The following is a 68,887-nucleotide window of genomic DNA, read 5'->3' on the forward strand; positions in this document are numbered from 1 at the left end:
GTCTGGTGTGTGGTCTGGCAGGGACCCTGGAGATGCGCAGATTGTATTCCCAGTCCAGCTGCATCATGCAGTGAACACGTCACATCACTCAAGCCACGGAGCTCTTGGGGGTTCTGTTTCCTCACCTGCAAAATGGGGACTAGTCTGTCCTCATAAGGTGGCTGTCATAGGATCTAAACGGGTTAACAGTCCCCTGGAACATAGGAAGCGCTCTACGTGTTTGTGAAACAAAACCGAGCTCACAGTTAGTCAGGAGAACCACAGCAGATTAATTCCTGGCAAAATTGTATAAAGAAAATAGGAAGAAAAAGAAGGAAATAGGAAGGCTTCTCTGAGGTAGTGACATTGGAGTTGAGATCGTATAACAGAAAGGAATGTTCTGGGGAAAGGGAACTGCTTGAGTGGGTGCAGGAGTCCGTGTACTGAGAAAGCCACGGACCAGAGGGGCAGAGGTGGAGACTGGAGCGAGATGGCGTCAGAGTGGCCAGGCTGGGCCATATGGAGCTTGCCACAGGCTGGGAGTATACTCTTAGGGCCGGGGCAGCCCACGGTGGTTGTGGACGCAAGGAGATGACAAGGTCAAGTTTATGTTTCAGAAAGAACTCTCATGCAAAAGCAGAGTGCTGGAGAGAAAATTCAGGTGTTCCGTGGATCGCTTTGAGAGAACTGGAGGGCATGGCCTCAGCAGTAGGTCTGGTATGGAGAGGCGAGAGGGGAGGTCGAGGACAACCTCCACAGGGTCTGGTCACACACGGGACTGTGTGGGAAGTGAGACAGAGGGAGGGGCCGCCGACCCCCTCCCCAAGGAGGGAATCCAGGAGAAGCAGGGGCGGGGCCAAGAGGATGGGATGAGACTGGGGCTCCGCTGGGGGGCTGGAATGGAGAAGGGTCTGCACCCAGACCCTGGGAGGCACGAGACAGCCCGCCAAAAGTGCAGGAGACCAGAACTGCAAACGGCACCCAGCCCTTTGAAGATGCTCGGTTACTGCTTCCAGAGTGAATCAATGTAGGAAGTGGCAAGCAACGGAAGAGGAGCCCTTGAAAACAGCGGAGAAGGAAAGACCAGAGAGGTAGGACCCAAAGAAGGAAAGCAGCATGGGGAGGGGGCAAGTGGGGGGGGGGCTCCTACGCAGCTGGAAGCCCACCCCAGGGTGGGGAACCCTTATGACATCACCTTTGACACCAGTGTCAGCGCAGATGGGGGTGGGAGGGGTGGGGTGAGAACCCGACAAGCCGAGATCGAATGGGAAGAAAAGATGTCAAGTGTCTCTCCTTCCCTCATAGAACTCTGCTCTGGAGACAAGAGCAGAGGGAAGACAGGATGGGGAGTGGGGGTTGGGATGGGAAGGAAACGAGCTTGTTTGGGGGATGGAGAAGACAGGGCGCTAGATTTTGGAGCTCCAGTCCCTTTCTGACAGAAGCCAAGTCTTACTGCTCTGAACTTCCTGGGAGGGAGAACGGGGTGGATTTGGGAAAGCAAGGGGTGCTTGCGGGCGCCCTGCCTCCTGTGACCACTGGTCATGCCAGAGGTCAGTGAGGAAGGAGAGCTTGGAAGAGTCCAAAGCAGGCCACGATGGCTCCAGCAGACCAATAAACGAGTGTTTCTGCCTCCCTCCTCCTTCTCTCCCACCATTGCCCCCCGGACGTTCTGCAAGGCCTGACCTTCAGCTTTCAGCTCGTCCTTCTCTCCAAGTTCTCATTTATTCTCCTAACATTGAATATCATCTCAGTGGGGGCGACTCCCGCTGCTACTGCAGCCCTGACCTTCCCACACCATCTGGCCAGCAACCTCGCCGTTGGAGTTTCCCTGGACTCCCCTGTGAGGAACGAGGTCTCCTCATGCTCCTTCCCTCCAGACCGGCTCAGGCTATGCTCCCTCCTCCAGGGCCCCCCTCCAGGGTCCTCAGTCACGTGCCCCAGGCCTTCCCGGCTGTCCCATGTAGATTCCGACAGCGCTGGAAACCACCCACCCAGTTTGGCATTGACTGCATGATCTTTTGGATTTTGAAAATCTCCAGGGAGGGGGCCTCATTGGCTCAGTGGGTTAAGCCCCAGCTTTCGGCTCAGGTCATGGTCTCAGGGTCCTGGGATCGAGCCCCGCACCCAGCCCCCTGCTCAGCAGGGAGCCTGCTTCCCCCTCTCTCTCCACCTGCCTCTCTGCCTACCTTTGATCCCTCTCTGCCAAATAAATAAGTAAATAAAATCTTTTAAAAAAGAAAAAGAAAATCTCCAATGAGTGTGTCCCGTTTTCCCTCCTGGATAAGCCCCCTAAAGACTGGGGCTGTGTCCTGGTCTCCTCCAGTGCGTCTGGAATCAGCCCTCGAAAACAGCCGTTTCCTCACTAATGCTCGTGGAGGTAATGAACGTGACAGGAGGCCCCTGGGTAGGGGCCAAAGGCACAGGAACTAGCTAGAGGGCCTGTGAGGAAAGTTGTGGAACTTGTGAAGTAACTCTCAGAAGACGACATCACAGGCACCAGGTATTGGCATCAGAGTGACAACGCAGATAGGACGAAGCGATGGAAGAGGACATTGAGTGACGTCGAAGGCGCAGCCAGCGGTGGAGGCGATGAGAGCGGAGGCCGCGCAAGGGGCCTGAGGAGAAGAGCGGCTGGTGAGTTAGCCTGGGAACAGGCTGGTTGCCGGCAGCTGTGCAAGGCTCTAGGAAGGGCTGTAGCCTATACTCAAGGCAAGAGATAGGGCACTTGTGGCCACCAGCTGGGCGCCATGTCAGCAGTTGCTAGAAGCCGGGAATGGGGAGGGTTGATGGCCGCAGACTAGACTGAGGTGGTGACGGAGGAATGGGAAGCGCGGAGAGCGGGCGAGAAAGACCAGTGTCTGGCAGAGGGCATGGAATGAGGAGGGTGGCGGTGACTCACAGGCTGAGCTTCGCCCTGTGCGTGGGAGGAAAGCCTGAGGAGAGGCTGGTGAACGCTGCGTTTCTTGGGGGTCCTTACCCAACTCCATTCAAAAGGGTTGGAGAGGCCTCTCGGGTAGTCTTAAGGGAGAGGAGTGGCGTCTCCCTTCTATGGAAGCTGAAGGCGCCGGCCCTGCTCACCTCCTCTTGGGGGTGGGGGGCTTGTGACTTAGGTGTGACCCGGCAGACCCTCTCTTTCAGGATGTCAATCCTGAACCAGGTGAAGCTCCCTGGCTTCCCACCAACCCAAATGTCGTCTTTCAGCCCCCAGTCAGTTCTGGGGCCAGCTCCCCCCGCCCCCCGCAGACATGCACACTTAGGTCAAATTCCTGGTCCGCTTTGGTTAGCCAGAGTCCCTTTCTGTTGCTTGGGCCACTAAGAACTCTGACTCAATCTGAGAGCTCAATCTCTGCCGACTAAAGGTTAAGGATGCTGCTGGATTCCGACGCAGATGTGGAGTCCAAGGAGGAATTCAGAAGAACCGCAGGTTGGTTCATGATTTTCGTTTCCTACGTGTCAGGTACTGTGTACCAGGGACGGGGGCGGGGGTGGGGGTGGAGGAAAGAGAAACGTGACAGGCTCTGGTCTTCACGTAAGCCGGTGCGTGTGTCTTCGCTTGAGTTTACCCAGCAGCGAAACTCAGAACAAGGGTTCAAGTGCAAGTAGTTGATGAGGGAAGGGGTCCTAGGGAGCACTGATGGGGAGGTGGGGGAGTTAGACAAGGAAGAGAAGAAGGCCCACAGAAGGTGTGTCATCAAACAGCTACCCCAGTGAGCCACGGGAGCTCAGCCTGGCTGGGGCCTCTGGGAGATGGTGCAGAAGAGGCCTCACCGTTTCATTTAGCCACCAACTGCCATCTGTCATTGGTGGACAGTGGCCTCCAGAGGCCACGAGCTCCCCAGCCCTTTCACCGAGTTAGCAGCTGAAGCAGCCCTCGGGCAGAGACATAGAATGGGGCTCCTGGGAAGCCATGGGCGGGCCAGGCCACCCCTTCCAGGGCTGTGCAATGCAGTGCGGGGAGGGCTCTCTGGGTTCTCTGAGAGAGCTGGGACACAGAGGTATGGTGGGCATTAGAGGAGAGCCGTCGGTTCCAGAGAGAAAACGTCCTTGGACCCAAGTGATTTCTTCACTGAGGCTCTCTAGGCCTGATGGGTTCTGAACATGAACCTGCCAATGTGGTAAAGGAAGGCCAGCTGGAAAGAGAACCTGCCGTGCCGAAGTCCCACCCCAGGAGGAGGCATCCTGATCAGCGGTAGCCTGCTTGGCTTAGAGGTGGGGGGAAGGAGGCCGGAGAGCGGAGGACCACCCCCCAATCCTCCTCGCCAGGCAGCAGCATCTCACCTGCCTCCCTGGCCTTCATTGGTGGCCAGAGGTGCCCTTTAAACTTTTATTGGGGTGCCTGGCTGGTTCTGCCGGTAGAGCATACGACTTTTGATCTCGGGGTCGTGAGTTCAAGCCCCACATTGAGTGTAGAGATTACTTAAATAAATACACTGAACAAAAAAATACAGGTGAGGTTGTGTTCCTGCTCTACAAACACCCAGAAGGCTGCGTGTGTTCCGTGGCAAGTGTGAATGAGACTCTCGGAGGGCTGCAGGGGACTCTCCCAGCAAAGTGAACTGGACGGGCAGGCCTGGGTGAAGGGCAGGAACAGGACGACAAAGAACTTTCCCTGGGCGTCACTAGCTGGGGGCATGGCAAGTAGGGAGAGGGGCAGGCGCTGTGGCAGGCCAGGCGATGAGACAGGTGCACCTGCCAAGCAGAGGGGCCCAAGATGGGAGCCACTGTGTCAGGTGTGGGGGAGCACTAGGTTTGCAAAGGGTGAGGAAGACATGGCCCTTTCTCTGGAGCAGAAGTGCAGGCCAGGGGAGGAGATGAGAAAGGCCACAATAAATGATGGAGGGAGGTGACCGCTGCTGGGGCAGGGCGTGGCAGCAGCCTGGGAGTGGAGGCGGATGCGGGAAGCAGAGTCCTATGGTCTGATCCTGCCATGGGAAGGCAAGCCCTGCTCCCACACCCGCACTCCCACACACTCCTGCCTCCCGCCAGCCCTCCGATCCGCCCCACGCCCAAGCCCCAGGGCACCTGCCTCCCCCATGCCCATGCCGGCAGTCCTGCCTGCCCACCACTCCTACCCCTTCCTCTCTCCTTGAAGGGTTCAGCAGCTTCTAGTTGTGCTGTGCTACAGCACTAGAATTATCAGCCAGAAAGTAACTCATGTCCATTGTCCTCTTTGACCTATGTTTGTGTCAGGATCCTGATTCTCAGGCAGCAGCGGCCTCCATGTAGTCTCAGGGCCCAGACGGGGCTCGTAGTCCTGGGACAGACTGCGATCCTCTTGGACAAAGCCCTGAGCTGTCACAGCGTGGCTGTGCCGGGGGTTGACGCCGTGGCTCTTGGGGTCCTGAGTGATGTTCTAGATAAAGAGCTGCTCCTTACAGGGGCCCTTCTGGAGAGACTTCGGAGCACACAACTCATGCTTTATTTTGTCTCAAGAGTCCCCAAGGTGTGCGACAAGCGTGTTAAACTGAAGCTCTGCTCACTTCTGAGAGTCCCAGCCAGAAGCTCAAGTGTTTTCCCTTCCCTTCCTCTTCCTTCCTTCTTTCATTTCTTCTTTTTAAAGATTTTATCTTTAACAGTCTCTTTTTTAAAAAGATTTTATTTATTTATTTGACAGATAGAGAGATCACAAGCAGGCAGAGCAGCAGGCAGAGGGAGAGGGAGAAGCAGGCTCTCCCCTGTGTAGGGAGCCTGATGCGGGGCTCGATCCCAGGTCCCTGGGATTATGACCGGAGCCAAAAGCAGCCGCTTAACCGACTGAGCCACTCAGGCACCCCTTTAAAGATTTTGTTTTCAAACAATCTCTACACCCAGTGTGGGGCTCGAACTCAGGACCCTGAGATCAAGAGTCGAGGCTCCACCAACTGAGCCAGGAGGCACCCCTAAGGTGCCTTTTCTGTAGCCCCCTCAGCGGCTGTGCCCAGTGGGCCAGGGGCTGGCAGGGGCTGCTGTCGAGCGCAGACAGCAGAGCGCGGCCCCAGCACGGGAAGGCCACTCCGTGTTCACAGGTGCAGTGACCCCCAGTCTCCCTTGGCTGCCAGCAGGCTCCCCCTGGAGCTCCGACGACAGGGGCGGACGCGGCTCTCTCCAGGCTGGGCGAGGAGGGAGCGCAGCAGGCAAGGCGGGTTAGCCCGCAGGAGTCCGGGCAGCTTTGTGGGACTGGGGCAGAGCGTCCTCTAGAGAGTGGATACATGGCTGTGGGACCTGGGCCCCTTCCCAAAGGGAGATTTGTCCCGAGTCCTGCCCACAGCTCGGAGTGACGGTGATGTTCTAGGTGTCCAGCGGGTACTTGATGGGAGCTGACGGAGCAGCGTCAGGGGAAGGGGGCCAGGGTGACCTCCGAGCTGGAGGTGGGTCTTTGCTCCTTAGGGGAAGGTCTCAGTCCCGGCCCTGACTAGTTTTCAGCCCGGACATGCACCGCGGCATTCTCCAGCCCGCCTGTGATTCTCTGCCTGCTCTACCCTCAGCCCAGAGGCAAAAATTCTCCAGGGTCCCCCTGCCTGGTTTAGCTCCAGATTCTTCCCCTACCTCCACCACGACCCTCTATTCCGGGGCCCCGCCCCACACGCTGGTGACCACAGACCACCACCCTGTGAGGCTGGGCCGGGTAGAACTTGGGCCAGAGGCTTCGAGAGGCTCGGGCCGGGTGAGTGAGGGGTTTAGGGGTCCCCCGCTGACCGTGCACAGCTATGCCTTGTGCCCCAGCCGCCTTGGCCTCGGGACACAGGCCTTGTAATCTCCGCCTGCCCCGCAGGTTTTAATCCCTGCCATAATCCCTTCTGCTCACGGCGGAGCAGAGGGGCGGGAAGCTGGGCGGGTGAGCTTGGAGAGGGCTGGGTGGCTGTTCTGCCCAAAGACCTCAGGAGGCCCGTCTTGGACCATCCCAACCCGGGGTCCCTAGGGCAGGCGGTCAGCCCAGGGGCAAGGTCATACTCGGGGGCTCTGAACTGAGTTCGTCTGGGCCAGAGTACTTAGCTCTGGTTTGAAACATGATAACTGACTGCTGTGTCCTGGCTTCCCGGGACTCCGAGGGTCAGTGAATTTGGGCTTGGGCAGACGTGTCCCCAAGAGCAACAACGTGTGAGCGAGCCCATCAGGGGCTGTTTACACTTCTATTGTCAGAGGCTGGCGTCTGTTTGTTTAAACCCCAGGAGGTCTTCCCTGGCTCTTTTGGGTCTCGGCTTCGGCTCAGAACTCGAATTTCACAAGTCTGCACAAATCGCACTCAGTTATCCGTCTTGCCCAGAGGTGGGGCCTTCAGGCTTTGAGAGCCCACGTGCATTTAATGAACATTAAAGGCCTCCAAGGGAGGCCCCGGGGCACTTCGCTAAACCCAGGGGACCTGCCCTCAGCCCTTTTGCCATCCAGACACGGGTGGAGGTACACGGTTTCAGCTTTGACAGTTGTCCTTAGAGGTTCTCAGCTGAAGGATCATGGGGTCCTTCCCCAGCATAGACAATAGGGTGTCCGATCAATACAAGATTTCTCCTCGAAAATCTAAGAAACTGTCACAGCCAGAGGAGTCTCAGGAGACGTGACCATCAAATGTAGTATCTCGTGTCCTGGAAGGGATTCCGGGACCAAAAAACATTAGGAAGAAAGTAAGGAACTCTATAGAACACCCCTAGTAATAGGCCAATACTGATACATTATTAACTAAAGTTTATGCCTTCTATAGAGTTCCTTACTTTCTTCGAGTGTTTTTATTTTTCCCTTCGAGTGTTTTTGATGACCTTCACAGTTTTTTTTTTTTTTTAAAGATTTTATTTATTTATTTGACAGACAGAGATCACAAGCAGGCAGAGAGGCAGGCAGAGAGAGAGAGAGAGAAAGAGGGAAGCAGGCTTCCTGCGGAGCAGAGAGCCCGATGCGGGGCTCTATCCCAGGACCCTGAGATCATGACCCAAGCCGAAGGCAGCAGCCCAAACCACTGAGCCACCCAGGCGCCCCGACCTTCACAGTTTTGTTTTTTTTTTTAAAGATTTTATTTATTTATTTGTCAGAGAGAGAGAGAGAGAGTGAGAGCGAGCACAGGCAGACAGAGTGGAAGGCAGAGGCAGAGGGAGAAGCAGGCTCCCTGCAGAGCAAGGAGCCCGATGTGGGACTCGATCCCAGGACGCTGGGATCATGACCTGAGCCGAAGGCAGCTGCTTAACCAACTGAGCCACCCAGGCGTCCCACCTTCACAGTTTTGAGGAGGACCTGCCGGGTAGTTTGTAGAATGTCCCTCAGCAGCGGTTTGTCTGCAGTTTTTCTCCTAATTAAATAGGGGCTCAGTCGGTGGAGCGGGTGACTCTTAATCTCAGGGTGGTGGGTTTGAGTCCCACATTGGGCATAGAGATTATTTAAAATTAAGATATTTAAAAATAAATAAAATAAAAGGGGCACCTGGGTGGCTCATTTGATCTGCCCTCTGCTCAGGTCATGATCCTGAGGTCTTGGGATCAAGCCCTACTTCAGGCTCCCTGCTCAGTGGGGAGCCTGCTCCCCTCTGCTCGTGCTCTCTTACTCTCTATCAAATGAATAAAATCTTTAGGGGCACCTGGGTGGCTCAGTCAGTTAAGCACCTGCCTTCCGCTCAGGTCATGATCCCAGGGTCAGACAGATGCCATACTGGCACTTAGATAGAGTTTCCTGTAGACAACAGAGTAGGGTTTAGGGGCAAGAAGACCTTGAACCCTGTCCTTCCCGGCCAGCCCTGTGTGATCTTGGGTGGGTCCCCTAACCTTTCTCCTTACCTGAGCATGGGGGTGTGGGGTGCATGGAGGAGGCGGGGGGCCACTGAGTAGTTGCACTACTGATAGCAGGGCTCCTACTTAAATAGAACATGTTTTTTGTTTTGTTTCATTTGGTGCCCAACCCCCAGGTGTGAACCAGCACTTGTTTTTAAGTAAGTGTTCTTATTTTCATTTCTTATGAAATAAGTTTTCCAAAGTAAAACTAGGAACAATGCAAAAAAAATGTGCAGCAGCAGTTAGGCTTTTAAAAACTTACTAGAGGGGCACCTGGGTGGTTCAGTGGGTTAAAGCCTCTGCCTTTGGCTCAGGTCATAATCTCAGGGTCCTGGGATCGAGCCCCACCCACATCAGGCTCTCTGCTCAACAGGGAGCCTGCTTCCTCCTCTCTCTCTGCCTGCCTCTCTGCCTACTTGTGATCTCTGTCTGTCAAATAAATAAAATCTTTAAAAAAAAATTATTAGAATATTCACTAGAGGAAATAACATGCAGCCACTAAAAATTATATTTACCTAAACGCATCATGATACACTGGATTGGATCTTGGAACAGAGAAGAGACGTTTGTGAAAAAGCGAGTGAGACCCGAGTAAGGTCCAGAGTGAACTGTGTTAATGTTAATTTCTTAGTTTTGATAAATGAGCGTTAACATTAGGGGAAGCCAGGTGAAGAGTTTATGGGGAATTGATATACTATTTTTGTAATTCCTGTTTAAATCTGAGATTATTCCAAAAATAATTTTTAATGATATTCACAAGCGGTTTGGAATATAAGAATGCTTAGACTAAAAATTGGGTTTTGTTTTTGTTTTAGGCTAAAATTTTGAAAAAAAAAAAAGCAGAATTCAAAATTGGTCAACGGTGTGATTACAACTATGCAAAAGCATTTTCATAGAAAAAAAGAGGAAAAGAAGCTATGCAAATTATCAACAGCTGTTTTTGGTTGATCATGATACAGAGTAATTTGAATCCTGTTTTCCAATTTTCCCTTGATACACGATCTCAACCACTCAGAGCTCTTCAGAGGCTTTGGACCTTGGAAGGGGCTGGTTAATTTCTGCAGAAAAGGCCTAAGGAAAGGCTGTCTGATCACTCTCGATCAGTGTGAAAGCAGGGGAACAGCTCCCCATGGGCCAGGTGACAGCCACTGAGCACTTTTCCTGGGCAGGCCACCCCACCCAGTGCCTGGACCATGCACAGATACAGCCCTAGTTCAAACCCTAGACCTGTCACTCGTTGGCTTGTACAAGTTGGATAAGTTTCCTAAGCTCTCTGCGCCTCAGTTTTCCCATCTGTAAGATGGAGCTGCTGACAACTGGACCTACCTTGTATGGTGGTTATGAAGACTGAATGAGTCTGGAAGGTAGAAAAAAAAATATATTGCCCATGTCACAAAGATGAATTTAAACGTTCCTCTTTGTCTCCTCGTCCAGATTAAAAGTCTTAAGTGTGCGGGCGCCTGGGTGGCTCAGTGGGTTGGGCCGCTGCCTTCGGCTAGGGTCATGATCTCAGGGTCCTGGGATAGAGTCCCACATCGGGCTCTCTGCTCAGCAGGGAGTCTGCTTCCCTCTCTCTGCCTGCCTCTCCGTCTACTTGTGATTTCTCTCTGTCAAATAAATAAATAAAATCTTAAAAAAAAAAAAAAAGTCTTAAGTGTGGGAGAGACAGCAAGAGGAATCGATATTGGTGATGTCCTAGCGGCACATTAAGGACAGAGTGAGGGTCCAGTGGGTGGCCCAGCTTCCACAGAGGAAGGCGTGCTGCCTCCCAGTAAGGCTGCACAGAGAATCAAGAAGCCAGTGGTCCAGGGTCTGGTCTGGGAGGTACATGACCCAAAGAAGGGTCCAGTGCATGATTGAATAGACAAGCAAAATAAATGAAACAACTAGAAGGAACAGAAAAGCTAGTTAGGAGAGACCAGGAGGCAGGAGGAGGGAGTGGGGGCAGTGAGACCAGAAAAAGAAGCTCTTCATGCCCTGTCCCGCAGGTCACAGGTCGCCACTGGGACCATGAGGCATTTGGATCTGCCCCTCCACCCTGTGGTCAGGGGGGTCCCCGGCCTGGGGTAGGGGAAGGGGGAAGGGATAAAGGTGGAGTGAGTGGGAAGTCGCACGCCATGAATCTAGGCACCCAACCAGCGACAACAGCGTAAAGCACTCTTTTTCATTTCGGGGGAAGTGAAAAGAGTTGGAGAGCCCGAGGTGTCTGAAACTGGAGGGAATGGGCAGTGGGGAGCCCTGTGGGATGTCTCCCCTACTGTGGAGGCAGCCCTTGGTCACACGATTAAGCCTTCAGCTGGAGATGCTCATCTTTCTCTGCACCCTCCTGCCCCCATCACAGAGTCTGGGTCTCCGTATGGCCTAGTTCTCCAGCAGGAAGGACCCCAAGGTCCTCCAGATGCTCCCAGTCTTCTCTTCCCTCCTCCCGCCAGCCCCTTAGAATAGTTCTGGCCATGTGGGGGCATGCTCCAGGTGCCTGCCCACAGTGTCTTACTTTCCGGGTGTGCTCCCTTGGGGTTTCCCTGATGTCCTAAAGTATTTGGGTAATCTACAACCATGTTCTGAATTCGGGGGTGGAGTCAAGGGAGAGGAAGTCAGGGGCTGAGACACTGTCTGCCTCCCCAGGTGTCGCCCAAGGACATGAAGCGAGTCTGGGTCCCGTGGCCCCGTGAAGAGTGCTTGCAGCCAGCCGCCTCCTTTGATCTCGGTCCAGCCCCCACACTTCCCTGTGATCCTGCCAGGCGTACACGCTGCGCTGGGATTCTAGTCCCAGAGTCTGACGATACAACCCCAGCACAACCTTCATTCTAAGTCGGCCCAGACTCGCCGAATGGTCAAGTCCTTGGCCACTCTGAGCCTGCTTTTTCTTCAATAAAATCTTGGGATGGGCACGGCTGGTGGGTGGCGGCTCGTGGGCATGGTGTGGTGGCCCACAGTGCCCCAGGTGGGGGCGATGGGACAGGTGTCCTCTCCTGGCCTGCCCGCCGGCCTCCCCTGGGGAGTTTCCTCTCCTTGGACCCTGCTGCCCTCTGCTGGTGGAGGTCCAGCCACCTGGCTGTGCCCAGGGGATGTCAGGAGCCTGGGCTGGGAGTCCCACCTTGCTTGCAAGACTCCAGGTTTGGTCCCACTCTTTAGCTTTCTGAAGCGCTTTCCTCATCTCTGAAGTGAGGATATTACGAGGACTGAATGAGGGACGGTGTGCAGAATGTCACCTACGGCGTCTGGCTAGACGATTCTAGTAATGCTCTTCCGGAGGGCAGACGGGAGCACAGATCCCGGAACAACCCTGTTTCGGATTTGTGGCTGTGAGGGGGGAACTCCCCCGTCTCCCCGCGTGTTCATCTCAAGGGTAGAAGCAGCCTCCAGATGACACGTTGGACGCTCCCTCCCCCACGGGTTGTGTCCACAATGGGACTCCCACGGAGGGTGGAGGATGGAGGCTTAGAAGGCAGGAGCCACATCCTGCTCCCTTCCACACCTCCCAGACACCCCAGTGTCTGGAACAGGGACCGCACATGGAAGGCAACCAAGACGTCTTTCCTAAACAAACACTTGGAGTGTCTGCCCTGAGATGAGTCGTGGACCAGGCTTGGTGTCTCTGCAGACGTGAGCCCCGCAGGCAATGTCAGCCCATCCTCCTGCCTCCGCTCCGAGGGTTGGGCCAAATCTGACCTGTTAAACGGAAGCATTTAGCTGGAGATCAAGCCCTAGAACGCAGGGTGGCCCGTCAGCTATCCCGCTCTCTCCTGGATCGCGGCTCGCAGATCTCTCTGCCCCTTACCCAGCTCTCAGGCTTTGTTGGTTCCCTCGCCAGTGGCTTCGGGATGACTTCCTGGGAGCCTGTGAATTCTCATCCTCCAAAAGGAGGCCAGAGAAAACAAAGAGAGTGGCCCAAAGTGGGGTGATCTGGCAGCCACCCTCCCCTCCCTGCTCCCAGATGTGGGGCTCCGCACGCATACAGGCAGAGTTACAGGGAAGCTTCGTGACTCACGGAGTGTGCCCCACCCTCCTACCCAAGGATGCCAGGGAGTGGCCTGTTTGGGAGGAGGTGACTTGGGGTCCCCACCCCCACCTCTTGCCTTCCCGGCAGACAACCCCAAGGCTGGCGGAGGCGGTGTGGAGAACTGAAGACACTGCGGTCTGTGGCTCCTGGCCCCAGCTGGCCTCTGGGCTGTGCCTTCCCCTGGCTCCCACTCGTCTGGCCGCCGCCCTGCCAGACAGGGTTGTAAGGGATTGGAAGGGGGGCTTGGCGGGTGAGGAGGAGAACAACAGCCCATAATAACAACCCTGGCTCCTCGGCCAGGCGGCTCCGAGGGCTGCCACTCACTGTGCCCTCCCGGGACACCTGGGGTGGCTGTTGGGGGACCACCTGGATAGATCCGCCTCTCCCGGTGCGGCCCGCGGGGAAGGGGCTCACCTTCTCCAAGTTTCTCAGGCAGGGGAGAGGCCAGCATTCTTCCCTCATTCTCAGCGTCCCCACCCTTCCCGCAGTCCACCCAGGGCCACCACCTCGGCTTCCAAGCCTAGAAGTCACCCGGCCTTGACCTGTGCAGGCTTGTTTCTCTGGTCGAGTCTGGACGTCTGCGGCTGCCCAACCCGCCTCCTGCCCCACCCTCCCAGCCGTCCTGCCCGGTCGGCCACCAGACTGTCATCTTAAGGAGCCCAGTCTGGCCGTTCCCACTGCCGGAAAGCAAAGCCCAGTTCCCAAGGGGCCCGTGCAAAGACGAGGGACCCTGGGGGCTGCATGCCATTAGGGGGAGTGAATAGGTTGACAGGTCAACGGATTTCCTGGGCAAGGTGGTGTCTGATCTGCCTCTGGAGGATTTGGGGATGGGCAGGCGACTTGAGCAGGCAGTGGTCAGCAGGTGGGCCAAGAGTCTGAGCAGACTTGGAAGCTAGGACAGGTCCGTGGTGCTCCCCGGTGTGGCTGGAGTGTCAGGTGTCCCGGCACGAGGTAGGGAAGGCTGGCGGAAGCCAGGCAGCTACGGGAGAGTTCAAGTCCCCGGCTACCCCAGCCGGATGACCTTCTTGCCGGGCAGAGGTTTGCGTAAGGATCAAGCTGACGTGACTGGATCCCTGCTGGGGGGAGCGGCCGTGCTGGCAGGCGGCAGGGGGGAGGGGAGGAGGGGCGGAGTCTGGGGAGGAGGAGGAGGAGGAAGGCGGGGAGATCTACGTGATAACTGAGGCAGGACCGCATGTGAGCCTCCATCCATCCCGGGGGTATTTCTTTAGAGCTTCCTGTATGCTGGGCACTGTTGGAGGCACAGGGGAATCCGACAAACCCAGTCCGTTCTCTTGAGGAGCTGGTAATCCGCGGGGAGCCCCACAAGACCGTCCCACACGGTGATGAGCTCTGGAGGAAAGTAGAGTTTCCAAGGGCGGGGCGAGGCGGAGAGTAAGTGGATGGGTCTGACTCAGCAGCTCCCCTGCGGGGACCCCATGAGACTGAGCTCCGGCCCACGTCCCTCTCCGTGTGTGCAGCGGCCCCAGAAGCCCCTTCCTTGCATACCACTGTATCCTCTTGTCTCCCTGACCCCATCTGACTTCACCTCTGCCCAGAGCAGTTCTTCTCTGACCTTGACCTCCCAGCGTGTGTCCCGGGGTGAAAAGCGGTGAGGGTTGAGCTAAACGTCAGGCCTGCCTCTGGTCACATGACCCTCTTCCTCAGGAAACCTGTCCTTCAAGGCCGTCCACTGATTGGACAAGGCCCACCCACATGATGCAAGATCCACCGCTTTACTCCAAGCCTACGGATGCAAACGCTCCTGACCTCTAAAAAATCCCTTTAGGGGCAGCATCTAGGCTGGTGTTTGACCAAATAACTGGGCACTGTCACCTAATCAAGTTGACACATAAATTTAACCGTCAAAGCTGCTTATTTATCTAATCATCTCATTCCAGATAGGACACTGCCAAGAGACAAGAAGCGAGGAAGCGGAACTTACTCCTCCCATGGTCTGGTGAGAAGGTGAGAAGACGGAGACCCTCCTGGGACCTCGCGCATCACTCCTCCTACCTTCTTGTTAATCCTATGGCCCCCCTGGCCCACATCCTTTTGTCCCACCTGGCTTGCAAGACTTGACACACACACACACACTCAGGCTCTTGGGTCATCACGATGGGACACGTCATACCCCATACTTACCTGTGGTCATATTCCTAGCCCTTATCCTAGTGTGGGGCACACCAGAGAGCTCCTGAGACACCAGGTTGTTGAAGGGACAGATGACGGAGTCCCTGGTTATCTTAGGGAAGGAGCCCATGTCAGCACCTGTGTCTCTTGTTCAGCACCTTGCCCTCGAGTATAGGGCATCCCATCCAGACCAGTTACTTCTTGCAACGTGTTCTCTGATTCCTGCTTCTTCCTTTGTGGCCAGCATTGTGCTAAGCACCTGGCAAGCATTTTGTCGCTTCCTTCCCATAACCACCCTGAAGATGGATACGATCATTCCCCTTTGCCAGATGGGACATTGAGGCTCAAAGAGTGTAACTTTCATAAAACCACATAGCTAAGGAAAATGGCAGCACTGACACTCGAACCCGGATCTGCTACTGCCTCCAGAGATGGGACACTCATCAGTGCCAACAGGCCAAGCCACATCCTCAGCTAGGGGCTGGGGACAAAGAAACAAAGCAAATAAAGGTCCTGATTTCATGGAAGCTGAGATCTAGTGCAAGAAGAGAGGTGTGCAGGCTGCCTGGGTGGCTGTCATTAGGTGTCTGCCTTCGGCTCAGGTCATGATCCCAGGGTCCTGGGATCCAGCCATACATCGGACTCCCTGCTCAGTGGGAAGCCTGCTTTCCCTCTCCCACTCCCCCTGCTTGTGTTCTTGCTCTCACTGTCTCTCTGTCAAATAAATAAATAAATAACATAAAAAACAACAAACAGATGTGCAAGAAGTTAGCGTAAAAAGCTTCGTAGCAACCTATCATGGCTCCAGGAATGTATATTTGGGGAAATTAGACAAGAGGGCTGTCTGAGCTGGGCTTGGGGAGGGCAGGAAGGGGAGAAAAAGGAATATTCTGGGCATGGGGTATGCTTGGCAGGAAGGAGCAATCAGGCTAGAAATCTAGGCCAGGAAACGTTATTTCCCATTCATTCCTGGAGTGAAGCCTGGAATTCACGTGGGGTTTCTGGAGCAGGCCAATAACATCATTTCCCTGCCTCAGTTCAGCTCTGTATCCCAAGCCATGAGGCCTCCTCTTGCACAAGCAGTCCTTCCCTTGAGCTGTTTGTCATTGTTCTTTTTCTCCTTTCTTTTTTTAAAGTTTTTTTTTTCTTAAAGATTTAAGTAATCTCTATGCTCAACGTGTGGCTTGAACTCACAACCCTGAGATCAAGCGGCTGCAGCTGCCATGTGCCCATGAAGTGGTCCCTCTCTTGAGTTTCTTTTTTAAAAAGTGTGAGAGAGAGACTGGGAGCGAGTGTGGGGAGGAGCAGAGGGAGGGAGGGGGAGAGAATCTCTAGCAGACTCCACGCTGAACACGGAGCTTGGCGCTGGGTGTGATCCCATGACCCTGAGACCATGACCGGAGCCAAAACCAACATTTGGACTCCACTGAGCCACCCAAGCACCTTTTTTTTTTTTTTTTTTTTCTTAAAGATTTTAAGACACCCGGATCGCTCAGTTGGTTAAGCCTCTGCCTTTGGCTCAGGTCATGATCTCAGGGTCCTGAGATCGAGTTCCACGTTGGGCTCCTTGATCAGCGGGAAGCCTGCTTCTCCCTCTCCCCCTCCCCCTGCTTGTGTCCTCTCTCTCTCCCTCCGACAAATAAATAATAAAATCTTTAAAACTAAAGATTTCATTTATTTATTTGAGAGAGAGAGGGGGAGGGCAGAGGGAAACAGAGAAGCAGACTTCCCGCTGGGCAGGGAGCCCGATGCGGGTCTCTATCCCAGGACCCTGCCATCATGACATGAGGGGAAGGCAGCCGCTTAATGCACTGAGTCATGCAGTCGACGCCTCCCCACCCTCCTGCCCTCAAGCTGTTTCTAATGAAACCCAATTGGTGCATGTTTGTGGCTGGTTCTATGTGGGTGGGCCTCACCCAATAAGGTGAGACCTTAAGAGAAATGACAGGTTTCTTGAGGAAGGAATTCTGCAGCACAGAAAGCCTGCCTGAGCATCCAGCCGGCTGCCCTGCAGAATTCAGACTCAGGACTGCAACATCAACTTACCTGAATCTCTAGCCTGCCCTATAGCTCTCAGACTTGCCAACCCCTGTGATCCTGTGAGTCAACGCCTTACAATTCCTCTCCGTCTCTCCACACATATACACACACATTATTGGTTCTATATGGTTCTGTTTCCCTGGACAACCCCACTATAATATTGTTGAATATATTACATATATTATATCTCAGCAATATTATTTATTTATCATAAACAACAACCAAAAAACCCTCTTGTGAACCTTTTGTGAGCACTTACTGGGTGCCAGCCACCTGCCAAGCTCTTTGCGTGCGTCTCAGATGCTCTTCCTCATCTAAAGGCTCCTTGCCATCATCTGGGATCGGTCCCATTTCACTGATGGGGATACTGAGGCGCAGAGGGTTCGAGTAATTTGCCCAAGGTCCTGAAGTGATAGAGCTGGGTTTGGATGTGGCTAGTCCCACTCCAGTGCCTACGAGTGATGGGTCCTTTTCTGCTACGGAGTGTGTGTGTGTGTGTGTAAAGCAAGACACGTGACCTAGCTGGCAAGGAATGCGGTTTTAGTTGGTTTTAGTTGTTAGTTACCATCCCCGGGGCTGAGGGAGGGTGTGAGTTGTGTGGCTCAGGGTTCTGGGAGTGCCCTGTCCGAAGGGGCAGCCCTGGGGGCAGCCGTGAGGCAGTGCCAGGCTCAACAGGCTGCTTCTGGATGTGTGGTCCAGGCTGGGAGCTGGGAGACCGGCAGTCATTTCAGGGGTCTCCAGGAGTAGCCCTCCGCAGGGCAGGTGGGCTCCAGAAGCCCCTTCTTCAGGCCTCGAGGTGAGCGGGTGACGCTCTATTCCAGGGTTGGCAGCTCCAGCTCAGAGGCCTGGCCTTGGCGGGTCCAGCTGTGTGAGGTGCAGTTCGGTGATCACAGCTTGGGGACTGGGTCCAGCCCAGCCGACTGGGCAGCGCAGCGCCCAGCTCCTTCTGGTGCTGCTGGGGCCGTTGGTGGGCAGGGAGGGGCTCAAGATGTCAGGACATCACGCAACAGCTCTGGGTAACCCTCCTCCAGAAGTTGTGACCGCGGCTGCTGAGGGCCACCTCGGCTGCCTCCTGGAAGACTGCGTGGACGTTTTCTTGGAGCAGGGCTGAGCACTCCAGGTAGGCCACTGCACCCACGGACCTCGCCATCTCCTGGCCCTAACAGAGAGAGGGGAGAGGGCTGCCTTGAGGCGGAGGCCTCCGGAGGGCCTTGTGTTTGGCCTCCTCATGGCTTCACAGCGCTCTTGGCCATCCTAGGGAGACTCCAGGACAAAAGAGGAAGGTGAGTTTTTCCAGGAGCCATAGCTCCTGCCCCCTGGCTTGACCAAGCACTCTCATGGCTTCTTTGGGTTTCCTGCCTCAGTTCCAGGATGGGTATCTGCCTCTCACGGCACGAACTAACCCACTTCCTAGGTGTGTAGCAGAGAGGGGCCTGTGGCCTGAAGGGCTGGGGTTCCTCTCCAGGCCTCAGCTTCCCTATCTGTGAAGTGGGTGCGCAGGATTATCTGAATGGGCAGACCACTTGCTCCCCTTCCACAGGCAAAAGCTTCTAGAGTATTCTAGGTACCGATTCTAAGCCAAGACCATTCCAAGATGACCTCTACCTTGACCTACACCCTGTTTGTGCTGGATGCCTCATGTTGCTGAAAGCCTGGGCAGGGTCAGCATACCCAGAAGCCCGCCCCCTTCCCAGGATCCGTCCCCCCACCCTTGGGCTGGGTTTCTTACCCTGTGGTAGGTCACAGGTTCCAACCTATTTTTCCGCAGCTTCTTCACCAGCGACTTGTCCTTGCGCAGGTCAGTCTTGCAGCCCACGACAATGATGGGCACCTCCTTGCAGAAGTGGCTCACCTCTGGGTACCACTGCGGGGAGGGTGGCAGCACGGGTGCGTGTGTTAGCCATGTCCTCCAACCTCGCACTCCCCAGGTGGACCTCAGCAATGATAATCAGTGCAGCCAACGTTTAGGGAGAATTACCCTGTTCTAGGCTCTGAGACTTCACATGTGTGAACCTTTCAATCAATCCCCTAAGTCCCCGTGAAGCAAGTTCTGTCATCAATCCCATTGTACAGATGCAGTAACTGAGGCTCGGGGACACTGTGGAACGTGGCTTTGGTCACACAACTGGAAGCGGCAGGATCTGAGCCCAGGGTTGTTTCCCAGAGCCCTGCTCCTGCCTGGTCTAGAATCCTGCCGCTCTGCAAGGTAAGGGCCCCTAGGACTGCCTCCCAACTGGGTAAAATATATAAAGAAATTAGTCAGCCTTTAAAAATAAAGCAGCTCACAAAATGGTCGCAGCAGCTGTTTGCCTGCTGGAGGGAACTCTCCTATTCTGTGTCAGCTGCTCTTTGGAATGTGAGGCTTCAGGGCCTGGTTATTTCAGCCTGGACAGCTGGGGAGTCTAGAATCTGGAGGCAGGGGATTTAGAACTCCAGGAGTGCGCGCCTGCTCAGTTTGTCTGTTCAGAAAAAACTGGCATCAAACTGTCTGTCTGCTGGAGCCAGACGAGGCCCGGGGTAGGGGGCTCCCCTGGGCTGACTTCCCATACTCCAGCCCCTCCACAGACCTGTGTCTGACCGTGGTCTCCCCTGTGACTTCGCCTTGCTAAATCTAACACTGAATCCTCGGCCTTCGTCCTGCCTGAGCCCTGGCACCAGGCTGCCATTTCTCCCTCCCCCACCATTTGGTTGGCACTTCGCGCTGGGACCCTGATCTCTCACTTCCCATGTGCAAGGCTCTTCCCCACTGGTGGTGCCGAAATGGATCTGCCCAGCCCTGGGAGCTGCACTCAGACCCCATGTCTGCCTGGCCCTCCACAGCGATGTCCAACAGGCCCCGATCTCCCACCTCCCTACCCCCCACTTGCTCCTTCTCATCTCGGGAAATGGCAAGGCCGCCTTCTATTTGCTCTGGTCCAAACCTCTCTCCCACTCCCAACCTGGGGACAACACTACTGGTTCCACCAGGCTGTCAAGGGGAGATGAGTGAATGGGCAGAAGTACCCAGAACAGAGCTTGGCACAGGGTAAGTTCTCAGTAACTATTACCATCATTGTTGCAGTGTGACTCACGCGGTCACCAGCTGTGCTCTGAGGAACCCGAGAGCACGCTGTTTGCACGCCGTTCACGTGGAGGCCCTGGCAGCAGAGGGTACAAGAGCAGAACAACTCAAGGGACCACCACATCCCTGATACCTGTGGGCAGTGAGCAGCCGTGGGAAGCCCTGACGCAGCTGGGGAGCACTGTGGGAGGCCCCCCACCGCTGAAAGCCAGCGGTCACACAGGAGGGGGCCGAGAGCTGCTGAGGCTGCCGGTGCGTGCAGCCTCGGACAGGCCCAGGCTGGGGAGCTGCGGGGGCCTCTGGACCACTCAGCTTTCTCAGTCCAGACCCTGCTACCAAACCCCTATGGGACCTCTGGCAAGTCGCTGCCCCTGCTCTGGGCCTCAGTTTCCCCACGTATACACCAAAGGTGCTGGATTTGAGTGATCTGGGGCCTGCCATGCTCTGACAGGCTGTGGAGTCAAGGGTGGGGCCAGAGCAGAGTGGCCTGGCTATGGGGGGCTGTACCTCCCCAACCCCCAGTACCTACCCGGTTAAAGATGTTATCAAAGCTGTGCGGGCTGGTGACATCGAAACAGAGGAGCAGGACACTGGCGTCGGGGTAGAAGAGGGGCCGCAGGCGGTCATAGTCAACTTGTCCTGGGGAGAGTGGGGGTGAGCATTCCCTTCAGATCTCCCCCAACATCAGGGAGGTCATCCCAGCAGACAGGGGAGCCGGGATCAGGGCCTGGTTGTATGCCTCGTGGTCTGATACACATGTGGTGCCCAGCTAGCCTCAGCACGTGGACATTTCCCTCCCGGTGGTGTTGCCCCAGCTTGCCCGGGCTCTGTGTTAGCCCTGGTTAGCCCTGGTGTTAGCCCTTGCCAAGAAAGCCCTGTTCTGGAAGGAGTGGGGAACCAGCCTGCAGGGATTGGGGCCATCGGTCCAAAGTCTGCTTTGCCCTGAGCTTGGGAGGTGAGGAGTAGGAAGCAGGTAGGACCCTGGACAAAGGCCCTTTAACCCCTGCATGGCCAGGGGGCTGCTGGGATACCCTGGGGTGAGCTTTCAGCTCTGGTGTGGATTTGACTGAACCCTATGTGGGTAAGGTCAGGAAGCTGGGAGGCAGAGGTCAAGGTCAGGCAGATCTTACAGAAGCTAGAGCCAGGATGGAATGCTTAGGAGGCCAGTAATAGCTCACCCCTTGAGAAAAAAGAGCTATGAACTCCCCCTTGTCTCCGGGACATAGCTGGCAACCCTCTGTTGGGGGAGGCAGCGGACGTAGGTGCAGGAGCAAAGAAGCTTCAAGTTCCTAGGGACCCTAATCGTGGCTAACACCCTCCCTTGGAGATTGGTGAGACTGGCTGGGCTTCTCTGGTTCGGAACGAAGGGAGCAGGGCTGGGCTTCTGGGCGTGGGGGGCCCCTCCTCCCTCGTCCGTCCTGCAGCCCGCACACCCACCTGCCGTGTCCCAGATTTGGAGGTTCAGGGGTTTCCCCTTTATTTGCAGGTTAACGGTGAGCCGCTCAAACACAGTGGGGGTGTAGCTCTGAGGAAGAAGGGGGCAAGGCAGAGGCTGTGAGGACCACTTCTGTAGCAGGGTGTGCCCGGGTGCCCTGGCCAGAGCCCGGATTTGCCTGCAGCACTGCTCCCCTCTTTGGGAGGCTGACAGTCTGAGGGAGGGTCTCTGCGAGGTAGGCAGCCCAAGGGGGTAAGGCCTAGCGCTGCCGCCTCCAGGCTGGGGGCCCCAGCGAGGCACGGAACCTCCCTGGCCTTCCCACCTGTAAAGCGGGAATATGGAAAGCGCCTCCCACATGTGTTGCCCTAAGGATTCCGTGAGAGGCTAGCTCTGTGCAGAGCCTGACGCTCCGAGCAGTCCCCCACACGCCAGCTACTGTTATTTTTATCTTTGTCCCCCTGGATGGGGGACTGTCCCATTTCTGAGTCTTCCTTCGCATTGTCCCCTCCTCCTGGAATGACATTAGCCTACATTTGTTTGTTTGATTGATTGTCCATTCATTCACTCCCTCATATATACATTCAGTAAACACTGGCACCTTCTCTAGTCCCGGATGCTGGAGAGAAGTCATGAACGAGACTCACTGTCTGCTCTGGGGAGCCTGTAGCTTTCTGGGGGGGGGGGGGGGTCCCTGCTTTGCCTCTCAACCTCTCATAATCCAACCAAGCCCCCTGCCCCATGCCACCTCCCCCAGGAGGCCCTTCTGGATTGCTTCCCACATCCTGTCTGTGTCTGCCTTTCTTATTAGCCCCGTCTGGCATCAGGAGGAAGTCACTCGGGCCACAGGCCCCTCCACCCAGGCCTAGAGGCTGAGGGCACTCCCTCTCCATGGAGGCTGGATGAGTGGAAACAGGACGCGTTTGGTACACAGACAACGCACAGGAATGAGAAGGGGGAACGTGTACAGATGCGGTCTGAGCAACAGGTTAGGAGGTTTCCAAAGCGCGACAATGCATGCCCTTTGCTGGAGTGGCGTGCTGGACCAGCTAGGGTCCCCAAGGCGAGCTCACTTGCTCAGGGCTGGTGGGTGGAGCCACAGCATGGGGAGACCCTGGCCTCCTGGCCTCCGCCCTTCCTAGGCCAGACGGCCACTGCACCTGCCTCAACTCCGGCCGACTTCAAGCCTGCCCGCCTGCCCGCAGGCTCTGAGTCAGGCCCTGGGCTGCTGGGAGGGGCAGCCCCTTAGCGGTGGGTCAGTGCGGTCCTCCAGGCCACTTGGGAAGGCACCGGGGGAGGGTGAGCCAACGGAGAAGGTGAGGACGGCCCTGGGATGGGGTTTAATTTGCCCTGGACTCTAGCCACCTGTCACTCCCTCTACCAGTAGGTACAGACAAGAGCTCTACCTACCCCCCACCCCCAGCCCCTAGCACCCAGCCGGCCCAGGCTCCCTCCCCTCAGGTCCCTTGCCTGGCGGGAGACAGTGTGACATGGTGGCTAGAGCAGTGGCTGTGGTCTCAGATGTTCCTGGCTTTGGACTGGCTCTGGCCCTCACCAGCTGCATGATCTTGGGCCCGTCCCCTCACTGGTCAAAGGAGAAGAGTGTCCCTTTACAGTGGGATAGGGGAGACTGGCTGGCAGGGGAGGCCCGGCATAGACGTCCCCCGCTTAGAAAGCGGGGCGCCAGCAGCAGTGTCCATGCCAGCTGCTGTCCATCCCTCCAGGTGGTATGCCCTTCTCCAGCCTGTCACCGAGGAAGGGACTGACACCTGCTGAGCTTCCACGCACCCACTCACCTGGGGCGGGGCCCCTCCTGATCTGAGGTGGAGGGCAGCCGGCCACAAAGCCCTGGGGAGATCTGTGTCACTACTCAGGGAACACCTGTGGAGATGACACCGTCATCCACATTTTCTAGGGATCTACTGTGCATGGCCCTCCCCTGTCCTTTCTGGGACCCCCACAGCCTCGGGAAGTTAGCTCTATCCCCGTTTTCTCATAAGGACAGAGCTGGGAAGGATGGAGCCAGGTCCTTCTGGCTCAAGAGCCTGAGCCTGGCCTCTTGAGGCAGAAAGACCTGGCTCCATCCTTCCCGGCTCTGTCCCAGGCCACTGGCCTGTCCTGAGGTCACTGACTCTTGAGCCCCGGGTATCCGGAGTGGGCAGGCAAGCCCCATTCCAGGCTGCCTGGCTGGGTTGCTCCTGTGGCTTGTAACAGCACAACCCTCCCCCCAACTCTAGAGACTTTGTCTACACCTTCTGTTGTGTTCTTTGAACCACCAGGCAGGGTCACTCTGACCAGTAAATACCTAATCTTATCTATTGAGCTGTCCTTAGTCAGAAAGGGAGGGCCAGGTCTGAGCCAGACCAGGGTAGAGGTGACTCGGGCTTGGGTCTGCCCACAGACAGACAGACGGAGCATTACAGGATGGGGGAACATAGTTCAAGAAAGGAGAGTCCCCCGGTGGACGAGGAGGGACTGAGCTGGTTCTGGAAGGCAGGGCTGGTCCTCCCTCCCCGCTCCCCTTCCCATCCTTCTGTGGGACCCCTGGGCTTTGGAATGGTTGCTGATCCAAAGGTTAGCCAGGACTGGGCAGAGGCTGGTGCCTGGACTTTCCTCTACCTCAGGAGCTTTCTCTACTCTGCTCCCTTGCTCTGAACTTAAGGCTGGGCACAGCCAGACAAGGGTCCCTGAGGTTCGAATCCCAACCTATTGTCTGCCCTGTGGGGGACTCCAGGTCTTCTACCTGCTGGTTCCCTGAGTTTGGAGGCCTGCCAGGAGGAGGAGTCTCAGGGCCAGAGCAGAAGGCTGGTCTGGCAGGCAGAGCACTGGGGACTGTGGAGAGTGCCCTGGTCAGGGGCGGGGAGATCTGGGCTCCCAACGTGCACTGTCACTGCTGGACCCTGCTCCCCAAGGCAAGACTCTCTCTCTAGCTTCCGTTTTCCCACCTGTAAAACGAGGCCTTTCCAGTGCTTGCCGTTCTTTTAAAAGAAGAGCTCTTCCTTGTGCCTGGAGGTAGAGGGGTCCTCAAACAGATGAGGAGTTTAGACGAGGACAGCTCTACCTCCCTGGTGGCAAGCATGTTCTCCCTTCCCCTGGCCAGCCCCAGCATGCCCTTCAAAACACACATTCCATCACCTTCCAGAAGCCCACTTCCAAGCTGCAACCTCTCTGGAATCAGGATGAGCCTTGCCATCAGTGACGTCTCAGAGCCTAGGACACCCCTCCCAGCCAGTCTCCTGGACCCTGGCTGGCCTGGTCCCTCTCCCTGCCATGCCATAATTGTTGGGTTCCCTTGGGCAGCATCTGGGGGCCCAGAAACTTGTCCCACCCAACTTAAAAAAAGGGACTGCCCAAAGGAGGTGACGTCAGCTCCACAAACCACAAAGCAAGAGCTGGCTCGATGCTGCCGTAGTGGAAAGGAAGGTCTGACCCTGTTACCAGCCCTGGCTTCTCCTGCCTCCCCCATCAGACTCCCCAGGGCCTGCAACAGTCCAGGGGTTTGGAGGATGATGGGACAGGCAGGAGGGAGACGAGATGCTGGAAGCAAACCCACAGACTCCCAGAACTGGGCTGAGAAGTGAGTGGGCCGAGCCTCTGTCCTGGTGCCTGGGAGCCCGCCTGGACAGTCTGAGCGCGCTAGCGAAGGACCGACAGCCAAGGCGCCCAGAGCGTCCCAGACGTGCCTGGTACACACAGGCTGTCTCTCAGCCTTGCCCTAATTCCACCTCACTGGGTCTCCGGCCCTCTGAGGTTGTGTGAGGAAACGGAGGCTCAGAGAGGCTAAGCAAGGTACCGAGGGCCCTACAGTTTATTAGAGGAGAGCTGAGGTGCCAACCAAGCTATCTGACGTGAGTCTGGTGTGCTCTGACCTCCAGGACACAGCCCACCCCCGCACAAACAAGAGCTGGTGGAGAAGAGATGTTAGCCAAATCCCGTGCGTCCTTCCTGCTGCAGATTCTGAGCTGAGCCCTTGACCTGTATTAATTCACTCTTCACAGAGACCCTGGAAGGTGAGCACCAATCGTATTCCTATTGTGTGGTCAAGAAAACAGGCACAGAGAGGGTAGGGGACTTGCCCAGGGGTACACAGCTTTAAGTGGCAAAGCCATGATTCGAACCCAGCCAGGCAAGTCTGGCTCCAGTGTCCTCAGTCCTTCCTAGCCATGCTGGGTCGCCAAGTGCTCTCTTAGGATCTAGGGGGTACCCAGGTTGCCCAAGTCAGTCCCTGTGGCACCTCTCCCAGCGAAGTGCCCTTCTGGCCACTTTACAGATGATACCGCTGAGGCCCTCGCTCCCGATGGCGGAGCGAGAACTGCCTCTGAGCACACAGTCCGCCGGGAGACCCCTGGCGGGACCAGGTGGGCGCCCCGGGGAGCGCGCGCGGAACCCGACCGGGCGGCCGAGCGCGCGAGGCAGGGTCCGGGGCGCGGGGCCCGGAGGGGGCCGGGACTCACCTCGGGGAAGGCCCCCTCGGCGAAGACCATGAGCAGCGACGTCTTCCCGCAGCCGCCGTCGCCGACCAGGACCACCTTGACGGACCGCGCCCCCGGCGGCGCCTCGGCGCCCGCGGCCTGGGCCGCCCTCATCGCGAGCGGGCGAGCGGCGGCGCGGGGCGGGCGGGCAGCGGCGCGGGGCGGCCGGCGGGGCAGGAATGTGGAAGGGGCGGGGCGGCGGGAGGAAGTGCGCGCGGGGCGGCCGGGGGCGGGGGCGGGGGCGCGGGGCGGGGGCGCGGGGCCAGGTGAGAGCCCGGGGGCGTGGCGAGCGGCGGGGCCCGCCCCTGGGGAAACCCTTGGGGAGCCGCTACTGCTGGCGGGCGCGGGGTGTGGGGGTGCGGGAAAGGGTCCCGCGCTCGGCCTGCGTCCTCCGCGTCCTCTGGGTCCGATGGGGAGAAGACAAGGAGTCGGACGATGATTGTGTGTGTGGGGAGGGTGGACCGGGAAGGAGGAGGCCCCTGGCCCACTTCCTCTGGGAGGAAGGAGGCGGGGTGGGGGTGAGGGGCAGCCAGGGGAGCCTACCAGCTTTGTAGGGACAAGAACTGGGTCCCTGGTGCCCAGCGCCGGTCGGCCGCAACAAGAGCCACAAGAGCCGGTGACTTTGGGTGAATGAATGGATGCCTGAAGGGACAAATGTGCGTTTCCCCAGGGCTCTGGAATCAGCGCCTACCATGGTCCTCCCTCCGGATACGTAAGGCCAGATGGGAAGGGGATGAGCCGGGCATACCCTTATGGGTCAGTTCCCCGCACTGCTAGCCTGGCCTGCGCACTGCCCCAGCCAGCACCAGGAAGTTTCCATGCAGGTAGGTCAGCGACCATCTGCTCACCTCTGGGAGGGCATCATCTAAAGAAAGTGAGGGAACCTTCCACCAACAAAGTGATGAGAGCAGGGTCTGGTGCATGGTTGGTCCATGTGTTAGTCCATGTGTTAGTGATCCTTACTATTTAACCAATACTGATGCCTAAGGGCCTGGGAGGACCTTGAACCCTTCAAGATGAAGTCCCTATTTTGAGAAGCTCACGTCTAGAATGGGAGACAGGTAGGGCATTGGTGTGGTAGGAGCTACAACAGAAGTGGGGACAGGCAGCGGGGCAGAAGTAGGGAAGAGAGGCTGGCTCTTTACCTGGGGGGAGGGGGGCATCAGAAAACCCTTCTGAGGAGAGGGGCCAGAGTCTTGAAGAAAAAGTGAGACAGTCAAATGGGCGGGGGGTGGGTAAGGTGGTCCAAACTGAGAGAAGCCCAGGCAAAGTATGGAGGTGAGAGATGGAGTACTTTGAGGGGGCGCTGTGGTCCTTCTCTGTGATGGAAGGTGAGATCGTGTTGAGGAGCTGGTGCCAGGAGAGGCTGACGTTCCAACAGGGCTTGGATAGCGGAGCATTTTCGGTGCCGGGAATAAATACAGAACTGAAGTGAATTGAAATCTTTTGAAAATGGGCACAAGGTTCTCCCCAGGTCCTGGACTGAGTGTTTTCAGTGAAGCTCAAAGGAATAGACAGTAGAATCTTTGGGTTCCCCACACAGGTTATGACGTCATCCCATGTGGAGTTCGAAGCTGGGCAGGTGGAAAGGCACCCTCAGCCCACGTTGAACCTCACTGTGGACCAAAGAGGCAGCTGGGGCAGGGGTCGCTGTCCCCACTGCAAAGAGGCAGAGCCCAGACCCCTGACTCAAGCTCAGCCAGGGCCACAGTCCGCAGGAGGAATGGAGCCTCATCTGGATGGAGGGAGCATCTCGTGACATCCCCACCCTTCAGATGCTCTTTCCTCCCCGAAACTGCCAAAGGGCTGAGCAATGACTTGGCACTGAGCAGGGCTCCCCGCCCCAAGGAGTGGTGGGAGGGGCCCTGTCCCCCAACGATCAGCTGTCAGCTTTGTCATCCTCTATTCTCTCCACTGCTGCTGTCATCAGGCCTTGGGTGACAGGCTAGGAGGCAGGTGGGGCCAGACTGGCGGTGGAGGGAGCTGAGAATCAGGCAGAGGCGTTTGGCCTTGGTTGCTATAGGGATAATCATTATAATGACATCCTTGACGTGTGTCATGCCTTGCAGTTTCACTGAACATTTCCGAGAATAACAGCGCCCATTAATGGCTAGCTCACTGTGTGCCGGCTCTGTCCCCTAGCAGGTGGGGATTGTTAGCCCCATTTTACAGATGAGGAACCCTGGGCTGGGATGGGGGGGCAGAGAGGTTAAATTCTTGCCTAAGACCCGCAGCTAGGAAGAGGCAGAACTTGAGTTTGAACCCAGGTCTGGCCACACGGCAGGGCTCTCTCCTGACATCACACCTCGTCTATACTTCCTTCGGCCGGGAGACTCGGTTGTGAGCCCAGCAAGTGATCTGCTTCCTTCGTTCTACTGGGAGCTGAGGCTCAGGATGGTAGGTCCGATTGACCACCTGGCTGGACACAGAGGGCAAAAGAAGGGAAATGGAGCAGGGACAAGAGGAAGGAAGGTTGGTTGACTCGAAAGAATAAACAAACCGAAGAAACAAGAAAGGGATTGACCGCCCAGGTGAGATTACAGAGCGCGACCCAGTGGCAGGCTCAGCAGGCAGGGGACCGCCCTCCTGCTTCCTTCCGCTCCAAGGACCCCTGGCCTTGGCCCCTTGGCCGCCTCTTAGACCCCCTGACCCCACCCTCCCCGAGCCCAGGAGTCCCCTGCTGCCCCAGCCGGGTCTCTGCTGCCGCCGTGTGGCTGCTCTTCTCCCTGCACCATTCCCACGGTGGCTTGCCTGGTGGCTGGGAGCTCCTGGCTTGGGGTGTGGGGTGCTCACGAGTGGCTGGCAGATGGGGGAAGTGGGTGCCGGGGGTGGAGTGGAACTTCAGTGGTCCAGTCATGTCCCTTGGAGTGGCTTGGCAGGGTACACAGGCTCTTTGCTCCTCGTGCTTCCTATGTGCCCAACCCCTCCCTTTTATCTAGAACCCAGGTCCCAGGAGGTCTGTCTTTGGCCAGAACCCTTCCACCCAAAGCCCGGACCTCTTGTTTACGGAGCATCTCCTGAGTCCTGGACACTTGGCACGTATTGCTTTATTCCCTCATATTACGTATAATTCTTATCCTCTTTTGACAAGTAATGAAACTGAGGCCCAGAGAGGACAGATGATTTGCCCAAGATCCCACAGCTGGTGAGTGGGTGAGCTGGGATTCTAACCCAGGCATTTGGGGCTGCTATGCACGGAATTCCTGAAAGTCAGAGGTGCGGGGGGTGCCTTTAGAGGCCTTGCTGATCAACACATTTATTCTTCAGGCAGGGAAACTGAAGCTCACAAGAAGGGACCCGTCGCACAGCGAGAAAGCTGCAGGCCCAGTCTGCGGCAGTGGGAGCCCGGAAGAGCCTCTTCTCCCATTTCTGTCTGTCTGGGCTCCGTCAGATCCATTCCATTCCAGCCACCGTTTAACTGGATGGAGCTCAGGGCTGGGAGTGCGGGCCTCCTGTCCTCGGCTCCTCTCTCCCACCTGTCATTATGGATCCTGGTGGGTGGAGTGAGAGGGGCAGAGAGCCAGGGGGCCCTGCGGCCCAGTCTCAGGTTTATTTAGCCTTTCCGGTTGTCACTTTGGGTTGTCACTTTGGGCATCTGCAGGCATAGACTGCCGGGGCAGGAGAGAGGAAGCGGAGGTCTGAGCGGCGGTGGGTTGTGGGCGGCACAAGGACGCAGCCCCGCCCCCTGTACACGTGGGCAGGTGGACCGGCCCCCTCAACCCGTGTTGAGCCTCACTGTGGACCAAAGAGGCAGCTGGGGCACCCCCAGCTGTCACTGTCCCCACTGCAAAGAGGCGGAGCCAGTGTGGTCAGGTCAGTGACCTCCATACCTGTCCTCTTGGATACAGCACTGCCTATCCCTGAAGTCGCCCCGACAAAGGAGGTCTGGGACCCTGGAGGCCGGCCCATGGGCCTAGGGCTGGGAGGAGGAAGAGGCAGGAAGAGATGCGGGTGGTGCGGTGCGGGCTATGCCCAAGGAGGCTGACGCCTCAGGACAGCTTAGGCTGACTCTCACTGAGCAGGAGCTGTGCTGGCTCATGTCCCCTCCTCCTCACTTCCAAAGCTGTTCAGAAGGTCCCCTGTCTCCCTCCCCTGACCTGCGCCTCTGACCCAGCCCAGGACCCTCCGTGGCTCCTCACTGCCAGCCGGACCAGGACCTTTGACTTTACCCTGAAGCCATAAAACCTCCCCAGCTCCGCCTCATCTGGCCTCTCCAGCCTCAGGTGTCACAACGGACACCAAGGAGTTCCCATGCCCAGAGGCCCCTCTCCCTCCTCCATTCGCATGGTCCTCCCTACACTGCCAGGCTAGTGCTCCTGCTTCCACCTCCTCCAGGAAGCCCTTCCCTACCCTTCCACTCCTATCTCACCGGTGTCCTCTGTCTGTCCAGTGTTGGTGGGAGACGTGGGGGGAGGTGCACAGAAGCCTGCACAGTCGGGCTCTGTGGGAGGCAGGTCTCCTCAGAGCTACTGGTAATTCCCACCTAGATCATCCTTTGATCCTTGGTATGATCTTCTAGAGCAGGGGAGAGACTAGAGCAGCCTGGGAGAGTCGAGGAAGGGGGCAGTGTGGCCTGGGGGTTAAGAGCATGAACTTCGGAAGGAGACAGCCAGAGCTTGAATCCCAGCTTGGAGACTTTCTGGGGCTGTGTGATCTTGGACTAGTTACCTAACTTCTTTAAGCTTCCATTTCCGGTTCTTCAAAATGGGATGATAACTGAACGTCCCCCGGGGCCGCGAGGGTTACAGGGTGGCCCGCTGGCACCTGCATTCATTGAACGTGTGCGACCCTTCTTCCCTCTAAGCCTTTCTTTGGGCTCCCTTGTCCTCATCCTCCCCCAAATTTGCTCTAGCAAGGTTGACTAATTGGCCTCAATTTTTGCCCACTCCTGCCCCTTTGTGTCTTGTTCCCTGTTCCAGAAATGCTTTTTGGGCCTTGTCCTACCTTTTTCAACCCTACGGTTCTTCTTTCCCTGAAGACGGCTCAGTGACACCACCAGGAAGTCCTCCGTGATATTCCCTACTGCCATCCTCCCTGCCAGGCCTGGCTTAGGGCCCCTTATTAGAGCCTCCCAAGCAGTCCGATGGCATTGCTCCTTGTGCTAGTGTCCCAGCCAGACAGAGACCTCCTTCCCTTCTGGGTACTCAGCAGCAGGGCAGTCCGCTCAGAGTAACCCACACAGAGACCCAAGTCCCCATTCCTGGAGTCAAGACAAAGGTGATTTGGGGCCGAGCAAGGCTCCCCGGAAGCCCCCTCCTTCCTGCCCCAGCTTTATTTTGGTTCTGGAATCATTCCAGTCAGCAGACTCGGTCCCCACCGTGCCCGTCCCGGGTCCACAAGTCCACATTTCATGCAGTTAGAGGGAGGGAAAGAGGGGGAAGAGAAGGTGGGTGTAAAGGCTTGCCTGTGCTGCCGAGCCCCTGGGGCAGAAACGGTCTGGGTCTCCGCTGTGCCCCTGGCCTCTGTGGCGGGCCAGGCAGACCTCCCGGTGCTGGCCACAGGGCTGGGCCACAGTTCTGCCTCCAGTCCCATGACTGGGCTCTCCCAGAGGCACTGGGGGTAACAGGTTGGGCCTAGGTCTCCGTAGCTCATCAGGGCCTGTGGCAGCCCCAGAGCCCCTGCGCTGACCTGTGGGCGGCCCCGGGGAGCGGATGCTGCGGCAGGCCACCCCCCACCCCAGCTGCCTGCTTCTCACTCAAGGGGCTGCCCCAGCCCGTGACAACTGGAGAGTGTGCGCTCTCCTCCTCCAGCTGGGGTGGGTGGTAGCCCAAGCCCTGGTGGGGGGCCAAACAGTCCAGCCCCTTGTTTTCTGGTCAGGATCCTTCCAGGGGGCCAATCACACAACAGGGCTCCTCAGGCCATCAGGCTGGACACTCCGGAAGCCACGACGTGCTTGGAGTCTGCCCCTGCTCAGGGCTCTCCTCTCTCCCCTCCAGTTTTCTCCAGATGGAGGAAGGCGCCCTGCTCTCCTAACTAACCCCTTGCCTAAGAATCTCAGGGTTCGCTTCTGGAACTTGACCTAGGACCCCCAGTGCCCCCTCCTTCCCCGTCTGGCATTCAAACCCTTCCTTCTCGCCACCCCCCCAATCTGGATGCCCCTTGACTTCCCCTCCGTGCCCCTGCCCAGGCCACCCCTTTCCGGCCATCCCTGGAGTCTGTCTTCTGGCCCCACTACCCACCGGCTACCCACAGGCTGAGGCATCTCTCTTCCCAATAGGGTCTGGCCTGGAGGTATAGAGCCAATGCCTAATCCAGTGGGGACCAAATGCAGGGACCTGGCTCTGGGCCTCTTGGGACCTCTGGGCCATGCCAGGGTTATGGATGGAGGGAGCAGATTTCATGGAGCGTGATTCCGGAGTCAGCCTGGTCTCCTGGTCACTTCTCCTGCCCAGAGAAAGGTCGTTGTGTCCACTCCAGTAGGCTGAGGACAGTTAGTGACAGGGAAGTTCCTGGCCCTGCCTTGCTGGGGCTGGCTGCCTGCATGGGACACACTCTGTTCTTCTCCTGTCCCTCAGGGCATGGCTCCCATCCTGTCCTCGCAGCCCCCAGAGCTCTGCCACGGTGGCATTCAGCACCGAGCAGATCCCCAGGACTGGGGAGTCTTGTCTTCCGGACATCCTAAGGACCGAATCCTCTTCATGTCATGTCTGTTGGTGTCTAGCACGGCATCTGGCCCCCGAGACTCACGCGTTTCCCCGTACAGGACCCCGCTTAGCACTGGTCTCCCAGCAGGGTGGGATGTGGAGAGCCCTGAGAGGCCAAGCCGCAACGCCCCAGGCCGAGGGACAGGCTGGATGGGGATCTCAAAGTGGAAGCAGGATGAGCCAGTGCCAGGCTGCCTTCCGTGGGTCGTGGCCCAGCCCCAGCAGGCCCTCTGTGGGAGAAAAACCTGGGTCCCTAGACACCTGGCCAGGCCCGCTTCTCCACTGCAGTCTGGACAGAAGGACCAAGATGGCTCATGGGAGCTCCGGCAGGGGACCCCAACATCCATGGCTCCTGCTGGACTAGGGAGGGGCATCAGAGCTGAGCATGGGCCAGGCTCGGTGCCCACCCCGGCCCGTCGTGCCAGCTGCTAGTTTCGCCGAACGGGGTGCCACATGGACACGGGCCTGCGCAGAGTGGCCAGCATCTGGTTCCAGTGCGTGGTGCCCATGCCGCTGGCGGACGGCCCGATGATGACATGGCCCACGTTGTCCCCTCGGCCGTCGCTGCTGCTCTCAGCCACTGTCACACGGAGAGACAGGTCCTGGGGAGGAAGTGACATGGGGCTGGGGACAGGGTGCCAGGCCCCAGCAGGGGGTCAGGTGTGGCTCCCTGAATCCTTAGCCCCGATCTGCGTAGCCCCCAGGCTTCTGTTGCTGTCTCCCTACATGGCGGCAGTGCTGGACTACCACGTTCAAATGCTGGCCTCCCCACGCGCCTTGCTTTGTGACCTTGGGCGGTGACGTGGGCTCTTCCTACCTTAGTTCCCCATCTGTGAAATGGTAATCCTATTAGTTCCTACCTGAAAAAAGGTTAAAATGTGTCAAGTGCTTAGAACAGCCTGCACACGGAGCATTTTAGATGTCTCATTATTCTTAATATAATCACATGTTGGACTCAGAGCTGAGGAAGGAAAAGAATGTGCTTGAGATCAAAGTGGTTGAGCTTGAAACTAACACCCAGCCTGACCTCCTTCCTCCTCCTCCTCCTCGCGCTCCCCTCTCCCACCTTCCCTCCTGGTCCCGAGAGGTCTCCCCCACCCCGTGGAGGCTGTGGAATAGGGACACTGCGGCCACCGGGGGTGGGGGAAGGGGGGGGCAGGTGGACAGCCTGTCCTATGAGGGTGGCAGGAAGGCAACACCAGCGTCAACCAGCGATGCTGGGATGTTTGCCTGCCTTGGGGACTCTGGGAGTGAGGCCGATTTCTGGGCTTTCAGATTCCGGGGGGCTGTCAGAGTAGGCGGCTTCCCACAGCCCCATGGATAAGGGGCAGGTTTTGGCTCAAGGCACAAAAGGCCATTCTCACTGTCAGGGATGCCTAGGGACAGAAGGACATAGTGAGGGGAGGTGGTAAGCTCCCCATCCTCTGCCAGCAGGGCCACTGGTGAGGCACAGGCCATATCCTCTGTAGCCCCCAGGTTTGGTCTGTGGTATCTGTAGGGGGGGCGTGGTCTCCCTGGATCACATGACCTTCTGAATGCCACCGAAGTGTGGGCGGGGCTGCGCAGGGCCTCTGGGGGTAGCCTCCAGAGAGTTAGGGCCAGCACTGTGGGCCCTTGGCTTAGCCCTGGCTCATCTCCAAGGCCTTTGTTGCTCCTACTGGAAACTGTCTTAATTTAGCTCCCCCCTCCTGCAAAAGCCTCCCCTGACCACCGAAGTCTGGCATGCTCTTGGTGGATTAAGACTGTCTGGGGACTTTCTGCCTGTCCCTTGTGAGCACCAAGGAAGCAGCGCCTGTGTCCCCAGCACACACCATAGGGCCGGTAGCCGGCGGGTGCTCCATAAATGCCTCGCCACTAGAAAGGTGAGGGCTTGAGGCAAACCACTGGCATCTGCAGGAGCCCTGAGATGCAAGGTTGGTGTGGCCGGAATGGCCCCAGAGTCCCGGGGTGACCAGGCCTGGGCTCCCACGCCCAAGCCGGTCCCCGCCTCACCTGGAGCACGATGGCTGGCACTGAGAAGATCATGGCTTCGTTGAACACCGGATTGGGGTCATCCCTCTTCACAGCCGTCTTCTTTTTGCTCATCTTCCTCCCATCCTGAAGCAGGTACACCTTGACAAAGGGGTCTGTGGGCGAGCGAGAGGCGGGAGTCGGGGCCACACTCCCTTGGCATAGGCCTGCCAGGCCTGCCCAGTCCTAGGGGCCCACTGGCTCCACACAGCCAAACCTTCACAGCTGCAACCATCCCCTGCCATTCCTGCCATTGGGCCTTTAGTTCTTTCCCATTTTACAGATGAGAAAACTGAGGCTCGTGCATGAATCAGGAGAAGAGCCGGGCTTGGGGCTCAGGTGGCCTGCCTCCGGGCCCCCGCACACGCTCCCCGCCCATGGCGCTCGGCACACTCTGCAGACCCACCACTTCTCATTCTATAATGAGCACAGACGTCAGCCCTGAGTCACCCTGCACCCGTTCTGTGGAGCCTGACTTTGAAATAACAAGTCACTCACTGCTTGTCACCCTCCACCCACTGGGTGTCCTTGCTGTACCCGCCTGGACCCTGGATTCCCCCTCCCCGCCAGCTCCCAGCAGGTCGTGCTCCGGAGCCCCGGCCCTCTGTTTCCAGTTCTGTTCCTGCAGACGGTGGGGGGCAGCAGGTCCTGCCCGGCACCCAAACCATCCTGGGGGCCCTGGGTCCTGTCTGGGATCTGGGACACAGCCCAGCTCCTCATGAAGTCTAGTTCTGGAAAGCAGGCATCCACCTTGGTTTCTTCCCCCTGCCCCAGCCTCCTGCTCAGACTCCCGTCTGCCCCTCATGGGGGTTCCCAGCCACCCTCGCTGCGCTCAGCCTTCCGCAGTCAGACTGCTTTCCCCGCTGTGCACGGCTCCTGAGCTCAGCCAACACCAGGGGGTGGAGGGGCCAGGCGCTGTACCCCCACACCTGCTGATGCTCCCGGGGGCCCCCTGCTTAGCAGCTGGGCCACCGCTCCCACCAGCCCACACGAAGGAGCCGGGCCGCTGGCCAGGCCTTACCTGCTGTGGTCTTGTCATTGGTCCAGATGAGATTTTTGGCTTTCACCACCACGACCGTGAGGCGCTCAGCTGTTGGGAGGTAGCTCAGGGACAGCAAGATCTCACCCACAGCGTCAGCAGCCTGGAGGACACGTGAGTGACTTGAGGGGCCCAGGGCAAGGCAGAAGCTTCCTTCTCCATTGAGAACTTGCTGCTCCTGCCCTTCCACCAGGCACTGGGCCAGTGGGATTGAGAAAGGGACCCCAGTCCCCCGTCCCATGAAGGGTGCACGATCCCCCCTCCTACAGGGGGTGGGCCCTTCCTTGGAAGGAGGGCCAGAGGGCACCTGTCAAATGTGGCCACCCAACGCAGGCAGGGTCCCTCCTTCCAGCCCATGGAAAACATTCTGTGGAGTAGCACACAGAGGTCCCAGCGGACCAGGACGGGTAGACCATTTGCTTGAGTAGCAGTGATGGTCCCCGAGCCGTCCTACGCTTATAAAGGTAAACCAGCAGCTCGGCCTCTGTCTGCAATGACCCCCTTTAGTGCCGGAGCACCTCCCCAGCAGAAACCCTCTAGGAGGAGAGCGTCTGAAGGTTTGGTGGTTGGCGCAGGGAACAGCGGTGCGAGCATCTTCATTTCATGCAGTAAACAGAGTTTTCCCGAATGCGGCACGGGCCTCTTTTTCTCATCCCCTAAAGAACGGCGGGGTGGGGGCTGTTGTGGACGGCGGGGTCTCCCCGCGGCAAGAGGCATGTGTGACCCTCTCTCCACGGGCGGACTGACCTTGTTCTGGTCCTGGAGGTAGAGCCAGCCGCTGAAGGGCTGCAGGGGGAGGTCGAGCACCGAGAGCTTCAGCTCGACCACGCCCGTGCTGACCTTCCGCTCGTCCTCATCGATGCCAAACACAGAAAACCGCAGGCTCTTCTCCTCCAGGGCGGCAGGGTCCAGGGGAATGGAGAACTTCTCATCAAAGAAGATGGAATAGGCATTCCTCTGGATCTGCAGAGAGAAAGGGACACGGAGGGAGCTCTGACTCTGGGGAAGGGGTGGCAGTCAGGGGCCTGTGAAGCCATGGTGGGGAGAGAGCACCGGACAGAGAGTCCAGAAGCCTGGGCAAGCGCCCTGGCTCTGCTGCGCACCACCCCCCTGCCCGGCCTCAATGCCAATTCTTCCTTTGGGGGTTTAGCCCTGAGGACTTTTTTTTAAGGTGGGCTCCATGCCCACCGTGGGGCTTGAACTCATGACCCTGAGATTAAGAGTTGTGTGCTCTACCAACTGAGCTAGTCAGGCACCCCAGCCTTGGGGATTTATTTATTTATTTATTTTTAAAAAGATTTTGTTTATTTATTTATTTGACAGACAGAGATCACAAGTAGGCAGAGAGGCAGGCAGAGAGAGAGGAGGAAGCAGGCTCTCTGCCGAGCAGAGAGCCCGATGTGGGGCTCGATCCCAGGACTCCGGGATCGTGACCTGAGCCGAAGGCAGAGGCTTTAACCCACTGAGCCACCCAGGTGCCCCAGCCTTGGGGATTTAAAGGCCCCCATCTTCCTCTCTCTGGTGGCCAATCTGGTAGCCTGGCATTCGAAGCTTCCATAATCGGACACACTCAGTGCCCGTGGCTCCATAAAACCCTTGTGATATTTGCTGAAATGGTCTCCTCTTTCTTATACCAGTTCAGGTCCGGCTCTGGGCTGGGGTGTGCAGTAAGTACAGAACATCGTGGAGCCTAGAACCACTGATGTCCCAGCCCTTCAGAGCCTGGCCCCGGATGGCCTGAACGTTGTGGGATGGGTGGATGGATAGAGTGACGAGGCGAGGCTGGGCAGACTCTGCTTCCAAGACCAGTCCTGCCTGGTGGGTGACTTTGGCTTCCTCCCAGGAAGCTGTGGGCAGGCCCCCTGGGAAGGTGCCCTAGCGGGCACAGCTCTCCTGTCCTCTGGGGGCTGCCTTAGTCACTGCCTGGCAATATTCAGGGAGGAGCTCTCATCCCTGGAAACTTGCCTGAAGCTGGGGGGTTGCCCAGCCTGGGGGCAGCCACCTACTTGCTGGGACTGGCTGGGCTGCAATGCTGAGAAGCCTGCCTTCTCGGGAATAAATCCGCCAACAGCTCCAGGTGCACTGAAGCATACTCTTTGGTCCCTGCCTGGGTTGTGGGAAGGTTCCTCTGCCACTGCTCCCTGGGAGCCACCTTCCCCAGCCAGTTCCCTGCTTGAGGATCTTCACGGACTCCTTCCCCTGTGGGATAAAGTCCACCCCCTGATCTTGACCTTGGCCTCCAGGCTCTTCATGATCTCCCTCCTCCTGCCAAATGAGCCACTCTGCTGTCCCCTGCCTGCAGGGGCTCAGGTTCCCTGACCAATGTGCATTCTCTGTGTGTTGTGCTTTATGAACACATGCGGGGAAGAAAATGGGAACTCCAGGGCCAAGTCCTGGATCTCCGGCTCACTTGCTGGCATTGGGCAAAGCACTCTCTTGAACCTCTTCATCTGTAAGATGCCCTCGGTCCATCCCACTGGGGCTAATGAGAGAGTCACAGATGTAGGGACTTGGTGAACCAGATTCTCAGCACACACCAGGCTGTGGTGGTTCCCGTCCACCAATGTCCCCCCTCAAGGAAAGTGTCCGGAACCACCCAGGATCTTCTAGGCTGTCCAGGCCATCGGCAGCCTGAATCCAGGCTCAGCAGGGATACTCCATGGTCCTGAGATACAATCTATTGTATCCCCTCCTCAAGGATTACGGTCCCCATTTGAGAGATGGGGAAACCGTGTCACAGAGAGCTTACGTGACTTATCCAAGGTCATGCTGCTAGGAAGTGGAAAACTGCTATTGGAACCAGACACCACCCTCTGGACGGCCTCTCTTGGGTCCCACACGTACGGGCTGTGGTCAGGGCCCAGGAGTTGGGGGGGGGGGCGGCGTGTGGATGGGAACGGGATGACAGTGTCCACCACAGAGGGACAGTCAACTTCAGCGTGGTAAGAGTGACTGGACACGGGCCTTGGTCCTGCAGGCCCGCAGGTTCCTCCTACTCCAGTTAGAGGCCACGGAGCGTCTACCTTGACCACCTCAGAGGACTCCCAGCCATGGTGTCTGGAGCCCTTTTACCCCTAATCCAGCCTGGGAGTGTGTCTCATGAAGGCTTTACTCCCTCCTGGCAAAACAGAGGGACCCTTGAAAGGTAGCCTGGTGTGGGAGGGTGCTGAGTGTCTCCCCCAACTCTCCCCACCCTGTTCTTGACCTCCATGGGCTGATCGACAGGCTCCCTTAGCCTCTGGCTCCTGGTGGAGTCAGACAGGGGAGTCACTCAAGGGAAATCAGAGGTCAGAGGTGGGGTGCTTATTCCCTAGGTCCTTCTCTGCAGTACTGCTGTGGTCTGACCACGTGTGTCCCTTGACCAAAGGCCACAGAACCTATCAATGTGGCCCCCTCCACATGCCTTTCTTCCTTTGGGGCCAGTAGCCTCCCCTTCCCCTTATCCCTTCAGAAAAGGGAGCCACTCCATCTTTGAGGTCGCCCTATACCCCACCCACACCATTGTTTTGTGTGTGTGTGTTTAAGATTTATTTATTTATTTTAGGGAACAGGAGCAGAGAGGAACACAGAGGAGCAGAGGAAGAGAGAGAGACAGAATCCTAAGCAGACTCCCCGCTGAGCATGGAGCCTGACACGGGGCTCGATTCCACGACCCTGAGATCATGACCTGAGCCTAAATCAAAAGTCGGAAGCTCAACCGACTCAGCCACCCAGGCGCCCCTCCCCCACATGATCGTTAACAGTCCTATTATTGAGCTCCCTGCAAATAAGCCAACTTGAACATGTCATCCCTCTTCTGCCAGGACCCTAAGCTGACCCAGGGGACAGGAGCGGAAACGGACAATTACCACACACTGGGCTGCTGGGGTAGGACTGCCGAGAACCGCGCCTGGTCCTCAGGTCCTTCAGCTCTGGGATTAGCATGTAAAGCTGCCCTGTGGCACCCTCCTCACATCCAGCCTGGCCCTGCAGACCCGCCTGCATGGGGAGGACCCCCGAGAGCCCAGAGCGCACCCCACTTACCCGGGAGATGCCCACGATCTGCTCGTCGGGCAGCAGGCTGACACGCATAAAGCAGGACTCGAAGCCGGCTTCTTCCCGCTCCAGGAGGTCCTTGCCCTGCAGCACGGCCACGTGGAGGGTGTGCGAGGCCGCATCGTAGTCCATCCTCACCTCCACCTGGCCCAGCGTGAAGTCCTGCCCGAAGGTGTTGCTCACGGAGGAGATGGAGTTCAGCGAGTCAGCCGACTGCGACTTGTGGAGGGTCCCATAGGGGGCCAGGTCCAGCTCCCGGCCCATCAGCTCCAGAGGTCCCAGCTCGCTGATGGTCTCAAAGGTGTCCTCAATGCTGAGGCTGCCTTTGCGGCTGGGCGATCCCCGCATGCTGGCCCGTGGGGCATTCCACGCAGGCACTCTCTGGGGGTGAGAAAAAGGGACACGGGAGCCTCACGAATGCAAAGGCATGGTCTGTGAGCCTGGTCTATTCGAGGCACCTCTAGTTCCCCTTTTGCAGGAACGATGCATGCCTTAGTCAGGTGTTTTTAAAGATTTACTTACTTCTTTGAGGGTGAAGAGAAAGAGAGAGAGAGAAGAGCACAAGCAGGGGGAGGAGCAGAGGGAGAGAACATCCACGCAGACCCCCACTGAACATGGGGCCTCGTGCGGGGCTCGATCTCACAACCCATGCGATCAGGACCTGGACCGAAACCAAGAGTCCGACCCGCAACCAACGGAGCCCCCCAGGCGCCCAAGGAAGGTCCTCGCTTAATGCTCTTTTGTGTCACTCCGTTTTCTTTCCCTAACCACGAGGAAGAAAGGTTTTTCTCAAAATTTTTAATGATGCAGACTGAGTTCTGTACATAAAGATGTTCACTGCAGTAATGTTTATGAAAAACGAAAGTAGTTCGCAATCTAAGTTTCCAGCGCAAGGGCAAGGGGTAAGAATACTAGGGCAGAGCCGTTCAACAGATGATCGAGCAGCCTCAAAGGACGTTTACCAAAATGTCTACAAAAGGGGAAGTCTTCCAAGTTGGGTAACGTTCGCCCTAATATTCAAAATTTTCTTTTCTCTAAACTGACCTTGGGATTTGAGAACACAAAAGCCTTTGTGCCATCAGCATCTCCCAAGCGGCTGCACAGTCTTCATTACCATAATTTTTAAAGGGCCCGCAACCTGTCATTGAGTGGAGAGCTGTGATTTACTTTACTGTCCCCCACTGTGGACATTTACATTGTTGCTTATTTTTCACGAAGAGAGAGAATGCAGCATCAAACAGCTTTCTTAAAATCCTAGCTCAGAGGACACGGTCCTTTTGCAAGCGGTTGACCTATGTTGCCAAAATGCTTTTTGGAAAAGTTATGCCAAGGTACAGTCCCCCCCAGCAGAATGGGAGATAGTCCCCTCACACCCCAAATGAATGAGTGTGTGGGGCCCCTATCCAGTAACAGATTCTGGCTGTGTTCACTGGAACTTGACATGATGTTAGAAAAATTCTCTGCCAAGTGTCTAATGATGAAACATTCAGCAATATACACTGAGAGCCCTAAAAAATGTTTGTGCTCCCTGACACAGAAATTCCACATCAGGGCATCCACTCAAAGTACATAATCCCAATGAAGACAAAGTTTTATATATACAATATTCACTGTATTATTTATAATGGCACTTAGGAAATCATGGCACATACATAAAAAGGAACCTGAACTGGCCATTAAAAGGATGTTTACGGGGCCTCTGGGTGGCTTAGTTGGTTAAGCGTCTGACTCTTGGTTTCGGTTGCAAGATGTATGTTTCGGTCATGATCTCAGGGTTGTGCGGAGTCTGCTTAAGACTCTCTCTCTCCACCTGCCCCTTCCCCCTGCTCTCTCTCTCTCTAAAATAAATTAATAAATCTTTTTAAAAAATGATGGTTTAGGGGCGCCTGGGTGGCTCAGTGGGTTAAGCTGCTGCCTTCGGCTCGGGTCGTGATCTCAGGGTCCTGGGATCGAGTCCCGCATCGGGCTCTCTGCTCAGCAGGGAGCCTGCTTCCCTCTCTCTCTCTGCCTGCCTCTCCAACTACTTGTGATTTCTCTCTGTCAAATAAATAAATAAATAAATAATGATGGTTTATGACGGGGGCTCAACGATATAGGAAAATGTTTTAGCTGTGAGATAAAAAGAGCAGGGTATAAAATTTTATGTAGAGATGACACCCATTATATAAAAACTATGCATGAAAAAAAGACTAGAGGGTATATTACAAGTACTGGAATGAGGGGCATCTGGGTGGCTCAGTGGGTTAAAGCCTCTGCCTTTGGCTTAGGTCATGATCTCAGGGTCCTGGGATCAAGCCCCACATCGGGCTCTCTGCTAAGCAGGGAACCTACTTCCTCCCCTCTCTCTCTGCCTACTTGTGATTTCTGTCTGTCAAATAAATAAATAAAATATTTTTTAAAAGTACTGGAAAAGTAAAAATGTTAGTGGTTAAAATACAACTCATAGTTATTTGCCCCTGGATGGTGGCATGTGGGGAGAGGTTTTCTTATTTGTATTTTCCTGTAGTTTTCACAGGATGGTTTTTATTTTATTTTATTATTTTAAAAAGATTTATTTATTTATTCGACGGAGAGAGAGAGTGTGCACAGCAGGGGGTCAGCAGGCAGAGAGAGAGGAAGAAGCAGGCTCCCCACTGCACAGGGAACCTGATATGGGGCTCGATCCAGGGATCATGACCTGAGCAGAACGCAGATGCCCAACCAACTGAGCCACGCAGGTGCCCCATACAGGATGGTTTTTTAAATTGAAAGCATTCATTCCCTCACTAAATGTCCTCTGGTTTCGCACCACTGGGCTGTGGTGGAGACACGGAGTGGGACAAGGGTCCCTGGTCACCGGAGGAAGTTAGCCAGGAGAGAACAAGGGACTGGGGGGGGGGGCACCGTCTTGAGAGAGCGGAAACCTCACCTTCTGCTTGGCCTCCGCGTAGGTCTCCCCGTACTTCTGCTGAAGGTACCTGTAGTCGTAGTTTGGGAACGGGGAGGGGCTGGGGAAGCTCCCCGATGTCCAGAGCTTCCACAGGCTCACAGCTGCAATTCCCAGCAGTGCCAGGGCCCCAGCAGTGTAGACACCCACCTCCCAGCCAGGGGGGCTCTTGATGACTGCAAGACAAGGGCAGCCTCTCATTAGTAGGCTCTGGGCTCCCCGGTGCTTACAGACTCCCACCCAAGGAGCAGGGGGTTCAGCACTGACCTCCTTATTCACTGCACAAATATTTACTGAGCAGCTACTACGCGCCAGGCTCCATGCAGGGTGCTAGGGGATCCAGGATTGAATAAGACATATGTATGCTGGGATTTCTACTTCCATCTCCTTTTCTACAAAAGCACCCATTTCTACCGGAACAGGATGGCGGTGGGGACTAGCTTGGCTAGATCAGATGAAGAGCTGTGAACGATGGTGAAACATTCCCTAGGCTTTGAACAAATAGGGTTATTTCCCCCCCTTTTGAGTTCTCTGACCTTAGAGCCTTCAAAAGGCCTCTTGCTGCCAGGTAATCAAAGCCACCTTTTGAGGTCTGAGGGAAGAGGGAGAGGGTTCGGGGAAAAGAAGAAATGACCCCGTTTTTGCCTCACCGTCATGTAGAACAACCCAATGTCTATCAATTGATAGACGGATAAATAAAATCTCCATCCACACAACAGAATATAATGTGGCAACACAAAGGTCTTGGTTGCAACATACATCTTGCAACATACATGACCCATGAAAACATCATGCTAAGCGAAAGAAACCAGACACCAAAAAACATATGTTATAGGATTCTATTTACATGAAATGTCTAGAATAGGTAAATGCCTACAGACAGAAAGTTGGTTAGTGATTGTCTAGGGGGACAAGGGGGCAATGCAGAATACAGGGTTGCTTTGGAGAATGATAAGCAGATTCTCAAAGTTGAAAGTGTTGATGGGTATAAAATATGTTAAATCCACTGTATTGTACGCCTTAAGCGGGTAAATTGTATTTGAATTTTATCTCAATAAAGCTGTTATTTAAAAAAAAAAAAAAAAAAGGCTCAGCCAGGAGTGAGATGTAGATTTCCGGCTGTGCAGGGCTTGGGGACAAATCCAGACGCTTAATGCTCTCTCTCCGCTGATAAGTAAAGAACTTTTCCTATCTGAGCCTCACTGGCCCCAGACATCGTAACAAACCGCCCCTCACCTGTGTTGGGTGAGCTCTCACCTATCAGAAGTGACCTTCTGCCGGCAAACATCATTCTCTGCACCATTGTCAGGGCTGCTTCTATGCTCAGTTCAAATGGGGAAACTGAGGTGCACAAAGGATAAAGAAATTGCCCAAGGTCACAGAGCCAAGAGGGGGTGGTCCTGGGATTTCAACTCTGCCAGCCAGACTTGAGAGCAAGCAGGAGTCATCACTGCACCACCCAGCCTCCACACAGCAGCAGGGCGGAAAGAGTTGGGGTGGGCATTTCACGGGTGGAGATTTATCACTGCAACATCTGTTGAGCACCTACTGAGTGCGAACACTCTGAAGGGAGTCAGCCCCAGTCCCTGTCCTTAGTAGCTCACAGTCTAGGGATGAGATAAGTAGGCAAATAAATAGACAAAAACGGAGTGATGAGCACAATCCAGGAGGGCTTCCTGGAGGAGAGACATCCAGGCTGAGATAAGAGGGAGGAGCAAGGGGCGCCCGGGTGGCTCAGTGGGTTAAAGCCTCTGCCTTCGGCTCAGGTCATGATCCCAGCGTCCTGGGATACAGCCCCACATCGGGCTCTCTGCTCAGCGGGGAGCCTGTTTCCTCCTCTCTCTCTCTGCCTGCCTCTCTGCCTACTTGTGATCTCTGTCAAATAAATAAATAAATAAATCTTTAAAAAAAAAAAAAAAGAGGGAGGAGCAAGAAACGTGCCAGGCCAAGGTGCCAGGGACTGGGAGTTTAGGACGAGAAGAGGAGAGGGCGTCCAAAGCCCGGAGCATTCAGAGTGCCCAGTGGGGGAGAGAGAGTGGGGCATTTGGGGCTGGGGATTTCCTTGCTACCCCTTCCCTGAAGCCAGGCTGTCCTGTGCTGCCACACGGCAGCAGCAGTCCCTCCGGCAGTGGGAGGCCTCAGCCTACCCCTGCTCTCCTGACACCCGCCAACTCTAGCCAGAAGCCATAACACCAACGCACTCTGGAGAAGAGCAGGGCCGGCCTGTAGCCCCGGCATTTAACCAGCACGCACATCCTATGAGCTCCGACCTCCACCTGCTAGAGGAGGAGCGCTGAGGCTGGGAGAGGCTGAGCGCCTGCCGAGCCACCAGCCCAAGGCCCTGGGGTAGGGAACACAGAGCTTCACCAGAATGAGCTGGAGCCTTCCCACCCAGAGAATGGAGATGACCACCCCGCCGGCGCCCCTCCCCCCAAGCAGACAGACGGTCCCGCCCTGGGGAATTTATCTTGTGGAAAAAAAATCCCAGGAAGTTTTATATCTGGTGTGAATCATCAAGGCTGTATTTATAACCGCAGAAATCTGGAAACAGCCTGCCGGGGTCACTGGGGCCGGGTGGTGCTAACTAGGAAGGGAAATACCACTGGCCTTTGAGAATGGAAGTCATTAGGATGTCACTGTGGCAAAGCAGGAGGATGTGTCACGCACTGTCAGAAGAAAATAAGATGAATTCATGACATGGTCCAGCCACACAGTTTTGACGTGAACATCACACAGGCTATGGACAAGGGCTGGCCGGGGCCAGGGTCAGAGGAGAGAGGCAGGAGGTCAGGACGGAGGAGCTGTGAGCAAACCCGGAGTTCTGACCTCTGTTGGCAGAATATCATTTGTGGGCTGACCAAAACCACAACAGAGATCTACAGAGGGCCCCAGGCGAGCCCTGCAGAGCCAGGAAAGTTCTGGGAGTCTGGTGAATAAGGGATGGCCTAGGAATGGGCCTGGTAAACTGGAGAGGGAGGGCACACATAAGAAGCTCTGGCCCGGGATGCTCCAGGGATGGCTCCCAGCAGGGTCAGTGGTCGTGGGGGCGGGCAAGCAGGTGGGCACTGAAGTCTGAGGTCCCCGTGGATGATGGGCAAGGCCACGTGGCACAGCACAGCCAGGCTCCCCTGAGAGGGAGGATCCCAGGGGGCTGAGGGCCTGAAGCCAGAGTCCTGGTTGGCAGAAAAGGGGGGCAGGAGAGGAGAAGCCCCAGGACGGTGACGCGAAATGATGCCTATTAATGCGAATTTGTTTATTCATTTTATTGCCCGCCAGCCTCGGGGGCATGGGGGGAATGCCCTAGGGAAGCGAGCGCTCTGCTGGGACCAGAGACGAGGAGGAGGCAGCAGCAGGAGTGGCAGGTAATAAAAGCTTCCTGGACACTTGTCCAGCACTTGTTTGTAGATTAGCCACTGAGACCCCAGGAGATGGCGGGCGGAGGAGGTGTTGGCGGCCTGCCAGTCTGGAGCTAGATCTGCCTCTGGGACATCCACACTAGTCTCGAGGGCTTAGCCAGGCGGAGGCAGGGAGGGACTCTGGGCAAAGGGAAGGGCACATGCAAAGGCCTGCGTTGGCACTAAGCTCGGTCACTGAATCTTCCCAGAGGTCCTTGAGGGAGGCCTCACTGCCCCCATTTTGCAGATGAGTAAGTAGAGGCCCCGAGAGGTTTTTGTCACTTGTCCAAGGCCATGCCAGGTCCTAGTTCAGTGTCCCCAAGGCTGTGTGACCTTGGGCAAGTCCCTCTCCTTACTGCTAAAGTAGGGCCATTACTGGCATCCCACTGACACCCCCACCCTGGGCCTTGTGGGAGGGTCCGGTGAGGTGACATCTTCTGCTGGGACTCACCGCTCAGGTGGTATTCAGCCACGTCCATGGCCATGGTGATGCCTGCTGCAGCAGCCGGGCCTGCAAGGGGAGAGACAGTCAGCAGAGGGGACTTTGGAGGGCCACCAACCCCAACCCTATGCCTTGACCTCCCTGATGCCTGTGGGCCTCACATTCACCTATGAGGAGAGCTCAGCCAAAGGTAGGCTTTTAAATGGCATTTTCTTTTTTTTTTAACTTTAATTTTTAAAACTTTATTTTCAAAAAAGATGTTATTTAGGGGCCCCTGGGTGGCTCAGTGGGTTAAAGCCTCTGCCTTCAGCTCAGGTCATGATCCCAGGGTCCTGGGATTGAGCTCCACATCAGGCTCTCTGATCAGCGGGGAGCCTGCTTCTTCCTCTCTCTCTGCCTGCCTCTCTGCCTGCTTGTGATCTCTGCCAAATAAATAAATAAAATCTTAAAAAAAAAAAAGATGTTATTTATTTATTTTTGCAAGAGAGAGCATGCATGAGCTAGAGGTGGGGAGTGGGGAGAAGGAGCAGAGGGAGAAGCAAGCGCCCTGCTCAATGCCAGGAGCAGGGATAGAACGGCCTGGGAATGAGCCAAAGGTAAACGCTTAATCCAATCACCTATTAAATGGCATTTTTTTTTAAAAAAATGGTGTTTAGGGTGCCTGGGTGGCTTAGTGGGTTAAAGCCTCTGCCTTCCGCTCAGGTCACAATCTCAGGGTTCTGAGATCAAGCCCCGCATTGGGCTCCCTGCTCAGCGGGGAGCCTGCTTCCCCCTCTCTCTCTGCCTGCATCTCTGCCTACTTGTGACTTCTCCTTCTGTCAAATAAATAAACAAAATCTTTTTTAAAAAATGGCATTTAAAGCTCTTTCTAACCACTCTAAGACCACCTTAATTTCCGGATTGCAAGATAAAAATGCAAGATGCCCAGTGACATTTGAATTTGATTCATTTTTAGTATAAGTATGTACCAAATATTGTATGGGACATACTTATACTAAAAAAAAAAAAATTATTCATTGTTTATCTGAAACTCAGAATTTCCTGGGTATCCTGCATTTATATTCACTAAATCTGGCACCGCTACCTCATTTCCATCCTACCAACCCCATCCAACCAACATCCTACCCGCAACTGTTCTTTGATTCTTTGCTACTTATAGCGTGGGCTTTTAGGGTGTTTGCTAAGGCTTACTTCAAAAGCTTTTGTTTCCACTGGAAAGGCAAGGCTGCATTTCTGCAATATTCTATTATCAGTCCTTTCACTGCTCAGGATGGTTTCCTCCCCACCCCACCCTCCAATTCCAAGTTTTATGAATGCTGAAGGTCTGACTCAGTTGTTCTAGAAAGGTCTGGGAGTCATACAAGCCATTACCTGAACCCCAGTGACTGCTCATAATTTTATTACTGCGTTGCTGAGAAGTACTTCTGTCTCACAAACATGAGCTAAGGGAATGGACAAGGGAGGCTGGGATAACCCTATGGGCCTCAGCTCCAAGAGTCACGGGAAGACAGGACAGCCCCGCCCCCGCAGAGGTGGGGGCAAACAGGTCAGGGTGTTGCTCACCTCCCCCCCAACCCCACCAAAGGCCACTGTTGTTTCTGTTCCCGCAGGAATGTCAACCTAGCACTGCTGGATCTTCTGGCTTTTCATGACTTTATTTTATTTTATAAAATATTTTATTTTTAAGTAATCTCTACGCCCAATGTGGGGCTCAAACTTACAACCCTGAGATCTAGAGCTGTAGACTGTACTGGCTGAGACAGCCAGGGGCCCCAATCTCTGCACATTTGATTTTATTCTATCTATCTATTGATCTATCTATCTTCTGGCTTTTTCAAGAAAAGCCAGGTAGGGGCGCCTGAGTGGCTCAGTGGGTTAAGCCTCTGCCTTTGGCTCAGGTTAGGATCCCAGGATCCTGGGATCGAGCCCCACATCGAGCCCCACATCGAACCCCACATCGGGCTCTCTGCTCAGCAGGGAGCCTGCTTTCCCCTCTCTCTGCCTGCCTCTCTGCCTACTGTCTGTTAAATAAATAAATGAAATCTTTAAAAAAGAAGAAGAAGAAGAAAAGCCAAATACCTGGATTTTTTTAATGTTCAGTTTCTTGATTTTTTAAATGTTGTAACCAATTCACAAAAAAATGTGAACACTGTTCAGCCACAGGGTAAAAAGCTCCCAGACTGTGGCTTGGCTACCCTTTTTGCAACCCCTGGATAGATTCTGTGGGTTCCCTTGGGGATTGGAGTCCAATCAGAAGGTAAGCATTTTCTTTTTTTTTTTCTTTTTTTTTTTTTTTTTTAAAGATTTTTTTTTTTTTTTTTTTTGACAGAGAGAGAGATCACAAGTAGGCGGAGAGTCAGGCAGAGAGAGAGAGAGAGAAGCAGGCTCCCGCTGAGCAAAGAGCCCGATGTGGGGCTCGATCCCAGGACCCTGAGATCATGACCTGAGCCGAAGGCAGCGGCTTAATCCACTGAGCCACCCAGGCGCCCCAGAAGGTAAGCATTTTCTTGAATCCTGGGGTTCTCCCCAGTCTGTGGCTCTACAGCCCAGAAGTCTGGTTCGGACGGGGTTATCCAGCACACGGGGGAGTGCCAGAAGCCCCAGGGCAGGAGGCCTGGAGAAACAGGGCAGAAGAGAGCCCTGGGGCAAAGCTCTGTCAAGTGCGGGACAGCTCCTTGCTCCCAGCTCTGCTGACGGTGATCCAGTGAGATGTGGGTCTTTCACGGTGGTAGAAGGGATGCTTCTCCGGGAAGGCTTCACCTATGCTGACCCGAAAAGGGAGCTCACTCCTGGGACCCTGGGCTGTAGACCTGATGACAGTTAGCCTCGCTGAGCACTCTGTAGGCGCGAGAGCATGATTCTAAGCATTTTACTTATACATGACCTCATTTAATCCTCTAACCACCCCAGGAGGTAGATACTATTATCATCTCCAGTTTGCTGAGGAAGAGTCCTGAGGCCCAAGGGGAAAATCATTTGCCCCAGACCACACGGCTAAGAAACTGGTCCACCCAGGCCCTCTGGCTCCATATGCCTAACCTCTGTGCCTTACTGCAGACGGGCACATGGTTTCAAAACTTTCCTGAGAACGTGCAGGCCAAACCGGTCCCTGTGGACAAGTCCAAGGTGGCCCTAGTTCCTGGCAGAATGGGGTCTGGACACACCAACACACATATGTTAAGGGGTACACACCTATCCCAGCCTTGCTGGGAATCCAATAATGCCATCAGCTTTCTTTCCTGCTTACTTGGCACAAGCTGACTTCCAGAGTGAGGCTTCACGGGGATAGCCAGTGCTAGCAGCAGGCTAGCGAAGACAGGGTACACTCCCGTGGCAAGTACCACCTGGTATGGGACAGAACCCCGTATCTGCTGTGCCAGACTTAGAGCTGTGGAGGGGCCGCCAGCCCTCCGAGGCTGGTCCAGCTCCAAACCCCGACTATCACACAGCCCACTCTTCCCACACCCCTTGCCCGGGAGGTGTAGTTTCCGTGAACATGTGGATGATTCGAGGCACACCCAAGCACCAAGTTTCTGCAGTGGGCCCCAGAGAGGTGGCCGAAGTCTGACCGAATCTGCCTAGACAGAGGGAGGGAAGGAGGAGAAAACTGGGCTGGGGGAGGAGGTGGGCAGCCTGAGCACAGTTCTGAATCTCAGCTCTGCCCCCTGACTAGCTCTGAGCCTCAGTCGCCCCATCTCTAAAATGGGGCTCATGACTGCCTTATCGGGGTGCTAGGAGGGCAGACTAAGAAGTGTAGTCTGGCTTGGTAAACATTAGCTGCTGTGGTTACCAGCCTGACAATCGTCCCAAAGGCTCCCTAACTAAGCCCTCGTTTGAGCAGTAGAATCGTGTGGGCAGTAAGCTCGATTTACAGCTTCCCTTAAAAAATGAGGATATCTGGGGGCCGGTGGGCCGGTCTCCCCTGACCCCTGCAAAAATGCCAAAGCTGGAATAGAGTAGGCTCTGCCCCTTGGGACGGGGCGTTTGTTCTTCAAGCCCAGCCCCTCCCATCCTTCCATTCAGTTCCAGAACCTGCTGGCCCCTGGAGCGCATTCTTGGGCCTGGGAAGCAGGCTCTTGGATGAACGGTGTGAGGGTTAGAAAGGTTCAGGGATTTGCCCAAAGCCACACAGCCAGCAGTGGGAGAGCTGGTCCTGGGCAGCCACGCCTGCTGCCCCATCCGGTGCCTCTTCCACTAGCAGCCACAGCCCCCAAGAACTTCACAGGTGTCTTCCCCAACACCTCCCACAAGACCCCTATGGGATATCCTATCATTAACCTCATTCCACAGAGGACGAACAAGAGGCTCAGAGAAGGGCAGTAAATTTGTCCAAAGTCACCCAACCAGGACGCAGGGAGCAGAGGCTGAGCTAACGGTGCAGTGAGTGTCCTTCTGCATGGCCTTCCTCCCTAGTGCTGGCCCCGCACCCCCACATCTCACCGACTACAGCCTCTGGCAAGCAGGCTCCCACCGCCACCTGGCTGGAGGTCCTCTGGGCAGAGGGGCTGCGGCTTCGGCCGTCTGCTGACAAGGCATGTCAGGACGCCAGGGCAGCCTATGATAGAACTCCCCCGAGCTTCTGATACAGAGGAAATGGGCACACCAGGGATGAGCCAGAGCTGTCCCAAAATCACACCCGCCCTCCTCAGATCCACGTCCCCTTCCCGGCACCCTTTCCCATCCATCCATTCTACTCACTCTGGTCCCAACCCTCCCCCGCCCCCCGGCAGAATCCAAAACTGCATGGAGCTTGCTCACTGGAAACAGCTCTAGGTTCAAATCCAGACTTAATCAGACCTACACAGCAGTGGCTCCCGACTGCTGCAAGCATCGGACTTCATACCTGCGAGAAATGCTCAGCATAGAGCCTGGCCTGGCCGAGGCTCGCGATACAGCCATGATGCTTGGCTGGATGAAAGGGTCCCTGTTTTAAAGATGAGGAAGCGGGGGGGGGGGGGGCGGGGGCGGCGGGGGGGGGGGGGGGGGGGAAGGGGCATGGGGGTGACGGGCCCAGGGGGGGGCCTCAGGCCAGGTCACTCAGCATTTGAGTAGCAACACTGGGACCGGCGCCAAGGTGTGATGGATCCCGGCCTGGGCTCTTGGCCGTGATGCCACCTCCTGACCAGGCCTTTCTGGGGGTGGAGGTGGGTGGGAAGAACTGTCACTGGCCTTACTGGAATCTGACCACAGTTGAGGCCCCCTCCTGGGCTTGTCAGAGGAATGGCTTTCCAGGAATTTCGTGCCTCTCCAGGGGAACGGAGTCCCGTGTCTCTGCTCCCCCCCCACCCCATTTCCTTGCTCACTGTGTCCCCACATCACATTTGTGGCTCACAAGATGTTGCCTGCCAGCCCCCCACCCCCACCCCTGCGGTTATCAGATATTAGGAAGGATTCTGATGTGGGCACAGGGCAGTCCTCGCCTCCCAAGCTGTAAACCTCTTTAGGATCTTTAGGTTTGAAATCTTTTTCAAGTGCTTCCCTTCCCCTGCCCCCGAAATAACCACATCCTGCTACCATCCCCCTAAAGCCTACAGAAACCGCAGGGCAGACTGGCTAGGGTAGCGGCTGCTGGCATCTACTGGATACCTACTATGTGCTGGGCACCATACCAAGGACTCGCTATGTTTTATTTCAGCAAGTCCCTCCCCGCTGCCCTCTGAGGGGGTGCTACTCTGCCCATTGTACTGGTAAGAAAACTGACCCGCCAGAAATGACTTGCCCAGCGTCACCATAGCTGACAAGACACAGAATCCAAGCTTGAACCCTAGACTGGGAACCTGCTCTCTCCCAAGCTAGAGGAAGGCTCTGGATTTCAGAGTGGGAAGACAGAGGGCTTAGGTACTTGTCTTGACCCTTCTCCAGACTGGCTGGGTTAACTTGGCTGGAACTCCTGTCTGTTTTGAGCCTCAGTTTCCCCATTTCTAGTAAGAAGCACAACAGAAACTGCCCTCCAAACCTGCCCCCTCTCCTTAGCTTGGAGAAGGAGCTGACATTCCTGGGTGAAGATTTTCCAGTCGCTCTGGGGTGGCCCCACTGACGGGGGAGGGGGGCACGCTGTCCTGCAGCCCTGGAAGAGGAATCACCAGGAGGGCTGGCTCAGGGCTCCTCCACCCACAGGCCTGGCTCCAGATCCCCTTGCTGGGCCCCACTCCCACCCCTCAGCAGCCAATTCTACAGTCCGAGGCCCTGAGACGAGGCAAGCTTCCTCTTGCAGAGAGCAGCGGTATCAGAGGTTCCAAGAGCCCCCGGAAAGCCCCAGACCCTGGCCGTTGACAAGGGGATCCTCTCCCGAGCTCCCCGTGCCTCCCGGCGACGCGGTGCGACCTGCCTCTCCGGATCGGAGCATTTCCTGAAGACCCAGCACCCCTGCCGCGGGAACCCCCCAAGGGTATATGGGGGCCCCCCTCGAGAGCCGGGGACTGAGCCGGAAGAGTCGGGAGAGGGTGTGAGGTGGGGCAGGGGGCAGTGGGGCCAGTCAGGACGCTGAGTGTGAAAGTGAGGGGCGCTCGCGCAGCGCGGGCGCCGGGGAGGCGTGTAAATGCCCGGGTGAGTCGCGTGTGTGCACACGCGGGACGGGCGTGCGGGCGCGATGTGATGCGCAGTGCGCGGAGTGGTCGGGCCGGGGAAGGGCGCCCGGCGCGCGTGTGCAAGCGCGGGGCGGCGCGGGTGTGCAGAGTGCGCGGAGGCCGGGGTCCGCGGCGCTGGCAGGGGGCGCCGCGTGCGGCCCCGCGCGGGACCGGATCCCGGTGGTGCACGGGGGCGGCCGGGTGCTACTCACCCCGGCTCCGCGGAGGGGCCGCCTCTCGGCTCCCGCTCCGGCTCCTGGCTCCCGGCTCCCGACTCCCAGCTCCCGGCCGGCCTCCTGCAGCGCGCACGCACCGGCTCCAGGCCCGGCCGTCGCCCGCAACGCCACCCCTGCAGTGTCGCCCGGCGGCCCCTTCGGAGGAGCGCGGCGCGGGCCGGGGGCTCAGCCCGGCCGGGGCGGCGGACGGGAGCTGCGCTGCAGTCCGGGCACGCTCCCAGGAGCCCGCCGCGCGCTCCCTCGCGCTCGCCCGCCCTCCTCCCGCTCCCTCTTTAATTTAAAGTGACAACCCCGAGCGCTCTCCCCGCTCCCGGGAGCCACGCGCCGCTTCCGGGGTCTGAGCCCAAGATCCCCAAGCGCACCCGGCAGTCCCGGGAGGTTGCCCGAGGCCGAGCGCAGCCCCTCACTTCCCAGGTGGGGGGACGAGGGTCGGGTGGGGGATGTGCTCTCCAGTGGTTTTGAGGAAGGCGGAGTACTGGATGCAGAGTGGGCAGGCCCGGGTTCCAGCCCCAGCCCCAGGTTATCCTATTCCCTTTCTGGGCCTCAGTTTCTATTCCCCTAAAACCGGCCTGATACCGCGCGCCTCCTAGACACCGGTGAGAAAACAGGTGGAACAGCAGGAGGTTTCCCAAGGCGCTGAATGGATAATCACCCCTCCCAACGTAACTGGACTTTTGGGCAGGCCAACATCATCTCCATGCTCACAATGACCTAATGGGGTCGTGGTCCCACCATTTTTTAGATGAGCCGACAAGCTTCAAAGAGGTGCAACGATCTTCCCAAGGTCACAGAGCCAAAGGTCAGAGCCAAGACTTGAACTTAACATCTGTGTGACTTCAAAGCCCATGATCTTAACCTCTTAGAGGTCGCGCTTTCCTCCCAAAGGGATGAATGAATCATTCAGGAGCTATTTATGACGCCCCCGCTGGACTCTAGGCAGAGTGCCAGGTGTGGGCGATCTTCCTTGTTCCCAGAACAGGGGGACAGGTCCCCACCCTACCCTCGCAGTCTGGCAGGGACGCGCACGCATCAGGAGGGGCCTGGGTGTGTGTGGGAAGATGCCACCTGCCATGGGCACAGTGATCAAGAGAGCAGGCCTGATGGGCACCTGGGAAATCCTGCAGGAGACCCAGAGGACCTGGTATGAGGTGACGAAGAGGGGAGAGCATCTCAGTGGGGGAATACGTGTGTAAAGGCAGCAGTGGTTCCCAGATCATCTCTCCTCTGGGCCTTTGGGGCTGAGAGTAACCTGTGGGCACTGACGTCTCAGTAGAAGGCAGGTCTGTGCTAGGGTCCTGGGGTGGCTCCGTGGGTTAAGCCTCTGCCTTCAGCTCAGGTCGTGATCTTGGGTCCTGGGATCAACTCCGGCATCAGGCTTTCTGCTCAACCGGTTGCCTGCTTCCCGGCCCTGCCTGCCTCTCTGCCTACTTGTGATCTCTCTCTGTCAAATAAATAAATAAAGCTTAAAAAAAAAAAAAGAAGAAGAAGAAAAAGAAGAAGAAGCTGGGTCTGTGCTGGCTTTGTGGGGAGGGGACTTCGCCTAGAAAGCAGGACCCTGGGGAATCAGGGATGCAGCCTCACCGGTACCCACAGGGGGCGCCCTTGTTTTCCGCTCGCTTTCTGGGTAGCACCTGGGGCCCGGACTGTGGGCTTTCACTGCTGTTTCTCATTTAACTGACTCTTCACAGCCACCTGCAGCTTTGGAATGATTGAACCCATTTTCCATGGAACATCATCAGCCTAAGAATAGTATCTTCTTAGGACATCAAAGCCTGAGGGAATGACAGGGTTCCTGGTTTGGGAGGGAGTGATGAGTTAGACACGCCATCAGCGCATAAAAGGGCAACGCTGATGTGGGCTTCTATGAGAGAAGCAAAAAGCAGAAGTTGAGGCTCGTCGGGTTCTGAGGGCTGATGCAGGAACTGGAGTGAGCTTGGAAGGAGCTCTTGTAGATGTCATGCGGAAAACCCCTCCCTGCACAGAAGCGCGGGAGCACTCACTGTGCACCGATGTCAGGGGCTGTGCCCGTCAACAGCCAGGCGTGTAAATGCCCCCCCGGGGGGGGGCATAGTCACGTGGCAGGTGCACAGCAAAGGGAAAGAAAAACTTTGGCCCCCTGCAACAAGGTGGGTGAATTTCACCGGCAGGTGATGCCGAATGGTGCTTATAATGTTGAGCGAAAGAAGCCAGACACAGAAAACAGAGCTGAATGATTCCATTTATAGAAAGTAAAACAACAACAAAAACAACAAACCCGGCAAAACTACTCTGTTGTGAGCAGTCAGGATGACGGTTACCACAGGGGTAGTCGCTGGAAGAGACCCAGGGGGTGTCTGGGGTGCTGCTCCTGTCCTGGCTTTGAGCTCAGTGTTGGCTCCTGGGTGTGTTCACTTTCTGTAACTTCCCAGCATTGGCCGCTTAGATTGTGTGATTTCTGCACACACCATCCGCTTCTGCACACAGAAACGAAGTACCTCGTTTGACTGTCCACCATTCTGGAAAAAAAAGCCAAACTTCTTTCTGTGGTCCATACGGCCTTGCTGGCCTCTCTGACCTGTCGTGCTGTCCTCCTGCTCACCCACTGATCTCCCACTTCTCAGGCCTTCTGGTGTTCCTGACACCTGCCAAACCATTTTCCACTTCAGGGAGTCTCGCTTGCTGGTCCCTCTGCCTGGAAAGCACTTTTCCTGCTCTTGCCAAGGCTGCTTCCTCTATCCCCTAAACATTGCCCTAAAGCAGTCACGGAGAGTCCCTCCTGACTACCCCACAGGGAGTTCTCCACCCCACAGCATGTCCTTTATTTCCCTGAAAACACCAGCCATAATCCGCAATTATTTTATTTATGTGTTTACAGTTAATTTTCTGCATCCCCCACTAGACTAATAATCGCAAACACACGGCACACTATTTGCCAAGTGCTCTTCTAACATTATATTAAGGCATTGAGTCCTCATCCCAACCCCATGGGGAGATACAATTCTTAGGCTGATTTTACAATTCAGGCAGCTGGAGCTCAGAGGGCTTATGTAACTTGCTCATGGTCACACAGCTGGAAGGCAGCAAAGCTGGGGTTTGAACCCAGGCAGCCTGGCTCCAGAGTCTCAATTCCCCACTTTGACAATTCTGCCTGTCTTCATCCTTATAGCCTATCTGGGACAGTGCCTGGCACACAGTAGGTACTCAATAAGTGCCATCAGCACATAAATGGGCAACGCTGATGTGGGCTTCTACGGGAGAAGCAAAAAGCAGAAGTTGAGGCTTTATGCGAATAAATCAGAGCTCTTCAGACTCCTTCCCACCCCAGGAGAACCTTCCAGTTCTATCTGTGAGTTCTGGAAAGTGCTCTGGGCTCGGTCTCAGTTATCCCACTCCCTTCCATAAACTGGGATCATTTGCCCCAATATCACCAACTGTTGGGAGGATTTCATGGTGTAACAGCCAAGAAAACACCTTGCACAATGTCAAGTAGCATATGAATTCCAGTTCTGTGTAATTATTTCAAAGAAAATGCAGGGGCAGGTGGCGGCAGCTGCTCCCGTTTGCGAAGCCTTGCTGTATGTCGTGCACACGCTCCTTTAATGCGCCCCCCAGCCTTGTGAGGTTCGTCCCCAATTTATAGATGAAGACACTGAGCTTGGAGAAGGAAAGCTGCTCACCCATGATGGGAGTTTAGGTTCACATCTGCCTATCCTCAGAGCTCATGCCCAGGGGCATTGGGCCCTCGGAGGTAACAGGTCTCAAACGAAGGGCACAGATTAGCCAGCCAGGGCTTGGGAGAGAGGTGCTGGGTTCCCTGCCAGAGCCCCCAAACTGGTTGGGCGGATTCATGCCTCCTATTTTCTTATTCACTCTGTCATGCCCCAAGGCAAATGGGGAAACTGAGCCTCAGAAAGCAAGAGGGGAGTCACGCTGTGAGTGAACAGCGGGTGAGGTATGTGGCACCCTCTGTCCCCACCCCACCTTGCAAAGCTCAGGCCCTATAGGGTGCCTGGCATGCCTTATACCGTTTCCCAGGCTACCCACCCCTGGTTCCCTCTTGGCCACACTCTCTTCCTTCTCTGGCCTCTTCAATCTCAACCTCACCTTTGCTGTGACCAACTACGGGGCTGGTCTAAGGGAAGAAGGGAACCTGGGGAAACCAGCAGGGACCCCCAAGCCCCCAGAGCTGGGTGAGGTGTGGGGGGACCCGGTCAGCACTGTGTTTGGACTGGGACCCCTTGACCCCTCAGCGCCAGTAGCCCCTGGGTCTGGGGGCGGGTGCCAACACAGACAGTGGCCAGGATGTTGGGGGATGGGAGGTGTGCAGAGTAAGCAACTGCAGAGCTGGTGGAGGGGAGCGGTGCTGAACAGCAGGGGGAGGCCGTGCCCCTGAAGTGGGAGGGTTAGTCCTAAGGCTCTCACAGCCATTCTGGTGATTTGCAAACTTTATGCCTTGAAGCCAGAGCTTCCCCCCAGCCCTGGGGCTCTGGGAAACAGAGTTTGAGGTTCCACCCATTGAAGTCCGTTTTTTGGGGTACCCAGGTTGCAGCTGAATAATGACCCTCCAAACATGTCCACAGCCTCAACCCCAGGCCATGAGTGGTTCCTCACACCATAAAAGGGAAACGCATGCTGCTTGTGTTGATTAAGTCAAGGAGCTTGTGATGACAGCGTCCGTGATTATCACCATGAGCCCAGGGTAATCACAAGGGTCTTCACGGGGGAGGCGGGAGGGCCAAAGCTGGAGACGAGTGGAGTGACAAAAGACCATGGTATGCGGGGCCATGAGCCAAGGAATGAGGACAGTCTCTAGCAACAGGAGAAAAGCAAGGAAATGGATTCTCCCCTCAAGCTTCCAGAAGGAACTGACCCTGCTGAGGTCTTGATTCTTGCCCTGTAGGACCCATTTCAGATTCCTGACCTCGAGAACCGGAAGAGAATAAATTTCAGGCCCGATTCTGTGGTAATTTGTCATAGCAGCATTAGGAAACTAAAGCACTCAGGTGGGTCTTGAGTAAGCAGCTTCAGGAAGGCCAGAAACAGGGTGGGGGGATGGGGGCCCAATGCCCTCTGGGGAGGAGTCTGGGAGGAGGGCTGGCTCGGGTGTGAATCAGTCCCCAAGATGCTGTGGGCCTCTCCCTGCAACACATACTTTTCTAGGGCGGCTGGGAGCCCAGTCCTGGCCTCTTTCTTGTCTATCTCCTTCCTCATCAGCTTGTAGCTGGAGATCTTGGAGCAGGAAGACGGAACCTCATTTCTTTCTTTTTTTTTTTTTTTTAAGATTTTATTTATGTATTTGACAGAGGGAGCTCACAAGTGGACAGAGAGGCAGGCAGAGAGAGAGGAGGGAAGCAGGCTCCCCGCTGAGCAGAGAGCCCGACTCGGGGTTCGATCCCAGGACCCTGGGATCATGACCCAAGCCGAAAGCAGAGGCTTTAACCCACTGAACCACCCAGGTGCCCCGGAAACCTCATTTCTAATGGCTCCCATACCTGGCCACCTTGGGATCATGTTGTCACTCATATATGTCATAATATGATATGTCATATTATGATATGATATGATGATATCATCATGACTTATGACATCATCATATGATGATATGATATGATATGATATGATAATATGATATGACATATGACTGATATGTCATAATATGTCATAATCATATATCACTCAGCATAGTGACAGATGAGTGTGGCCTGTGCCCTGGCTAGGGGCTCTACTTGCCACCTTCGTGGACCGAGGAAGGACAGAGCCAGCCAAGGGTCTTCTTGTCCCGCAAGGCAGACATAACCATGAAAGAGGCAGATGGGGCCCTGGGCTTATGCTCTAGTGGTGAAGACAGGAGATAAATGAGTAAACCAATAAGGAAATGAGATGCTTACAAACTTTGGTAACTCTAATGAAGACAATAAAGCAGGGTGACATGATAGAGGGGGACGAGGTGGGCAAGGAAGGCTTCTGAGGAGGTGACATTTGAGCTACACCCCCCGTGCGAGGACTCGGGGCAGTCCAAGCAGAGGGAAGAGCCGGTGTCAAGGCCGTGAGGCAGCAGGGAGCTTGGGGAGCTGTCCAGGGGAGGACCCCGTAGCTTTAGGCGGTGGTAAGGAGAGACGGATCAGCAAGATGTGCCGTGGCAGATCTGGGATGACAGGAGCAGGGACCACCACTGAGGTCAATTTTCGTGACTTCTTTTCTGGCCACTCTGTGAAAGGGATGGAAGAGAGTTTGAAAGCTCTCGCGGGATTCAGGTAGAGCAGGTGAGAGCTTGGAACAGAGTTTTACCAGGAAGAGGAATAGACAGATTTAGGGTCTCTCTTGGGGGCACAACAACCAATTAGGAAGAGGAGATGCTATCGTTCCTGCGATGCCATCCATGAGGCTCGTGAACTAGAGCGTAGTTCCAGAACAAGCTTGCCTTGGGGAGGTTTCGTGATGCTCTTTTTTGATAATATATGCTACTTGGAGACGCTGTCTTACACATTTAAAGAAACACTAGTCTGGCATCTGAAATGGCTGAAAAGTTATTTACATTTTTCCAGAAGCCTCTCCAGAAAATGCCAAAGCAGCGCATTCATAAATGCTCAGCAAAATCCCTTTCCTCCTGTCTCCTACCCTTGCCTGCTGCTTCCCAGATTTCTCTACCTGGCTCCAGCTGCCTGAACATTCTGTTGGGGCTCCCCCACAGCCCGTCCTCATGCCTCCTTTCTGTGATGGAGAGAGATAGCATCTCTCTCTAGCCGTGAGCTCCCCAGCTTCCCAGTGAAATCCAGCCCGGCCTCCCCACCCCCCCACCGGCTTCTCCAGCCCCCTCCTCCCGTCCCCACCCGCTTGAGATCCAGAGCCAGGAAGGAAGGAAGGAGCAACTGGACCCTCCTGTGTTCATAGTTCTTTCTGGTCACATACAGGGAGGAATTTTCTAAAGCTCCAAACACGCAGGGATTCCAGTGGTGACGGCCACAACAGCTGGGGTCCTTCAGACATGTTTCAAACCCTCTTTATATTCATTATCTCATTAATCCCAGCAGGTTGATGCTGTAATTAACTCATCGCTGACAGAGAACCCAAGTCCAGTGAAGCTGAAATCACATCCACATAGAGCCCCTGAGCCTAGCCCCCAGTCCTGAACGCCCTCTCTCCAAGGAGCCGCTTACCTTCCCTTTGCTCCCAGTTGGGGATCTCGTTGTACCATAGCCCGAGGGCACCCACCATGCCTGGCCGAGGGCACCCACCATGCCTGGTCCTGTGTGCCTCCCTCCCCCACACCCCAGTGGGAAGTGGCTCCTCCAGCTGCCATTTCCAGCATGAGGGGCTGGGATTCAGCCTGGAGAGGGCCTGGGGATGTAAGTGCCTTTTGTGGGGGCAGGACTCATTCTCCCAGCTCCCCTGTTGTAACCCTCCAAACAGGCACCCACAAGACACCCGGTGTGCCCCATTCATGGGTAGCTCAGAGCCCTTGGCTGGGGGCAGGGACTGCCACTGGCATTAGGGCAGAGGAAATTCAAGTGGAGGCTGCAGCTCTGGATGGAAGGCCAGGTTGGGGGGGGTGCTTTCCAGCCGCCCAGGATGTGCCCAGGGAGACCTATCTGCCAGCCGCTTCCCTCCTGATGGGTGTCTGTCCATCTGCCTCTGTGGCCCAGAGGCCCAGGTTGGCTGGGACCCTCCTCCCCACGTCCCACCCCCATCAGCTCCCAGGGCCCATGTTCACGGGCTGGGAATGTCCTTTTATTACCCCCGCCCCTGTCTCTGGCATTCCCAGCTGCCAGAAAACACCTATGTAGGAAGAGGGAGACCACACAGGGCTCAGGTGCCTGCAGAGGGCAGGATGGACACCTAGGCCCATCTGTGTCCTCAGACCCTCAAGCCAAACCTTGTCACTGCCTCCATTCAAGTGAAAACAGGTGTTCGATCATCCCAGCACCCACCCCTCCCCTCCCCCTGTGGCAACCCCTCAGCCTTTATTCTCCAGCCTGGGTTCTACCCACAAGGCCCCTGGGGACATGCCTTCCTCATGGTCCAGCCTCAGTGTCCAGGCAGAGGGCAGGCTGGCAGGGACCCCTTCTCTAGCCCGCTCCAGAGAAGCTGGTGCTGGGGAGGCAGGGAGGCTAGCCTATGGTGTCTGTGGCCCCCTGTTCCATCTGCTCAACCCCTAGCCTCCCCCTCACACCTCCCCAGGTATCTGCCCTGGGCACACTGTTTGGATTCTCGGTCACTGCATCAGCCAATAGTCTTCTCCCAACAAGCATCTTCTGTGGCGATGGAGAGGCAGAAGAGATGCTGTTCCTGACCCCTGACGGCGGTTGTAGAGGGTGCCTCTGCTTTCGGCTCAGGTCATGATCCCAGGGTCCTGGGATCCAGCCCCGCATCAGGCTCTCTGCTCAGCAGGGAGCCTGCTTCCTCCTCTCTCTCTCTCTCTCTCTCTCTCTCTCTCTCTGCCTGCCTCTCTGCCTACTTGTGATCTCTGCCTGTCAAATAAATAAATAAATAAATCTTAAAAAAAAAAAAAAAGAAATCAGGTCTTGGCTGAGATAATTCATGATCTCAAGATGCGATCACCTTGGATATAGAGGGAGCCCTAAATCCAGTGGCTGGGGCCCTTCCAAGAGAAGAGAGAGGAAGATCACAGACACAGAGACACAGAGAAAAGACGGCCCTGGGAAGAAGACACGGGAGCCCAAGCCAAGGCATGCCAAGGGTAGTTGGTCGCCACCAGAAGCTGGGAGAGAGGCCTGGAAGAGATGCTCCCTCAAGCCTCCAGAGGGAACCAGCCCTGCCAGCACCTTGATTTCAGACTTCCGGCCTCCAGAACTGTGAAAAAATAAACTTCTGTTTATTTTAAGCTGCCGTGCTTGTGGTCATTTGTCACAGCGGCCCCAGGAACCTCATACAGATGGCATGAACCCCGACAGGCCAGAGCATGGAGCAGAGCGCCCGGGGAGTCTGCAGGCAGAGAGGCCCTGACCCGGAGGTCAGAGGACGCTTCTCAGCGAAGGCCACACTTGGCAGGAGCCTGGAACCTCGCAGGGAAGAGAAGGGAGGACCTCACAGGGGAGGGTCCAAAGCGGGAGCATCTGGTGCGCTCAGCGCCCTGCTAACTGGCCGGTGGGGCCTTGGCCCAGGGAGGGAAGCTGTGGACCAGGAGCTGGCAGGGGGCGGGGCGTGAAGGGGACGGACGCAGGGCCTGGAGGCCTTGAATGTCTGGGTTGGGGCAAAGAGGAGAGAGGCAGGAGTCTTGGCTGAAAACCAGAAAGGTCTGGATGGCTTGCTCGGCTCCCGGAAGCATGGCAGGGAGAAAAGGGAGGGGAGAGCCAAGTGGGCCGTGAGCACCACCTGTCAGAAGAACGCTGGGAAGCAGAGGTCGGCTCAGCATAAACAAGAACTTTCTCATGGTCAGAGTCCCCCAAGTCGGAAGCATCCCAGAGAGGGACCGAGCTCCTTGGAGAACAGACACATGAGTGCCGGGCACAGAGCTCAGCACTGGGTATGGCTGGTTCCAGCTGGTCCCTAAGGGTGTCTTTCCACCGCGACACCCCACACATTGCCTAGCTGGGCCCTTCTCCCATCCCCACTCAGTGACTCGATTACCTTGAATTACTCTGCCTCAAGCCACCCACACCCACTTTCCGGCCAGACTCTACAGCCCACCACCTGTGAAGACATGGGTGTGATCCCTCGAGGCTCAGAACTCAGGAACAACAAGTAAGATTCTTGCTTCTACCTCCCAAAGGAAAGGCGGACTCTCCTGGACCTGAGAGCCCCAACTCCTGCCCCAAGAGTCCCCTCTCCTCGGGGAAAACCTCTGCAGGCCCTTTCTAGCACGTGCCTACTTTGCACTAAGTATCTGACATCCGAGAACCTTCTCCACAACCCTCAGAGGCAGCACACGTGGTTAAGGGCGCCAGAGTCACTTTGTGAGCTTGGGTAAGTGCCCTACCTTCTCGATGCCTCAGTTTGCCCAAACTGCAAAGCAACCAGAACCGCCTCCTTAGACGGGTGAGAACCTGGAACAGGGCTCTGTGAGCGATGGCTCTTATTACCACTTTGCAGCCAATGGGGAAACCTGATCTGGTGCTGACTTCAAGGCTCCTTTGCGCCCTTCGCCTGCGGGCATTTTAGGTGCATTTTCAGATGAAGGCGGGTCTTAGGGCCCATGAATGAGATAGGCTCTACCCCCTCGAAGCTCGCAGCCTGACGGAGGAGGCTAACTAGTAACCAAGCAATGTGGTGAGGGAGTATAAGGCATGCAGGGAGCACAAAGGAGTATGACTAGCCCAATCTGAGCAGGAAGGGTTTCCCAGAAGGCTTCCTGGAAAGGGTGACCTTTAAGCTTAGACCTGAAAGATGACCAGGCATTGGGCTAGACAAAAGTGGTGGGAGAAGGCATTCCAAGCAGAGGAAACTGGCCATAAGCTCCATGAAAGCAGGGAGGCAGGCTGACCTGATCAACCCTGCATGTCCAGTACCATATTTACTAGGAGGTGCCCAGTAAGTATTTGCCGAGGGAACGAAATTTACTTGCAGAGGGGAATGGAGCAAGATGGGGCTGTGCAGGTGGAGAGGGGCCATGCAGGGCCTTGTGGGTCCCGGTGATCTGGGCTTTATCTCCAGGCCTTAAATGCACATCCAGGGCAGTATTTTCTGCTGGGATGAGAGGGGTATATGGGGGAGGGGCAGATCTGGAGTTTCTGCCACCCAGCACCCTTACCTGGGCTTTAGTTCCAAAGCTCCAGCCTCCTGACCCACCCAGCCCTGGGGCCTCCTTCCCTGGGCCTGGGCCTTCCCCTGACTTCTCCTGCCCTTGACCCCTGCCTGTGCTCTCTCCCAGGCACCGCACCCTTGTCCTGACCACAGTCCGACACTGAGTCTTAGTCTGGCTGCCAACGCAACCAGCCACTGGGGCTCCCTCTGCCTTTTGCAGCTGGTTTTTTTTACCACTACGGACCCCATCTAAGCAGCTCAGTTTTCCCATCTGTACAGTGGGCACTCTTCATCCTTTCTATCTCACAGTCTTGCTGTGAAGAGCAGTGAGATGGGGGTTAGCCACTGGGAAAGGTAGGACATGAGGTCAGGTCTGTCCTGCAGGTGCAGGCTCTCTCCATCTCCAGGCCCTGGGAAGAGAGTCAAGGCCCATTTATTAAGCACCCGCTGTGTGCCTGGGCTGGACTGGGAGACAAGTCCCGCATACCCATCGAGAATGTTGATTTTGTGGGAGGTTCGTCACAAAGGGTGGAATTGTGATAGGGGACACTGTGGGGTTTAGAGCGGGAGGCCACCAGAGGGCCAAGGGGTTGGGGGACTTCTGTGGGAGGCTCTTCAAAGACAGCCCAGTGCTTCCAACCCAGTTTGCAAGGGCCTACAACACGAAAAACTGGGGAAATTATTGCCTTCAAACTAAGATAAGAAAATCAAAGTTAATATTTGATCATGCAGGAATATTCTGCCAACTAGTAAACTGCACTTCAATATGGTGTGATTAAGAATCAGTCCTCTTCATCGTGACATGTGGACACATTTTGTGTGATGTGTTATGGGATGAGGCCTTCAGGAGAAGAAGAACCTGGGGCCTTAGGAAAGTCTTGAATGAACCTGGGGCCCAAACCCTTTCCCTACTTCCCCAGACCCGAAATTCCCTTGGCTCAGCACATTCGGGGATAAGACCAAAAAAGTGGCAACACTGCCAACAGCCCCTGTTAAAATAAAGCAAAAGAACCACAGGAAAACACCTCCTGATATCTCCCCAGAGCCTGAGTCACAGCTGAGGCCGCCCTCCCCCAGAATGCCCAGGGACAGCTGTCAGGGCCTCACAGGCACCAGCAGGAGGCAGGGCAGCCACGAAGAGCATTTGGAGGTGGTGTCAGCGGCACGGTGCTAGGCAAGCAGCTAACACAGAGCCAGAACAGTCCTGGCAGGATGAAGGGCATGAACCCAGGAAGGGATCTAGGGGAACTCAGGTTGGAAGGGGGGTTAGCACTGCACCAAGTCCAGCTAAAGCATGATGCCTACAGTCTAGACTCTGACGCCCATCTTGGCTCTCATCTGTCCTACCCACCCCTGGGGACCCAGCACAACAGAGGTGGATGGAACCTGGACCTGGGCAAGGCTGCTAGCTCCAGAAATCATGCCACACCCTCCCCCTCAAGGGTCCCTGGGATATAGTTGGCCTGGACACTCCCACAGGGGAGAAATGAATGACTGAAGATTCTTCGTCCAGGTAATTCTCAAGACTCTGCTTCTTTTTCTAGCCTGGGAGGTGGCAAAATATTTTCTCTTAAAGTCTTGGGAAGCCAGAAACCAGGGAAGATATTTTTGTGGTATTTTCTCACCTGTATCTTCAGCTTCTTATCTAGCCCTTCCTGTCCCTTAGGGCCATCCATACATTTTAAGCTTCAGCAAGATACCTTACTAATTATTCCCCAAACACACCAAGCCTTTCTAGTCTCCAGGCTTTTGCTCAGTGCAATTCCTTTGGCCTGGAATGTTTTTTATCTGCTTCCCTCTGTATAAAACCCCTCCTCATTCTTCAAAACCCTCTCCTGCAATGCGTTCCAGAACTGTTCCAACAGGTCAGTCATTCTCCTTTCCCACAGAAACTTGGCCTTCCTTTTAGTGTAACAACATATAAAGTCTGTCATGAAAGTATTTCTTGCTTCCCTTTTTTGGGGGGGAGGGGGGAGCAGAGGGAGAGAGAGAATCTTAAGCAGTCTCCATGTCCAGCATGGAGCCCAATGTCATGACCCTGAGATCATGATCTGAGCTGAAATCAAGAGTCCAAGGCTTAACTGTCTGAGCCAAGCAAGTGCCCCGGAAGTATTTCTTTCTGTGTCTGTTTCTACGGGATGCTGGTCGGCCGAGGACCAGGTTCCATTTCTCTGACATCTCTCAGTCCTTTAGCGCTTTGTCAGTGGCTCAGTGGGTTGGGCTGCTGCCTTCGGCTCAGGTCATGATCCCAGGGTCCTGGGATCGAGTCCTGCATCGGGCTCTCTGCTCAGCGGGGAGCCTGCTTCCTCCTCTCTCTGCCTGCCTCTCTGCCTACTTGTGATCTCTCTCTGTCAAATAAATAAATAAATAATCTTAAAAAAAAAAAATCAATGGGATGCCTGGGTGGCTCAGTAGGTTAAGTGTCTGCCTTTGGATCGGGTCATGATCCCAGGGTCCTGGGATAGAGTCCTGCATGCGGCTCCCTGCTCATTGGGAAGCCTGCTTCATCACCCAAGCTGAAGGCAGATGCTTAACGAGGGAGCCACCCAGGTACCCCTGTTCTTAGTGTTTTATATAGTTTGACTCATTTAAGCCTCCCAACATTCCTCACCCTAACTCCCAACACTCCTACCATGAAAGTTCCCATATCAGACGACTTGGTGCTTGTTGGGGAAGAAAGAAATGTGGCCAAGGGCAAACCCACTAGCAGGTAGCTGAGGTGGGATTCGAACAAGTGACTACGGAGTAGTAGCAGTAGTAATAGCAGTGAGGAGGAGGAGGAAAAGCAGGAGGAAGAGGAGGAATGAGTTGATGAATGAACAGATGACTAAAAGGACCCACAGGAGAAAATCCAATGAAGAGGGACTTCTTCAGGATCAGAAAGGAAACGTTCCCCCTCAGAAATGAAGAGAAACCCTTTGATTCATACCCAGTCTTTTAATAAATCTATCCTGCCTTCTCCCACTCCCTCTTATCATCGCCTCTCACTTGGGAACTGGGAGCGCGCTGGGTAAAAATAGCAAACCTGAGGGAGTGTGAAGGAAGCTCTCGGCAGAGCACCCACCAGGAACCCCCACTCTCACACCGTGTCATCCGCTTCCTATGTCCTGCTCACCCCTGGAAGCCCGGCTTCCTCCCCCTCCTCTGGGAAGCCTTGCCCCACCCCCGCAAGGAACAGAATCCCACTCAAGCTCGCTGAAGCCGAAGAGGGGGACGACTCAAACATGTCTGCATCTCGAGGCGCCCCGCCAAGGCAGCCAGATGTCCACCAAGGACAAGGATCAGGGACGTGGAACCGCCATGAACCCTAATGGCTTCCCTCTGTGGCCCCCTTCTTCCCACTCTGCAGGCCCCTCACCAGGGAGAAAGGCCACCCCAACTCCCAGGGTAACAGCGTCTAGAATCCCAACCTGGGCCACCTTCCTTGGGAGAGCTCTGATTGGCTGGCATGGGTCAGGTGATCGGCCCTGCTCCAATCCAGTGTGGCCAGGTGTGCTGTCACGTGATCCAGACAGGGCTGCGCAGGCCTGCTCTTGGGGGGGGGGGGATGTTGACGTCACCGCAAAGGGGGTCCGGGCCGCCTGCGTGCTCCTTTCTCAGCTTTACGCCTCCTGCAGAATTGATCTCTGTCTGTGTGTGTTGACTGCCCTTCCTGGGCAGTGCAGTTTAAGTCCGACCGCCGCCTTGACTTGCCTTCTGAGTCGGTCGTGTGTACGGGTCTTTGCGCACAAACCCACGCGAGGACCCCAGCATGGGGTTGGGACGGACCTCCTCACCCGTGCGTGTGTTGGTTCCAGGCCTCCACCCTAACCCGTCTTCTCGCCTGTCTTGCTGGGTGTACAGCCTGTGCAAGGTTTGATGCTCTGCTGTTGCCGGCTTGCAATTCACAGTAATTTTTCAAAAAAAGTCCGCATTAACATTTTGCATCAAGCCCTGCACATTATTAACGGATTCTCCTCCTCTCCTTGCCTCCCCATGAGATCATCTTTCCACCCGGACCATCCTAGTCTGCTTGGGCAGCCATAACCAAATACTATATAGGCTGGGCGGCTCACACAACAGTAATTGAGTTTCTCATAGTTACCGAGGTCGGAAGTCCAAGATCAAGGTGCTGGCAAAGTCCCTTTCTGGGGAGCCCTCTCTTCCTGGCTTGTAGAGGGCCACTTTCCACTTTGTCCTCACAAGGCCTCTCACTTTCAAGTGTCCTGTGGACAAAGAAAATGCTCTCTGCGGTCTTTTCCTCTTATAAAGAAACCAGCCCTAACTGATTAGGGCCCCACCCTTACAACCTTATTTAACCTTAATTACTTCCCCAAAGGCCGGATCTCGAAATACAGTCACCCTGGGAGTTAAGGCTTCAACATAGGAATTTGGAGAGGACGCGATCCACTCCAGTCCATAACACCAGCCTTCTAGTGGGCTTGTATGTCCTGCACAGACTCACGCCTGCCCCTTTAGATCGACCAGGTGGCACTGTCCCTTGGAGTTGACCTCCAGTTTTCGCTCTCGGTCATGGTTCATCTGGCCTTGGCTGCTTCAGCCTGGGCAACGCCCTGTTCAACCCAGTCTACCCTTTTGTGTGACCCAGCCCTCCAGGGCAAAGAGCACTCATGCCCTTCAGGGACGTTGGGGTTGTCTGACTGGTGTTTTCCCACCTGCCAAACTTGTAATCTTCAAGCTTGTTAGGACCCACGCTCGCCCTGCACGCTGTTTCTGCCCACCGCTCACTGCCCCCATGACTGGCCTCCGAGTTCCCTCCTGTGTGTCTTACCTCACCCCATTAGAGCTCCCCCCAAACCCTGTTGTAGAGGTCGCTTTTGGGCAACAGGCTTGTGCAGTGGAAACTTGAACAAGGCTAAGGACCACAGTGACCACAGAGATGAATGCAAACAGGTACATTAAGCCATAGGCCCTAACCGGTCAATGCTATGGATGATCAGGCACAGTTACCAAAAAAGGGAAAATGCCACACATCCCCCTACTGCTTCCCTCCACCCTGTAACGGTGGCCGGTCCCCACTACCCGTGGCCATCTCCCCTCTGCTGTCCTGCCTCCTGTTCCCTTGCAA

At 55.8% G+C, this 68,887-nt stretch overlaps 2 protein-coding genes and 1 long non-coding RNA gene across 4 annotated transcripts; 1 reads left to right on the top strand and 2 right to left on the bottom strand.

The window, feature by feature from the left end:
• Positions 1–17,062: 17,062 nt before the first annotated feature.
• RHOD (ras homolog family member D) lies at positions 17,063–25,974 on the bottom strand. The gene is made up of 5 exons (XM_059400416.1): positions 25,829–25,974; positions 21,380–21,467; positions 20,472–20,581; positions 18,611–18,745; positions 17,063–18,040 (listed from the first exon to the last, which is right to left on the bottom strand). The coding sequence occupies exons 1-5, from the start codon at positions 25,958–25,960 to the stop codon at positions 17,873–17,875; spliced, it is 633 nt and encodes a 210-aa protein (XP_059256399.1). The 5' UTR covers positions 25,961–25,974; the 3' UTR covers positions 17,063–17,872.
• LOC132018039 (uncharacterized) lies at positions 25,138–30,963 on the top strand. 2 transcript variants are annotated; one of them, XR_009404441.1, is made up of 4 exons: positions 25,138–25,384; positions 26,517–26,670; positions 27,390–28,377; positions 28,786–30,963. It is a non-coding gene; the product is annotated as an uncharacterized LOC132018039 (long non-coding RNA). The 2 variants fall into 2 exon arrangements; XR_009404442.1 differs by lacking the exon at positions 25,138–25,384 and adding an exon at positions 26,108–26,287.
• A 100-nt stretch (positions 30,964–31,063) lies between these two features.
• On the bottom strand, positions 31,064–53,353 carry SYT12 (synaptotagmin 12). Its single transcript, XM_059400401.1, has 8 exons — positions 53,116–53,353; positions 46,347–46,406; positions 42,483–42,676; positions 39,563–39,955; positions 36,287–36,502; positions 35,522–35,642; positions 34,483–34,616; positions 31,064–33,092 (listed from the first exon to the last, which is right to left on the bottom strand). The coding sequence occupies exons 2-8, from the start codon at positions 46,378–46,380 to the stop codon at positions 32,919–32,921; spliced, it is 1,266 nt and encodes a 421-aa protein (XP_059256384.1). The 5' UTR covers positions 46,381–46,406; positions 53,116–53,353; the 3' UTR covers positions 31,064–32,918.
• Between the last annotated feature and the right edge of the window lie 15,534 nt (positions 53,354–68,887).

This window comes from Mustela nigripes, chromosome 1 (genome assembly GCF_022355385.1).
Source record: "Mustela nigripes isolate SB6536 chromosome 1, MUSNIG.SB6536, whole genome shotgun sequence".
NCBI lineage: Eukaryota > Metazoa > Chordata > Mammalia > Carnivora > Mustelidae > Mustela > Mustela nigripes.

Excerpts from the sequence above, each read along its gene's own strand:
- RHOD (XM_059400416.1), bottom strand. The coding sequence starts at position 25,960 with ATGAGGGCGGCCCAGGCCGCGGGCGCCGAGGCGCCGCCGGGGGCGCGG. Across the intron at positions 21,468-25,828 it reads CCGAGGGGGCCTTCCCCGAG|AGCTACACCCCCACTGTGTT; the intron begins GTGAGTCCCGGC and ends CTTCTTCCTCAG. Across the intron at positions 18,041-18,610 it reads AACCTGTGACCTACCACAGG|GGCCAGGAGATGGCGAGGTC; the intron begins GTAAGAAACCCA and ends TCTCTCTGTTAG.
- SYT12 (XM_059400401.1), bottom strand. The coding sequence starts at position 46,380 with ATGGCCATGGACGTGGCTGAATACCACCTGAGCG. Across the intron at positions 39,956-42,482 it reads ACGCGGAGGCCAAGCAGAAG|AGAGTGCCTGCGTGGAATGC; the intron begins GTGAGGTTTCCG and ends TCTCACCCCCAG. Across the intron at positions 34,617-35,521 it reads CAATGACAAGACCACAGCAG|ACCCCTTTGTCAAGGTGTAC; the intron begins GTAAGGCCTGGC and ends GCTCGCCCACAG.